The following is a 72,089-nucleotide window of genomic DNA, read 5'->3' on the forward strand; positions in this document are numbered from 1 at the left end:
ATGGTAACTAGTACTTGGCTCATTAACAACCCCAATTTCCCTTTTCTAGGGTCCAGACAGCCTCTTTAAATAGCTAATCATTCAGGCTTACTGACTATCAGCTACTGATGCATTAAAATTAAGTACAAATATGTTTATTTGGGAAAGAGGATCCTTGAATCTGCACTTAAATTGCTTTGCCTTCTAGCTGCAACAAAACCTGTCTTGGCTACCCCGGCTGGGGAAATGACGGATGTGACCGGGGTCACCATTATTTAACTCTAGTGCCACTGAGAGGCTGAACATGCAGAAAGAAATGAGGGAGGAACAAGTGAGGAAGACAAACGCCTGGGCAAAAGGAAAGAGCAAAAAGAAGAAAGGTGCTATGGTCGGGAGGGCTGGGGTGAGACCAGTCATGGCCTGGTGTGCCATTTAGGGGAACCAGGACCCTGGTTTCTTTCTCTGTGTGCAAACGACAAAGCTGCGTATGACCTATGGACAGTAATGACAAAGCAGCGCCTCTACAAGAAACAATTTGAACAGAGGAAAAGTCTTCCTCATGGGAAGATCAGCCCACGTTTGGAACAGAGAGAGCAAACAAGCACATATGCCCATCGCTGTGGCAGGGAAGAAGGGGAGAGGGATCACATTTTAAAGCTCCATTAACAAAGAACTTTACTCAAGGAGGAGCTGTTAATAAGTAACGGAACAAAGTGCCTGTTATGGAGATTAAATGCCCTGGTGTCTAGGTACAAAGTTCAGGCTGCAAGTGCAGCTGTCACCCTGTCTCTAACCCACGGCAGCCTTAGAACCTCTGGTTCAAAGTGTGTCTTCCTGCCTTCCTGTTACCAGGCTGCCGAGTGCAGGGTCCGGCCAGGGTTCAGAGTTCAGCGTCTGAGGCTCTGCTGACTGCCTTCTTTGTTTAGCTTGGGCGAGCTTTAGATAAGCCTCCAACTGCTTATTTAAGATGATTATTATATACAACTGACAGATTATTTTCCCAGATTCTTACACTTATGCTTTATATGCAAGCTTAAACAGGGCCAAGCTGTTTTCTTGAGCACTTGTATGTGTATGTACAAAAATAATATAAGGACCTATAAAAAACTAGGCCAAAAATATACTTCTAAGGAATAACTGTGGTCCAAGCAGACACCTAAAACTGGGGCCCTTTGGAAGGACATGAGAGGGCCATCTCAAGACCGGTCAAAGAATCTCCTCTGTAACCAACTAAGATTTAAAAAAATACCTAACTTACCCTTGAGAATGGAGCCATCCTTTCCTCCCATAACAGTAGAGACTCGGGATGTTAGCAACTTGCCGCAGGTCACGGCGTTGATGTGGCAGGACCCAGACCCTGGTCCTCCACCTCCTTTGCTTTCCTGCTAGTCCATTGCTGTAGGTTATGTCCTTACACCAATTTTTTTTCCTGGGCTTAGTTTTTTTTCATTCTTTACCTTCACTGAAGTGAATAGAATCAAAATAAAACACAGGAGGGCAGGCAGTTTGGGAAATGTGATTTGGAAGAGTGCTTCCAGTAGGGGTTTAGGAAAACAGAGCCCAGCTCCATGTTGGCCTGGCACCAGGCATTTGTGACTCTCGCTTCCTTCTTGCAGCTAGGAGGGCCCGGGAGGCAGGGTTTTAGACCAGTTACGCAGTGGGTCAGTTAGGGTGCTGCTCCTTGCAGTGATAGCATGGATTAATATTTTACCTCAGAAAAGAGCATAGCTCGGGGTGATACACTAGCACCCTGGAGGTTAGAATTTCGGATATAACTTGCTTGTGATTCATGAAATGAAATGAAGGTTTTCTTTTCCTATATTTTCTTTACATTATTAGAATAGAGTTTTAAAAATCATTAGTGAGTTTCATTCTTTTGGTAGATATTGATCAAGGCCTACAATGTTCCAGATACTTACTGAGATATTTATTTGTAGAAATTACCATATATATTTTCAGCTACTTACTGTGCCCACATTATGTGCCACAGAATTGCATAAATATAAATTTAGAAACATTCTATTCTTGGTCCTCAAAGACCTTGAATTATAGTAGGGGGAAAATAGTAAAAATTTGCCTGGCTGGTGACAAAAGAGAGATACAAACAAAGCACTAAGTGATAGAGAAGAGCAGTAAGACTGAGGATTGAGTCCATTAACTCAGGGCCTGTCCAGGACCAGACACCAGAGTGGGCGTTTGACCCCAATGTTAACCCACATGGCCACACTGGGATATGGGTATTATATTCATTTTACAGGTGAATATACTGAAACTCAGGAAGGTTAAGATACTGGGGCAAAGCCACACAGCCTGTAAGGAACAAAACATGATTATGAACCCAGTTCTCCAAGAAAAGTCCATATGGAGATCGAAAAAAATAAAACCAGCCAAGGAGAGAAAACAAATTATCAAAAAGGAAAGAAGACAACAAGGATTTTCTTGCAATATGAAAAGCAAAATGGAAAGGAGTCTCTAGGTAATAGTAAGCATTTAAAGACACGGTGGGAGGAAAATGAAGACAACTGTTCTTGAACAACAATAAAAAATGAAATAAAGTAAATTGTAGAAAAAAATAAAGACACGGTGTCTAGGTTGTCAGAAACCAAAAGATGAGGCAGTAAGTAGGTGGCTTCTAAAGAGGAGACGTAGATGTGAAAGCTCTGAGTATAGACTTCTACACCCTTTAACTCATGGCAGTAGAAAGAGTTAAACACAATGCATTTTCAATGTCATCTTTTACTGGCTCCCTTTTCTCTGTACCCACCTGCAAGGAAGACTGTGTACTTTTCTCATTACTTTATGTGTGCCCTTGTATTCTGCCGTAATTGCAGCTTTCCCCGGTACTTTGAAGACACGCCCTAACTTATATCTCTAGCCCAGATCTCTCTGAAGATACCGATTTCTATTTCCAGCTGCTCCTTCAATACATCCAACTGGGCAACTCAGAGACACATCTATCTGCTTCAGCAGACCTTATCCTTCCATACATTCCCTATTTTGGACCAGGACATTCTTTTTTTTTTTTTTTTCGTCTCCCAAGCCAGAAACTTTGATGCCTTCTTCATCTCCTCACAGTAAATTTGATGTATCACAGTAAATACAAATCTCACAGTGTTACCTCTGAAATGTCTCCAAACCCATCACCTTCTCTCAACCCCTTTACCCACACCGTAGGCCAAGTCTTCATTATCACTTGTAGTAACAAAGCAACGGATGATTGATCTGATCTATGCTCCATAGTTATGTTCTACCATGTCTCTCTCACCCTCATTACTAGTGGAAATTATTTGTAAAGTAGGATCTCACCTACCTTGCTCATCAGGGTTAAGGCAGAGTGAAATAATAGGTAAAGTTAGTTTTCTTCTAAATTCTCCTTTCTTACCCAATAAAAATTTCCCTCGTCTTCACTTAGCAGCCACCGTTTACAAACATGGAATTGACTGCTTCTCTTAGTCCATTCAGGCTACATATAACAGCCACAGACTGAATGACTTATAAAAAACAAAAATGTATATTTTGCCATTCTGGAGGCTAAAAATCTTAAGATTAAGGTGCTGACTACTTTGGAATGTGGTGACAAACCCTAGTTCCCACGGGGAATCCTGCTTCCTGGTGCGTGGACAGCCCTGTTCTCACTGTGTTTCTCACCTGGCAGAAGGAGCAAGGAAACTCTCTGGGGTCTGTTTTTTTCATTTAAATTTTATTTTTCTCAATTGCAGTGACGTTCAATATTATTTTGTATCAGTTTCAGGTGTACAGCATAGTGCTTAGACAATCATATACTTTAAAAAGTATAGCACTAATTCTAGTCATGAGGCCTCTGCTCTCATGACCTAATCACCTTCCAAAGTCTCCACCTCCTAAAGCCACCACATTGAGGGATTAGGTTTCAATTCATGAATTTTAAAGGACACAGCCATTTAGTCTATAGCTTTCACTATATTGGGTATTATATGTGTCTGAAGAGATTTCTCCTACCTACCCCTAACAGGTAAGCTCTTCCTGCCTATCTCACTCAGCTCTGCCCGCTTTAAGTAGTGGGCAGGTTTTAGCCCATTGGTCAACTGAAAAGAAATATTGCTTGTAAGGGGCTGGCCGAACTTAGATCACCTAGACATAATGCAAGCTACCACGTTACAGCAGGCACTACTTATGAATTCTATGATGGCAAAGAGGTCACAAAAAACCCCTGAGAGGATGCGCTAAAAATGAAAGCTAAAGGATTTCCTTCTGCTCCAATAATACACAAATATTTTACATATGACTTTTTTGGAATTCACACCTTCTGTAGTGAATTCCTCCATCCGGGACTTTTCTTCCCATGCTGAGAGTATCAGGACACATAGGGGAAAATGTAGCAAGCATCATGGTAGAGTTGTGGGAGAGAGATTTTTGGGCCAGAAGACCTGCAGAATCTCACAGGCCATATGTGTAGGTGGTAAGTACCTTATTTCACCTACCTGTATGGCCGTCTCCATCCAGACAGAAGCAACTACATTTAAAAAATGAAGGCACCAAAACGTATGTAAGTCATGTCAGCGCAGGTCTCAGGCCTGGGCTTTTTAGCTTCCTAAGTCACTTTTTATCTGGCTTAAGTTTGCCTTTAGAAGGTGATGGATAGTAAGAGGAGAAGTCTGAGTGCTTTTCTCATTTTTTTCTGTGTATGTTGCTAATTGGAGTCCTTCCAAGAAGTCAGTAGGTTTGGTGACCCCAAAATGGGTCCCCCAGAGTAAGTATGATCTCAGCACATCATGCTGCCAGCACCCTCAGTTTCTCATTCAGATCTCCTATTCCTCTTTGAGTGCAGACCAGGATATCCCTGGCTTTTCTCGTTGCCTTATCTTCTTACTTACATATGGCAATCTATTCACCGTCTCCCGAACACCATGCATCCCTTAGCTGTCTCACTTTGACTAATTTATCTTAATTTTTTCCCTTAGGTTTTATTCATTTGCATTTCCCCTAAAGTTATTTAATTATGTTATCTCTTTATTTAGAGCTTTTTTGGATTGAGGGGAACAGGAAGATACAGAGGATAGCAATGGTTCAGTGACATTATTTGGAGCCTAATTTTTATTCTGTTAATAAATCCCTGGATAACCTCTGGAAAGTCAGTGAACATCTTTCAGCCAAAATTTCTTCACCTTGAAAAAATGGGAAAAGAATAATGTACCCCCTTGAAGTGACCATGGGGGTTAATTAACAAAATGAAATTAATAAAGTAAAAATCAGCATTGGTGAGGATCTCAGGGATATGTTTCCTTCCTTATAGATTAGTTGCAATATATCTTATTTTGAAACCTGATCATTTTTATGAAGTGGGAGAAATCTCTGATTTTGTTAATTGGTTTTCTTCTTCAGTGCTTTGTGGCTATAGTTCCTATAAGAAAAGTGATGTTAGTACCCTTACAAAATCAACCGTTTTTATATCTTCTTTGTAGTCAGAACTAATTTTATATTTGGAGAATGCTGGGGAAGTTTCTACTCCTGCCACAAAGTATCTTGCTGATTTTGATATGACAATGACTTAAATACTCACTAGTATAAATTTCTTCCTTCTAGTCTTAAAGGTTTTTGCTTCTTTGGTGATCCCCAAACTCAATGATAACACATGAAGTATTATCTTTCATATATATGTACAAGCACAGGCTTTTCTTTCCTATATCTATTACCTTTCTTACATATATGGAAATATTGTATACATACATGTATATGTGAAAAATGATACTTGACGTCTTATTGTATTATGCATTAAGAGAAACAAAGGCTAGAGAAGCTGCAGAATTAAAAATAAGTAGAGAGGTCTATAAATAGCTCACCTACATTATAGTTGGGCCATAGATCCATTTATACTTTTTAAACAATTTTAAATTTAAGAATAATAGATTCAGATTTACAGGAAAATTGTGAACATAATAAGAGTCCCCATATACTCAGTGTTCTATAACATATTACATTAGTATGGCATATTAATTACAATGAATGAATCAATAATGATACATTGTTTCAAACTAAGTTCACAGCTGATCTTGTACTCATAAGGGAAAAGGTGAAAAAGGATGCCCACTCACAACACTTAAACTCAACACAGTACTGGAAGTCCTCATGACAGCAATCAGGTATGGAAAAGAAATAAAAGACATCTAAATTGGAAGGAAGAAGTAAAACTCTATTCGCAGATACCATGACATTGTGTACTAAAACCCTAAACACTGTACAAAAAAACTATTAGAACGAGTAATTTAGTAAATATCCAAGATATAAAATCAATGTACTAAAATTAGTTGTATTTTTTTATGCTGACAAACTATATAAAAGAAGTTAAGAATTTTTTTCTGTCTATAATTGCATCAGAAGGATAAAATACCTAGGAATAAATTTAACCAAGGAGGTAAAAGATTAGTACACTGAAAACTATGACATTGATGGAAGAAATTGAAGACAAATAAATGAAAAATATTCTATGATCATGAATTGAAAGAATTGATGTTAAAATATCTATACTACCTAAAGAGATCTATAGATTCAATGCAATTCTATTAAAATTCCAATGACATTTTTCATAGGAATAGAAGACAATCCTAAAATTTGTATAAGATCACGAAAGCTCCTGAATAGTCAAAACAATATTAAAAAGGAAAATGGAGCTGGAGGCCCCAGACTTTCTAATTTCAAGCTATATTATAAGACTGTAGTGATTAAAACTGTATGGTCTTGGTATCAAAACAGACACACAGATCAATAGAACCATATAAAGATCCCAGAAATAAGCCCATGAATATATGTTAATTTATTTATGGCAAAGAAACTGATAATATACAATTGGGAGAGGATAGTTGCATCAGTAAGTGAAATTGGAAAAACTGGACAGCAACATACAAATACATGAAACCAGACCCTTATTGTATACCACACACTAAAGTCAATTCAACATGGATTGAAGACTTACACTTAGTGCCTAAAATTATAAAACTCCTTGATGAAAACATAGGGAATAAGCTCCTTGACATCAATATTGGCAATACTTTTTTAGATGTGATATCAAAGCAAAGGCAACAAATGTTAAAATAGACAAGTAGAATTATATTAAAATAAAATTTTTGGCACAGCAAAGAAAACCAGCAAAATAAAAAGGCAACTTATGGAATTGGAGAATATATTTGCAAATTGTACATCTGGTAGAGGATTAATATCCAAAATTTATGAAGAACTCACTCAACTCAATGACAAAAAAACTAGAGAAAGAATGGACAAAGGAATTGAACACATATTTTTAAAAGAAAATATGCAAACAGCCAATAGGTACATAACAAGGTGCTCAATATTACTAACCATCAGGGAAATGCAAATCAAACCTACAATGAGATATCACCCCTTGTCTGCTATTGTACAATAGCTATCACCAAGAAGATAAGAGATGACAAGTATTGATAAAGATGTAGAGAAAAGTGGGTTCTGTACACTGTTGAAAGTATGCAAATTGATTAATTATTATGGAAAATGGAATGGAGGTTCTTCAAAAAATTAAATATAAAACTATTATTGTTCCACAATTTCACTCCTAGGTATATATCTAAACAGATTGAAAACAGGGTATCAAAGAAATACACATACTCCATGTTTATTGTAGCATTATTCATAATAGCTAAGATATGGAAACAACCTAAGAGTATATATATATATATATATATATATATATATATATATACCCTTCATGAGAAAGAAGAAAATCCTGCTATAGGTCAACATAGATGGATCTTGAGGGAATTATGCTAAATGAAATAAATCGGACAGAGAAAGACAAATATGTGGAATCTTTTTTTTTTAAGTCAGTCATAGAAACAGAGTGTTGAAAAGTGGTTGTTGGGGACTGACAAGGGTTGGGGAAAATAAGGAGAAATTGGTAAAAGGGTACAAACTTTTGGCTATATGACTAATGAAGCCTGAGGATCTAATGTATAACCTAGTGACTACAGTTGATAACACCATACTATATCATTGAAATTTGTTGTAAGAGTGGAACTTAAATGTTTTCACCAAATAAATAAATAAATAAATAAATACATGATGGATGTGTTCATTAACTAAATGGGAGGAATTCTTTTTCATGATGTATATCATATCATCCTAATGTCCACCTAAAATATGTTACAGTTTTGTCAACTATACCTCAATAAAACTGAAAAAAGTCCATACTTTATTTAGATTCTTTTTTAGCTTTTACCTAGTGTTTTTTTTTTGTTTCATGATCTCATCAAGAATAGTCATCATGTCTCCTCTTGGCTGTGACAGTTTCTCAGATTTTTTATTTGTTTTTGATTATCTTGACAATTTTGAGACATACTAGTCAGCATTTTGTAGAATGCTCCTTAATTGTGGTTTGTCTGATGTTTCTCCCATGAATAGAGTGGGGTTATGGGTTTGGGGGGAAGAAAACCAGAGATACAGTACCATTCTCATTACATTATACCGAGGGTACATGCTATCAACACAATTTAAGATCATGAGCATTGTGTCAGACTGCAGGGGTAATGCCCCTCTACAACAGGCAGCTGCTATGGAGCTTCATCGGTGGCTACTCTATAGAAATCCTGGTCTATGTCACTTTTGATTTTTCAACAAATGCCAACTTTTTGTGAAGTATTCAACTTTTAAATATTGAAAACTAATTCAAATTTAAGACACAGTAGTTTCACACTTGTGTGAGCCAAATTAAATATGTCTGTGAACCAATGTTAGTCTAGTCTATGGTCCCTGGTTTTCAAGCTATTTTGTAAATAGATAGGCATCACTAAAATTTTTAAGGCAAGAAAAGAGCATTACCAGATTTGATTTAGCTGATTCTTCCCATCTTCTCACCTTTTGCCCTTCACTATCAACATATCCACTAAAGAGAATGCCTCAAGCCCTACTATGACAACATGAAGAGTTTGTCAACAGAATTAATATTCTAGATGGATGGGTCTGTGTTTTCTTCTGCCCATTTTACTACTGGAATAATGTTTACCATCTGGAAAAAATGATTTAACTGGGCAGAGTCATGGTTTCAAAATATAACTGCAGAAATTGTCACAACTTGATCTAGTTTCAGTTCAACCAGAAGGAAGATCAAGGACATAATAGAAAATGTATGAGGAGGAAGCAAATGCAGAAGGCTTGACAAGTGTCTTTTGACTCCAGAAAAGATATGGGGAAAGGAAATCATAAAGAAAACTTGGCAGTTAGAGAGTCATCAGGCTTCTAAGATGAAGAAGAGAATGAAGAGTTTATCAAAGCAGAAGGTTAAAGGAATTGCTTTGGGAAGGGAGAGGACATTACCTACTTCTTTCTTTATACTTTGTTCTGGGCCTGAAGGCAGAAACCCACCCTCAAAAAATGTCCATGTAGTTCTTTCATGTTTCTATAATATTTTTGTCCCTTATTAGACTAACCTTTTGAATCCTTCTAAAAATGCATCCCTTTTACTCTAAGGTGCTGATCTTACATTGTAAAACCCAGGTTTCGAGATAAAAAATGTCTAGAAGCCGAGAACTCCTGTGCTTCACTCGTTTAAAATAAGCTTCAGCTAAACAGGAATTATATCTATCATGTGGATAAAAGTCTATAATACTTATGTTTATTATTTAATTTTTATTTCTTCTGAATTTTTAGATTTTAATTGATAATGACATGATTTGACGCAACAAAAAAAGGACATTTAGTTAATATTAGTACTTATAACTACAGCAGCTATGATAGCACATTTCCTACCATTTAATTGAGAGCAGAGAATACTCTCTGCAGCCTCAGAACAGAAATTTATTATTGCTTTTTTAGAGGGCAATTACCAGGCACGAATGTTAAGTCAAGGAGCAGAGAGACCGACTCAACTTTATCAGGAAGGATTTGACTGGCTTTAGCTCCTGAACCCATGACTTCCTCTAGCACCTCACATGTGGCACGATGCAAGAGAAATTTCTCAGCAATAGAGATTAACTAAAAGCCAGAAGAGATAGGGAGGCTTGTTCTCTTATTGTGCTTGGAAGATTTCCATAGGTATCTCCCACTGATGCTAATGAGTGCCACATCAATTAATCCTTCAGCTTATAACAGAGCCCAGACTGGGTATTAACTAACAGACACACTTGAAACAAAGTGACCTACTGTGTATACTCAGAACTCAAAATTTAAATGCAGTTAGAATAAGGCTAGATATATTGTTTAGACATGTTGAAATCCCTTTGTAATAGCTATCAAGAGCTTTGTGTAACCTTTTATACAGTTCATTCATTAACTAGTTGCTAAAATACTGAAGAAATATTCCAATGACCATATTTTCAAAATAAATTTGGGAGGATTAACTGAATTTTGTTTGTTGAAAGATTGTAGTGAATTATATGGGTCAAAGGCAAAATGACATTTGTGAAAAAGTGAATAAGCATTCAAAAAAGAGAGAATATCTAGAACTAGACTGTTTAGTACAGTAGCTGCTAGTGACATGTAGCAATATAAATTTAAATTTAAATTAAATGACATTTCAAATTTAGTCCTCAATCACAGAAGTACATTCTAAGTGCTCGATAGCCACATTGGTTGGTAGCTACTGTATTGGATAAGGCAGACAACATATTTATCAATGTTGAGTCAATAATCTGTGAGTATGCCCAAATGATATTATTACACAAAGCTGATTCAGACCTTATAATCTCTGTCTCCATCCAGCCTATGGCTGTGCAATTTTCATATCCTGAGCAGTATAATTCCAAGGTTCAGAGTGGCTGCAGAGGAAACCAGAAAAACGCCTAGGACAACATTCTTGTCTCCACCACTGGCTGAGCAGCTAAAAGCTGATGATCGTAGAAATGAGCACAACTTGGAGTCTGGGTTTTTCTGTGTACATGACAAACTCTGAATTGACCCCACAGCTACTTAGCTCAAGTCTCTCTTTTTCTTGAGTTGTAGCCATGTGCCCATGTGATCTGTCTATGCTTAGAATCAGCTTCCTACTGCTCCTGTAATCATGTAGTCAGTAAGCACAAGTGAGATGAAGGCGTAGGAGAAACAGTCTTTTGTGGCTCTAGTCTATACCAGCCTGAGCCCATCCCTGTTACTGTGCTTCCTTCATGCATATGAGGACATGATAGGTCAAAGCTAAGGTTCAGGGTCTAGAAGAAGAACATGAGATAAATGAAAAGATCTTAGAACTACTGGAACAATCATCTGTGAGTATGTCCAAATGTTACATGGTTAGCAGACATTTAAATAAACTCATCTACAAAAAATAAGCTTAGTTATCAAAACCATGTTTAGTCCACAATCCTTTTTTCTAAAATCATTTGTGTGGGATTTTTCAAATCATCTTTATGTGAGTATAGGTAATTAAAATTAAAAAAGAAAAAAAAAAGTCAAACACTTCCTTTATTAAACTACCTGGGTCTTTGATATAGAACTTGAGCCAGTGCCCCAGGAGGGGGCCGCACCTGTGTTTGTAAAACCAGAGTGAACAGCAGTGGACAGAGTATTATTTCTTTTTTTTAAATTAATTAATTAATTTATCTATTTTTAAATTATTTTTCAACTACAGTATTCTTTCTTTTACTCCCATCCCAGCCCACACCCCCATGCCTGCCACCTCCCTCCCCTTTCCACCCCCCTTAGTAGTTGTCCATGCTAGTTCCTGTAAATCCTTCCTTTTTTCCCCTGAAATTCCCTCCCCTCCCCCCTCTGGTCGCTGTCCCCCTGTTCTCGATTTCAGTGTCGTTGTTTTTATTTTGCTTGCTTGTTTGTTTTGTTGTTTAGCTTCCTGTTAACGGTGAGATCATATGGTATTTGTCTTTCAACGCCTGGCTTATTTCACTCAGCATAATGCTTTCCAGTTCCATCCAAGCTGTTGCAAAGGGTATGAGCTCCTTCTTTCTTTCTGCTGTATGGAATTCCATTGTGCATATGTACCATAATTTCTTGATCCATTCATTTACTGATGGGCACCTAGGTTGCTTCCAGCTCTTGGCTATTGTAAATTGTGCTGCTATGAACATTGGGGTGCATAGGTTCTTTTGGACTGGTATCTTAGGATTCTTAGGATATAGTCTCAGCAATGGAATTTCTGGGTCATAAGGCAGATCCATTTTTAGTTTTTTTAGAAAATTCCATACTGTTTTCCATAATGGTTGTACCAGTCTGCATTCCCACCAACAGTGAACTAGGGACCCCTTTTCCCCCACAACCTCTCCAACATTTGTTGTTTGTTGCTTTGTTTATGATAGCCATTCTGACTGGTGTAAGGTGGTATCTCATTGTGGTTTTAATTTGCATCTCTCTGGTGGCTAGCGATATTGAGCATCTCTTCATGTGTCTCTGGATCCTCTGTATGTCCTCCTTGGAGAAGTGTCTGTTCAAGTCCTTTTCCCATTTTTTAATTGGGTTATTTGTCTTCTTAGAGTGGAGTTGTGTAAGTTCTTTGTATATTTTGGAGATTTATTTCTCTCTAACTAAAGCCACTTACTTTAAAAAAGACAAGAATAAATAATTAATTTTAAAATAATCACAGGTGATGGTAATGGTGATGATGATGATTTATTTTTCAGTTGCAAATGCTTAGTACATAATGTAGGTAATAATACAGAGAAATCAAGACCACTTTACCTAGTCAGATGGTCCTGCACTCCAAGAATAATTATTTTCTAGCAGGTTGTTCTTGAAAAGGTTAAAGTAGTTAAGTACTATATTTCCCCTTAATTTACATTTCTGATGACCAAGCAAAGATGACATAGTAAGAGAATCAAGGGCTGCATCAACAATACTTCATGAAGAAAGTTTTATATGCTAGCATCATTCACATTCTTACAGTAAAAACAAACATGGAACATTTGAGGTATGTACCTGGAACAGGTGAAGGGAAGCCATGGCTCTCTTCAAGCAGAGGTGCCACATTCACTCTAGATAATCCTAAAGCGCTCTGTGATTTGGCAAGGGAAGTTCTGAGTTTCACTTCAGTGACTGCTGTTTAAACTGCAGAGTTGATGCACAAATGATCCATAACACATTTGGCATATTAAATCATCTTCACAGTTCTAATATGCCATGAAAATCAATTTACATATAACGGAGGCACAGAAGATGGAAATCTGAGAACAGACTCCTGTTGCAAAAGGCATCAGGCACACTACTCTATTTTCTTGAAGCACCACTAACTTCTATAAATCCGTTGCTGGAAGAGATAATTAAGCTGCCAGCCTCTTCTTCTTTCTTCTCAATCTTTGCTTCCTCTCCTCTTTTCATATGCCATATGGAAACATAATTCTTCTGTTTTGTTTAGAATTGTAATGCATTTGGATTTTTTTTGGCCTATGATGTATGTGACATAATAATAGAACCTAGTAATAGAAGATGCAGTAAATGAAGAGAAAGCTTCATCAGATTCAAGATTTGACCTCTTAAAGGTAGTGCCTAGATAATAGCTCAAGGCCGGGGTATAATCAGTGGATATAATGTACCACCATATCATAATACTGATACCTATTGTCAGTATAGACAACAGACACCCAAACTACATACTCCCAAACTAACATTCAATTAATAGCTTTGTGGTGTACAGCTAAAGAAATCGTAGTATGAGAAGAGTGCAAAAATTAGCTTTTTTCCACACTTCAAAATATACAATTTCTTTGAATTAGGTCAGTAAATAACAAAAAATTATTTGGTCACGTCTTTAAAAAAATAGTAAGAATATTTTATGTTATAATTAGAATCAATGCCCTCAACCATCATTGTCAGTTACTTGGCACCAGATATAAAAAACACTGTGTCAAAAAACCACTCTGCCTGCCAAAGTTCTCTTTTTCTCCAGAGTCCCTAGTCAAAGGTTTCTCAACGTTGGCACTATCCACATTTTGGGCCAGATAATTCTTTGTTGTGGAGCATTGCCTTGTGCACTGTAGGATATTTAGCAGCATCCCTACCTCTACCGACACTATCCCCAGCCTCTGTCCCCTGGATGCCAGTTGCACCCTCCTAGTTAACCATCTTCACAAATGTCTTGAGGTAGGGCACCCTCAGTTGAGAACCACAGCATGGACCTTTTATCTCCTATTTCCTCTTCTTTTATGCTTAGTTCTGTCTCCAACTCCAGCAATGTACACCTATCCCTACCCATCCACACACTCTCCCCATGCCTTCTTTCTTTTCTGAAACTGATTCTGGCTTACCAATGTCTGTGTAAACTGTAATAGAATTCTTTGAGTCTCCAAAATTATATATAATAATGCAATCAGAAAACACAAAGCAATGAAAAAAACAGCTAGAAAGCACAAGGAACTGAAATCTAGCTTTCCAAGTCTTTGCGTTGGGACATCAAGTCTACAGTGACTGATTTTTGGTAGGAGTTGACTCTCTGGGGCAATTTGACAGTGATATTATGGTGTTCGCTTGAAGCAACCTCAAAGAATAAAGGGCTAGAGTTTACATCCCCCAAAACTTTTCTTCTTGTGGATAGTTACACCTCATTGGTATCTTAGAAAAAATATTCATCGTGAATTTTTCGTAAATTCTAAACATTCTCTAAGCTCTCCTTGCCCTCCTTATTTTCAGGAAGTAACCACATCTCTGATTTTAAAGTATGGAAACCAACAAAAGGATCCATACCATCTGATGTGAGCTTTCTCTTTTAATCATTCTCTTTCCTTCATTAAAATAATCTCCCATACTCTTAGCTACATTAAATTATTTCTCAATCTATCCCCTAGGTTTTTTTTATTATTGTCTCTGGTATCAATGGATGACAGTCTTCTTTTTCATATATAATCCCTTGGCCTGTATCCATGACCTTGAGCCTTTGATTATATATTTTCTTGCATCTTAAATATCTTACATTCTATTATACTTCCACTCTGTCTATAGTTGTCACAGTCCACTCCACCCTTTGTCCTGTCATCTCAAGCTTGTCTCTCAAATTTTCTCCTCTTTTCTGACTTTCACTCTCTCCCAACAGAATTTTCAAAAGAATAACTTGTAACTTTAATTTCAGTTCTACAGCTTCTACTCCTATAATCAATCCTTTGCAGGCTTGTTCTCTCTTTGCTAATTTACTGAAACTACTTTTTTTTCCTAACAGTGACAGTTCAATCATTAGATCCAGTGGATTTTGGAATCCTGACTTTTGAGAATTTAACACTCCCTGGATTTTTAAGTTTTCTTAGCTCTCGCGTTACTGTGGTCTCCTGATTTTCTAACTGTTACCTATGGTGCTTCTTTTCCCTGATCTTACCTACAAATATTTTAGGAAGATGAACTCAAGGCTTCAAATATTTGACTTTCTGCTTAGTATATCCGGTCTTCAATAGCACTTCCATTTAGAAATTCAGTGCCCCTATAAAAATAGATTCAGTGATTCCCTTCTAACTTAGTGGTAGCGTCCATTCTCCTCTGGGAAACTCCTCTTTACAAAACTCTCTTCATCATGGAGCAATATCTTTAATCATCTTGGGTGGAATCTTTTGAACTTAAAGACCTGTTTGGCTCAGGCAGTGGGGCTGTTGTTTCATGACTCTATGAGGCCTTTTATTATAAATATGAATGCCAATCTTGAAGGTAGCATAAGATGGGAGGAAGGACATAAGAGCAGGAAATTTTTGCCAATAGGAGTCTACTATATAGACATGACAAGTGTGCATTTAGAGAGGGTGAGAGCTGGAGGAGAAACTGATAAATCATTCCAGTTTAATGTCTAAAACCAAAAAGTCAAAATATAATATAATATGCTATTTATTTATTTATTTTGGTGTGTACAATTTATTTTTTTTATTTATCTTTGTTGTTTTTTTACATTATCTTTTAGTCTCTTATACCTTCCCTGCCCCCAGCAGTCACTACACTGTTTTCCATGTCCATGAGTCCTTTTTCCTTTTTGCTCAATTTCTCCAGAGTTTCATAGGAAAATACAGAAAGAACCAGCTAAAAGACTGAAATTAACTCTGGGTAAAGGAAAATGGAAGGATCTCATGGAGTTGTGCTTAATTGTAATAAGTGTTTAGAATTGATTAACACTTTAGAGTACATGTATCTGAACAGTACCATCAGCAAAATAGTTAACCATGAGAAAGAGAAGCGAAAGCAGAATGTAACACACGGGTGTCTTTCTGCCACACGGAAGGCAATAGCACCCTTTCTGGGCTAGCTGCAGAAGTCTGAAAGGGAAGAAAGGAGAGAACAAATGAACTAAGATGCCGGTGTGGTCTTAATTCTCTGGCTCACTCCATAAGTTTGATACTTGAGGGGGCAGATAGAGACCATTAGATGTCTTAGGAGTCTCAATGCTAAGGGAGAATATGTCTCATTTATGGGAGAAATTCGAGTGCTTCTCTTCAACTTTGGCAGTCACACAGAATAAAAATGGTGTGCGAGGCAGAGGGCAGGGCCTTGAGATATTCCCCACCCCTCAGTTATTACAGTCTCTTGTAACCCGCAGGAGGACAATACTGCCCTTGACCCCTGCTCTGAGCCTCACACTTAAGGGGTACACATTGGCTTTTCTCTTACCAGGTCCTATTCTATAAGCTAGAACATAGTACCAAAGGGACTTACCCACCAAGAGCTCACCTGACACCTACTACTCTAGACCATAGTCTGAACTCCTGGGGTCCTGAACATTCTTCCAAGGTTGTTCTTAGCCTGCACCCAGGCTTTGCATGTTTCCTCCTGGGTCTAGTCTCTGGGAGGGAAGCCATACTACCAGTATGTGCACTCCTAGGGCTGAATGGCGGCAAGAAGTGGTCATCTGTGTCTGTGTTTTGGGGGGAGCACTAGTATGGGGTATAGATGGGAGCTTACATACACAGGCTGGGACTTCCACACAGGTGTGTTCAAGACCATGGGAAAGGAGCCAGGGGTGGGAGGAAAATGAAAAGTGGGCCATACACTGGGCTTACTTGAACTATGTCAACACATTTCAGCATGAAACCACAAGTAGTCTAATACTTCGAAATTCAAATGACCTAAGTCATTTGCAGGGGTAAAGGTCAAGAATGAACAGTTATCACAATGCAGCAGCAGCAAATGTAGCAGACAGAGGCTAACAACTAACAACCATAAGCCACACAGCAGGGGACATTTTAGCCATCTAATAAAAGAATTTGGAGGAAGAGACACACACAAAACACACATAGATATTATGATATTAGATGTGCTCTTGTATCTCGTGGGTTGAAGAAAGGACAAGGAAATAGTTTGAAAGGTTAGAACAGCCATCCTAAGGAGATTACGCTGTGAATTAAATAAGTTTAAATCTTGAATATGAATGAATTGTTTTCTCAAAGAGAATATTTTAAACAGGATGTGACTGGATAAATTATATTAAAGGTATGTATTTTGCTAGTGATCAAAGAGAGATTCAGAAGTAAGTGAAGGTCAACTATGGAAAAATATAACTGTTACATTTCTGCACATCTGATTAATTAATGCAAAGGAACTAGTAACGTACTGCAGTTAAAGATGAAACTGTAAGATAGTGTATTAAAAATATCACCTAGATGGCTATTTAGCTTACTTGGAATAATAGCAGAAGTTAGAAAAGTGACAGATGAAAGGAAATTATGTGGTCCAGGTACCCAAACTGGAGGTTTGAAGAAGGCATTAATGGGGCAAATAGCAAGTTTTTATCAGGTCAAAAGGTCAGCTTTTGGCATGTTAGAGGAATAATGGGGGAAGGAGGAGAGACCAGCACTCCTCTTCATTGAAAAGGCTAGCTGGGAAATGCTTGCCTTGGGGACTATTTGATTTCAGTTAAGGTAAGAATGTTGCAGAAAAGTTCTGTGAAGACGTTCATGGTGAAGCAAATTTATATCACTGAATACGGAATGCAGAGGCCACAACTAAAAAGATAGAGAGAAATAAGCAGAGTGAAGTTTGGGACTGAAAGTAGGGGAGAGGGTGAATAAATGGTCAAAGGGATTTGAATGTCGGGTAGAGAGTGAGGATAAACAGGGGTGTGAGGTCTGGTAGGATTAGCTGTTCTCCAGATTCCAAGTGGAGCAGAAGTACAAAGTGGTTTTCTACCAGTGTTGGCTCATTCCTCAGAGGGTGTTGGCAGAGGCTTCATGATATTAGCGAACTGTGTGTGTGTGTGTTTTCAACTCTCCAAACAGAATCTTGGTGGGAAGCTCTTGTGCCTCGGAAGAGATCCTAGTTTAGGCATATGCACAGAAGAAACTGTGTGTGTTCCTGGGGGGCGGGAGGCTTTTCAACCTTCTCAAAGCCACCTGTGGCCTGACATGGAAGCCCTTTTGAATAAATTCTAGGCAGAGGTGAAGGGATACATCTCACTTCCCAACCCACAGTTTAATCTGTGCATTGGGAGGTGAGATGTATTGTGACTGCTCCAGGTTGATCAGGGTGAGTCAAGGTTGACTCGAGGTGACCAAGGCCCTCCAAAAAGCCCTAAAAACCAGGCTTAGTCCTCCTCACATTTGAAGTCTGAGCTAAAATGTAAGCTGCTTGGTGGAACTACTACGGACTAAATCACTTTGACTAAATTCCGAGGATATAGCTGCAGAAAAGCACTCTCCATAACAGATGGGATTGTAGGTAATGCACAGACTCTTCTGATCATGCTTAGATGCACCCTTCCTCAGTTTTGTTCTACACTAGCTTGTTTCTAAGCAGGCCTTAGGCTGTAGGATGTTGGTTAGTAGGTAAGAGAAAGAACAAGAGATTGAGAGAGAGACAGAGAGGGCAGCGGAGAGCACTTGTCTTAAGAGCAAAATTATAGAGAGGCAACTATATTCTCGGTGTGGAGCAGTGCCTTAAACAGGTTTTATTCAGCCCTACCAATCCCTCAGAAGCCACGAATTCTCTGGATGAAAAAACAACTCCTTTGTTCTGCAGGATAACTCAGTTTGAATAAATATACATGGATTTAAAATAAATCATTTAAATTCTCTCGGTAGAACTACTTTGATGGAAATTTCACTAAAAAACAATGAGTGATTTGCTTCTGCATTTAATCAGCCAATCAGACACCCCCATGCTGACTACTTAATGACCTGGAATTTTAATGCAAAAATTTGTGATTATCAACAATTCTTCTGGCCCTTTTCTTCCCCATAAAACCCTGATGTTTTGTGCTTATAATTCTTAACAAATTAGTTAATCTTTTGTTCAACTATATAACAGAATTTGTTAATCAAAGCTGAATTCCTGGCCCAATATCTCAGAGCAGCTTGCAGAGTACTCAGTCAAGCAGATAAGAGCAAGTTGATGACTAACCAAATGGTTCTTATTTCACTATCAGGAAAAAAATAATTGTGCAAGTAGCTGCATGGAAAGAGAATAAAGGGCCAGGGCCTGTGATGGAACTCTCAAGGCAGAGACTGAGGAAAGGAAGAAAGCCAGTGCAGTGGGCTCATACTATCCCCAGGTGCTACTTCACCGAAATTCTAAGGCAGAAGCTTCACTGTGGGAACATTGGTCCAATTTTGGCTGGGAAGGTGAGACAGGGTGGGCAGTTCGGGGCAGAACTTAGTGATTTGTCATTGCTTTTTTCAAAATAAATAGGAGTTCCTTCTGCCTCAATAGACCGTGCTGTTATACCTTACTCTTCAGAGCTCAGAGCTCTGACTTCCATCTCCTGTGTGGAATTCAAGTGTGGAACAAAACTGCGGAAGTGTGGATCAGAGCAGAAGTCAGATAGCTGGGGGCTTACATTGCACATGTATGAAATTGTGTACAGAAGGGCCTATGCTTGCTAAACATATATAATTTGTCTTCCAGTGAAAGAATGTGTTACTTCAATAATTGATTATTTACAAAATCATATAGAAAATTTCACTAAGAGAAAGAATCTTCATGAAAGAATCCTGACTATGCTTCATTTTAGCTGGGTACTTGTAAAGTTTATGATTATCTAGCCACTATGCTGTATACCTGAAATTAATACAAAATAATATAGAATGTAATTATAATAGAAAAATAAAAAGTCAAACTCTAAAATTGGAATACATGAACCTATACATCAAGTTGATAACACAACTAAGCGCATTAAAAGTAAATAATTCAGGCCTGGTTGGTGGAGCTCAGTGGATTGAGTGCAGGCCTGGGAACCAGGATAGCAGTTTGATTCCCAGTCAGGGAACATGCCTTGGTTGCAGGCCAGTTCCCAGCAGGGGACCTACAAGAGGCAACCATATATTGATATTTCTCTCCCTCTCTGCTTCCCTTCCCCTCTAAAGATAAATAAATAAAATCTAAAGTAAATAATTCAAATGACTTTCAAAAAATAATAAGCACGATTACTTCATAATCAATTTATATTATTTAGAATGATTTTACTCTGGAAAATAATAGCACCTATTTCATGGGATTGGTGTGAGGTATCACTGAGCTGATAGTCGTAAAGGATGTGAAATTGTGCCCAGTTCCCAGAAGTACTTGTTAAACATTATCTATTATCATCATCACTCTAGAAGGTAAATAATCCTTTTCTTACAAAAGAAGAGCTTGAATTTCAGAGCATTTTAGTGCCTCGCACAAGATACAAATAAAACAGCAGATTGAGAGTGCTAATTTAATTTGTGTGCCAGGTCATACTGAAGTTATCTGAACTATTGGCCTCCTCCTGAATGTATTTCCAAACTTATAAATACAAAGCCACAGTTGAAATAGACTCACATGTGGGTGTTCAGAAAAGACATTGAACAAAATGTTGTCAAATTACACTTTGCTGTAAATGCTACTGCAGCAGAAAGAAAATTTGAGACTTAAGCTATTCATCTTCATAATTCAAACCTTTTGCTGATCACTAGAGACTTCACAAATAAGGGTCTGTTTGCACGAGAAAGCAAAGACCATCAAGAAGAGGAATTCACTGTGAAAAATCAGTTCTATAATCAGTTGTCAAAGCTAGTTCTATAATCAGATTCAAAACTAGTTCTATAATCAGTTGTCAGAGGAGAGGGAAAATTTTTGAGTAGCCTGGTTAATGGTGATTAGGCTGCCCTACAGATTGGATGCCCTGCCCCAGCAATCCTGTGTCCAAGGGCAGGGAAGAAAACAGTAATGAAATCCCAGAGTCAAAAAAATCTTCATGAGGCATTGAGAGTACAGGCTAGTCATGGGCACTTAGTGTGTAACCAATGTAAAGTGTAAGGTATTTTTCATACTGGAAGAGGCAGCTGTGGAACAAGTTGGCATTCAGAAAAAAAAGAAGAGAAGCCTAAACACATAGAAGCAGCACCAGGAGAGGCCCTGGACAGGAAGCCCTAACTGTCTTCACTACCAGGACAGCACACTGGAGTCCGGGTCCTCTGAAGAGCACATTCTAAGATGGAGAGGAAACAGTAGATGCCTCATGGAAGGCAGGATGCTGAATTTAGACTAAAATGGGGGCTTACTTAACAAATGGGAGGCATTTGCGGGGGGCTGAAGTTCCTATAATTCAATAGATGAGAGCTGAACCAAATTCTATTTAAACACTATCACTGTAATTCAAATTATCCCCATAGACTGTGGATACACAAATTAATTCTTATATTAACTTACTGAGAACTGTGCTAGTCACTATGAATAAGAGAGAGAATAAAATAATTACAGTTATTGCTCTCGAGGGCTTATAGCTTTGTGGAGAAGTATAAGCTCCAAGAGGGCAGGTAGTTTATATATTTTACTCATTTTTACACTCTAGAATTAAAAAAGAGTACAGGGGATGGAAGAGGTAATTATCAAATACTAATCAAAATAATTTGTGAGTTATTTTGTTTAAACAAGAATTTTTCAATGTGATACCTATTGTACTTCTATGTATATACTCAAGAGAATTAAAAGCATACATACAAACAAAAATTTGTATTAAAATATTCATAGCACTATTTTTTAAAATAGCTGAGAAGCAGAAAAACTCAAATGTCCATCAACTGATGAGTGGATAAATAAAATGTAGTATGTCTATAGAATGGAACATTATTCAGCCACAAAAAAGGAGTGAAGTACTGATGCATGCAACAATATGACTGGACCTTGAAAACATGCTAAGTGAAAGAAGCCAGTCACAAAAGACCGCATATTGTATAATTCCATTTACACAGAATCCAGAATAGGCAAATTCATGGACACAAACTGAGATTAGATATCAGCAAGGACTGGGATGGGGGAATAGAAGTGATTACTAATGGGTATGGGGTTTCCTTCTGGGAGGATGGAAATGTTCCAAAATTTATTATGGTAATAATGATTGCACAACTCTGTAAATATAGCACAAATCATTGAACTGTACATTTTTAATGAGTGAACTTCGTGGTATGTGAGTTATAAATTATATATAAAGAAACAGAGAAGGGAGAGATATCAAAATATCTGCAGGCTGCTGCAGGTTCACGAATTATACCACTACAAACCAATGCAAGAGTAAATTACTCCAAACTTGACCCTTCATTCATCCCCCCAATCTATAGAATGCTTGAGATGAGATTTGCTGCAGATGCTAAATTTAAAAAATTTTCATTAAAAAATATGTTGTTTTCTCAAATCTTCCTTCCTCACATCTAGGGCCACATAGCCTCCACCTGCATGCAGACTCAGTTCTGTCTGAGGACCTAAAATTAATCTTCACCTTGGTCAGCCATAGGTTGGTGAAGACCAAGCATAGGCACCACTAAAGTCCCATAATGCTAGAGGGCATGACAAGAAGGAGAGCTAAGAGGGGGTCAGCACCTGGGAAGCCTGTCTAGGACCCAATCACTGTTGTACCTGCCGTCTTCCTCTCAACTTCCTCAGTGCCGCAGCACAGGCTCCAGATCACCCCAGTGACCCAATCCTGGTACAACTAAATTCTTTTACACCTAGATGTGTCATCAGAATAATGTTGGTTTTGACAAAAATTTATGTTTTTTAATTAGTGTCTCCTTTTCTTAAAGATTCAACAGCTATATATATATTAAGTCGACACTGAGGCCTTACTGTGCGATAAGAATTATCATAGGTGCTAGATATACAAAACTAAAAGCAAAGCTCCTACTTGAAGGGATGATGGTGGTGGTAACTAATATACTTGAATATTCACTAACTACACTTACCAGACCAAGCAGTAGAGCTTCATTAATTTATTTTTTACAACAACCCTATATTGTATGTAGACTCTAATACCTGCATTTTAAAGATGATAAAAATGACACCCAGGGAGTAACATGCACAGAATTTAAATCCTAGACTATCTAATTCTTCATACCAGCTCTTAATCAGCATCTTACACTGTTCAGAGAACCCAGATCCTAATGACAATCCCAAATACTGTGCTCAGATATCACGAAGCAATCTTGGGTTATGACAGCATTCAATTTTCAAATGTCTATTGAAAGAACTATGAACAAACTTCCTACACCCATTCCTAAAATGATCCATTCTGCGTCAGGATCAGAGTTTCACAAGATAGTGGCAGAGACCAGAGGTCAAGTTAAGGTGTTGCTAAGGCACAGAGGAACAGGTGCATCCTAGATATTTAAAGATGCTCACAGGTGCACAGCCCAAGGAGTTTAGGTTCAAAAATACAAGTGACATCTCCAGAGGGTAAGTTACTCCAGAGGGTAAGTTACTCCAGAGGCCAGTCTGAACTGCGGTTATTTCTACATCTAGACAGGAATTATGAGTAGCAGACCTAGGGAGCCAAGGTTAAAAATGAGCATGATGGTGATCCAGAAGCCCCTCAGAATTCCTTCCCAAATCCAGTCTAATCACAGTGAGGAAAACCACAGGTGAAGATAAGCAAGCCAATTGATTGCAGTGGGGAAGTGAAGGGAACACTTATTTCCAACAAATTGTGTATATGCTACAATTTAATAATAAAGCCTTACATGGAGACTAACCTATGTCTGAAAACAGCAAATTGGATTCCACCTAGTGATCCTTTTTGACTGAACAAACAAAAAAGGAAGAAAAATAAACATTAAAAGAAACAGAAAAACATTAACATGAGCTAAAACAACATCAGGGATATCATAGAATATTCAAGAGTGGAAATAGTGAGCAGTCTTGAAATTCATGCTGAGCAGTGCCTCACCACTTTGGGTGCAATGAATTTTCCAAAAGATGGCTTCAGTGATGTTTTCCACCCCATGTGTTCTTCTGGAGCCTTGCTACTCCTTTATCATGAACTGGAGGCAAAGTTCCTGCCCTTGAATCTTAGTGAGCTTGTTACTCCTTTGTAACCAATATATTGTGGCAGAAGTAATGTGTGATTCAGGAGGTTAGGTTACAAAGGGCAATGTGGCTGTTATCTTGTTAGCTAAAATGTTCACTTCTTATAGAGTGTCGAGATATAAGAATACAACTGTCCAGAGACTGCCATCCTGGAGACCTGTATGTAAACATTCTGGTCAAGAGTCCAGCTAAGCTCCAGACAAGAATCTGTGTTACCTGTCAGGACTGTGACTGCACCTTCTTGGACCTGCAGGCCAGTTTAGCCTTCATGCGACCACAGCCATAACTAACATACCACGGCCATTTCATGAAAAGCCCTAAGTAAGAACTGCCCAGCCCAGAGCTCACAAATTCCTGGTTCACAAAATTGTAAACAAAATAATACAGTCACTTTAAACTGACAGATTTGGGGCTAAGTGGTCACGTAGCAATAGTAATCTGAACACCACAGAACAGAGAACAATCACTGAGCTTTCAAGTTACATTCCAAGGTACATCCCTTCCATTGCAGCCACAGGGATGAGGATGACTGCTGACACATGACAGAGGGACTCCAGTGTGGGGAGGAAGAGCCTGAGTTCCACAAGAGGTAAGTTTAAGGTCAACAGTAAAATAATCTGATTGGTGCAGCCACTGTGGAAAACAGTATGGAATTTCCTCAAAAAACTAAAAATGTAACTACCATTTGATTCAGCAATCTCACTGGTGGGATTATATGCTAAGAATCCCAAAATACCAATTCGAAAGAACCTATGCACCCCAATGTTCATAGCAGCACTATTTACAATAGCCAAGTGCTGGAAACAGCCTAAGTGCCCATCAGTAAATGAGTGGATTAAAAACTATGGTACATTTACAAAATGAGATACTACACAGCAGAAAGAAGGGGCTCCTACCCTTCTTGACAGCAGGAATGGAACTGGAGTGTAATAGGCTAAGTGAAATAAGCCAAGCATAGGAGGCAAATACCATATGATTTCAATAGGAATCTACATAGGAATCCACAATAGGAATCTAATGAACAAAACCAACAAATGAGGAAAATAGAAGCAGAGGCATGAAAACAAGGAACAAAATGACAGGGACCAGAGGGGAGAGGGAAAGGGTATAAGGGAGGAAAGAAGGGGAAGGGTCTAGTTAAAGAATAAGTATAAATGACCCATGGACATGGACAACAGGGTGGGATTGACTGTGGGAATGGTGAGGGGGTAGTTGGGACAGAAAATTGGGACAATTTTAAAAAACTAAGATAATTTGTTTGTAAAAGTTCATTAAGTATTCATGACATGATTGACCTTTGGATGACATCCAAAATAGTTGATTAAAATTTTTTCTGAAACTCAATTTTCTATCTAAACAAATACTCCCTGACTTCAGTTCCACAAGGTAAATAAACCTGGAAAATGGCAACATGGATATTGCCATAGTGATATGATCAGTGAGTCAGGTGGGATACGTGTATTTGTGTATTTATTCTCAACTCATAGCCACATGTCAGTGGAGACTCCAAGAATGAAAGGTAAAAGAAATCCTCTATTACCTCTGCTGTAGTTATAAGTCTACTAGTTATAAAAAAATATATATTTAAAGTAATTGTTTTAAAAATATAGGTGGTTATTCAGCAAGCTATAAAAATTCTTAATTCTATTACTTCTTCCCTTTCACCTATTTTCATGATTAGAATTTTTGCAAATGATACACCTTCTCCCTGCCTCGACTTCTCTTTCAGCTGAAGACTCCCATGAGGAAGTCATCTGTGAAATTTTCAGGAGAAAAGAGAATGACTTCGGATATAATCTCACCTACTCAGCACATCCTCAAACAGCAAACACAGACTCCTTTTGGCCTTTAGAAGTTCTGGTGTGTCCCTTACTGTCAAAATGCTATCAACATAATAAAAACTTAGGTGAAAATTATTTAGTGAGCTTCCTCCTGCATTTGTTTTAAAGTCTTTTGGGGGTGGTGGAAATCTGTAGAACCCTGAAAGTCTGTACCGGGATTCATCTTGGCTGTACTATATTGGGAAACCTGAGAAAATCTATGAGAACTAGTTATCAGAGAGAAATGAGATGCTATCACTCTTCACCACGTGAGATCAAGAACCTCAAATTGAAATAGGTTTTCTGCTTCTAATTTACCATAGCTTTCTGCCCATACCAAGGTCTTCCTACTTACCACCATATATTTGTATTTTCTAGCTAGGTCCTTTTCCCTGCTTATATATCTTTGTATCCTTAGTGCCTGGAACTTGATAAATTAACACCATTTTAACTTATTTACAAAAAGAGGTCATAAATTAATTATGCTTGGGAAGCATACACCTATGGGCCCACAGAAAGGCCCAGTGATCTTACACCAATGTTTGGCTACTCAACCTTGAATTTTATTTGGTCATGTCCTCAAAACACCTCACAAATAAGAGATGGAATAATAATAATGGTACCTGATATTTTTATAGTACTTTTGTGTTCATCATATTGATTTTTATCTTTTAAGACACTATTTGGCAAAGCTGATTATTGTCATTTTAAAGATTAAGAAACTGAAATTCAAGTAGGTAAAATTATTTGCCTCATTACACAGAAATAAAATGACAGGAACAGGACAAAAATTTAAATAATTTTGGTCTCTTGTCTTAATCCAGGGTTCTTTTCAGTACAGCCCACGGTGAAATCTGGAAAGAGTAGAAATCATTGTTTACATGAAAAAAAATTATTTTGGATACCGATCAAAATTTGATGTTGTGGGTTTCTGCAATCCACCTTAGCTGAGAGGGAGTCATTTTTTATTTTGGGGCCAGCACTTTAGTAGTTGAAAGCAGTCCGTGCACTCATTTGAAATGAAGGATGAGAAGTTCCCTGAAAAGGTCTGAAGTCTTAATTCAATTGATATTGGCACAGTAAACTCTAGGATGCATCCAAATCCATTACTAAGACTTCCACTGCCAGCAGATTTCCAAAAGTAGATGTGAAATTACATCAAGTTTTTTTTTGCTATGTGTTTTAAAGTAAAATGATATAGATCTTTTTTTTCTACATGGAAACCAATGGGTGTTTACTAAATGATGGTCTCCCTATATGAGTCATACCACAGACAAGGCAAAAATGAAATATCCAACTCTGACCCATGCAGTATACATAACAAAGTGTCCTGATTCTCTGTGCTGAAATGGGCTGCATACATCTGGGTCTGGCAGTAAGCGATGGGGACTGGAAGGTTCCATTAGTCCATATACCCATGGTTATTCCACATTCTTGTAGCCTTTGACAAGGAATTATAAACTTGAAGAGAAAAAAATGGAACTTTTGTTGCCACTTTCTAAAGCCAACCTTTTGGAATTATGAGGACCTTTTAAACTAAATTTTTGGGTCACAACTCTTTTTGCCACCTTTATGCAAATATAACCTACTTCTGACTCTCTTACTGCTTTTTCTCATTGTTTTCTATGAGACCTAAAATCCCAAGGGAAGGTCAAATACACTGTTTAAAGTCTTGTTTTTAGGCATTCTAGAAAGAAAATATGGAATAATATTTTATCAGGATGATTATGGTTCAAGTAACAGAAAACCATGATTCAACTTACTTAAATAATGTGAATTTTAATTATGGCTTATAGTAAGAACAGAAATTAGGCATGGTATAGTCAGGGACCAGCACTGAACTCTTCTGTGCCTTGAATTCTCTTATAGCTGTCTCTTGTCAGCATTCAAGATGGTTGTATTAGGTCTAAGTGACATATCCAGAAGTAACAATGATGAGGAGCAGAAAAATAAGACCACTTTTTTCTGCTACTGCTTTCAGGAAGGAAAAACACTGACTAGTAGATGATGGCTCATTGGCCAGACATATGTCACAGAGTCATGCTAAACCAAATCATTGGCAAAAGCATTGGAATCATGTTTGTTTCTCATTAGGACCTACCCCTGAGACTGGGATTTAAGTCAGTTTCCTTCAGGTGTGCAACTGCCAAGAAAGGTAAATATGGTATATCTAAAGGAAGAAAGAAGTTGGTGTAGTGAAAATTGGGGAAATTAATTGGTGTGGGTCAGGCAACCAACAGTGTTTGGGAATAAGGTTTTTTCAGCATATTTAATATTTTCTTATTCTTACAAATTTCAGCTTTGTCACTTCCTTTATAACTCTTAATTGTTGTGTGTATAATGAATCATACTAGGACTGGAAAATATTAACATGTAAAAATGTAATATCTCTACTCTAGAAGAAAACATATTCTTTTAAAAAATTTTTATTTAGTTATTCTTCAAGTACAGTTTTCTGTCTATTTCTCCCATCCCAGCCCACCCCACCCCTTGCTCCCTACCTCCCTCCCATTTCCACCCCCCTTAGTTCTCGTCCCTGTGTCCTTCCTATTTGTTCCTCCAAATCCCTCCCCTTTCTTCCCCTTAAATTCCCTTACCTCTCTCTTCCAATCACTGTCCCCTTGTTCTCTATTTCAGTGTCTTTGTTTTTATTCTGCTTGCTCATTTATTTTGTTGTTTAGCTTCCTGTTAAAGGTGAGATCATATGGTATTTGTCTTTCAACCCCTGGCCTATTTCACTCAGCATAATGCTTTCCAGTTCCATCCATGTTGTTGAAAAGGATGGAAGAGTAGCTCCTTCTTTCTCTTTGCTGCATAGAATTCCATTGTGTATATGTACCACAATTTTTTGGTCCATTCATTTACTGATGGGCACCTAGGTTGCTTCCAACTTTACACCAGTCAGGATGGCTATCATAAAGAAAACATATTCTTTTCCATACTACTAAGAAAAGGTGATTTTTGTTTTGTAAAAAAAAAGAAAAGAAAATTGAAAGTGTCTACCTTCCAAAATGGAAAAAAAGCATAATTGACGAAGGTAAATTGAAAACTTCTATACAATATAAGGGAGCAAGACACTAAAATTTTGTCTGTTTTCATAAGCAAGTCATTTAGTATAACAGCAAATAGATAGAAGGAAGAAAATTTAACAATAAGATTCCACTAGCCCCATATGAAACCTATGGTATCATAGAACTAAAAAGAGTTGAGTTTTTAATTGAAAACAAGATAAGTAATTATCTTTAATTCTTTTTCTAAGAAGGTAGTAATTAGATTGGATCCCCACTCCTGGGTCAATACTCCCAGCTCACAATCTGATATAACTCCCCAGTTTGATGTTAACAGAATAAATAGAACAATATATTCCCAAGTCTGTGAGGAAGGCAGGAAGATGATTGGGGATCTTACTTCTATAATTTCTGCCTTCAGAGGATAGGAACTACAGGTAATTTTAATAAGAGATCCCACTATTAAAAACTATAATCCCCTCGAGTATCTTTAAGAAAGGAAAGAAGGTCTCATGAGTGTCTCCTTTCAGCTCCCATATATGAAAGTTTGAAGATTAAAAATGATGGAAAGTAATTCTCTGTGCGAGTAATATGGAAGAAACATGACATTTAAAACAGAAATCTCCAAATACTAAAATATGAAAACAACTATTTAGAATACAGAGCCACATAAAGGACCAAAGTAAAAGATAAAGAAAAGAAATTGAACACTGTTTATCAAAGTGTTTATCAAAGTCAGAAAGTTAAGGTTGTATTATCTGGAAGATTAGTCAGGATTTGTATTTTCATTATTGATGAACAACGTTTGCAGGAAAAAGCTTAATCTTTGTACAGGGAAGTGTTGTGTTTGCATTCATGGATTGGAATGGTTGCACTAGCTGTATATACCAGCACAAAGCATTGAAAACCCTTGATCCTTGGTCCAGTCAAGATAGAAGAGTAGGTAGACATGCTTCACCTTCTCATGCAACCACAGACAGAATTACAACTATTTCTCTAAACAAATAACAACCAGAACTGTCAGAAAATAGAGCTGTATGGAAGTCTGACAACCAAGGATTTAAAGAAGCCACATTCATTCAGACTGGTAAGAGGGGCAGAGTCGAAGAGATGGTGGAGAGGTGCTGAGACACAGTGTGGCATGGAGAGTCAATCGTTGTGGCATAGTGGGTGGTTTCACATTCATGTGTGGTGAAGAAAAATTGGGAGGGATACCATGGGAGCAAGACATCCAAGCTCCAGGCCAGACTGCACAGCTCAGGGATCCAGTAAGGAGAAGATAAATCCCTATAACTTCTAGCTGTAAAAACCAGTGAGGGTTGAGGCAGTGGACGAAACTACCATATTTTCAGTAGAGTTTGTTTAAAGGGCCCACATGGACTTAGAACATGTGCAAACCCACCCACTCTGGGATTCACCACCAGGGAAACAGCTGGAAGGGCACCAGTCACATACAGACAGTGGGTGAAGTGAGTAGAAATGGGGAGAGACCAGGGCCAAACACCAGAAGCCAGGCAATGGCATTATCCTCTCTAAGCCCTCCCCTCACACAAAGCCACAAAGTGGTGAAGTGAGTTGCCCCACCCTGGTGATTACCTAAGGCTCCACCCCACACAATTTACAGGTGCCTTTTACAGGGAGTCAAAGCAGTTTGACCTAATACACAGAAACAAACAGGGAGGTTGCCAAATTTAGGAGACAAAGAAATATGGCTCAAATGTAGGAACAGAAAAAAAACAAGAAAAAGAACTAAATGAAATGCAGATGACCAACTTATCAAATTCACAGTTCAAAACAACAGTGATTAGGATGCTCAATTAATTTATTGAACGTGGCAAAAACATAAGAGAAAAAATGAATTTTACAATAAGTGAAATAAAGAAAAATCTACAAGGAACCAACAATGTAGAAGAGGATGCCGAGAATCAAACCAACAATTTGGAACATAAGGAAGGAAGAAACATTGAATTAGAACAGCAGAAAGAAAAAATAATTTTAAAAAATGAGGATAGGCTTAGAAACCTCTGGGACAACTTTATATGTTCCAACATCTAAATTATAGGGGTGTCAGGAGGAGAAGAGGAAGAGCAAGAAAGTGAAAATTCATTTGAACATATAATGAAGGAAAACTTCCCCAGTCTGTCAAAGAAAATAGACTTCCAGAAAGTCCAGGAAGCTCAGAGAGTCCCAAACAAGATGGACCCAAAGAGGGCCACACCAAAACACATCATAATTAAAATACCAAAGGTTGAAGATAAAGAGAGACTCTTAAGCTAGAGAAAAGCAGAGAGTTCCCTATAAAGGAGTTCCCTTAAGACTATCAGATGATTTCTCAAAAGAATATTTACAGGCAAGAAGGGACTGGCAAGAAGTATTCAAAGTGATGAAAAACAAGGGCCTACAATCTAGACTACTCTATCCAGCAAAGCTATCTTTTAGAATGGAAGGGCAGATAAAGTGCTTCCCAGATAAGGTAAGGCTGAAGGAGTTCATCATCACAAAGCCATTTCTACATGAAAGGGACTTATTAAAAAAAGAATAAGATCAAAACTATGAACATTAAAGGGACAACAAATTGACAACTATCAACGACTGATTCTAAAATAACATACTAAGAAAACAACCAGAACAGAAACAGAATCATAGATACGAAGATTATTTGGAGGGTTATCAGCTAGGAAGTTGAAGGGGAAAAGGTTCAGGGATTAAGAAGCATAATTGATAAATACAAAATAGACAGGGAGATGTCAAGAATAGTATAAGAAATGGAGAAGTCAAAGAACTTATATATATATATATAAACCATGGAGCATTGCTGGAGGGAAGGGGGTACTGGGTAGAAGGGGGCAAAGGGGGAAAATTGGGACAACTGTAGTAACATAATCAATAACATACATTTTTTAAAAAAAGAAAGGTTGATCCTTCATCTGCACAATAGTAGATACTGAACATTCATGTTGAGAAAAATTATAAGCAGGGGCGACTTTGATTTTAAGAGTCAGAGTGGATATGTAATCATGACAGTTAAACTTTTAATCTTTCAGGACAATGAAACAAGAAAGATTTCAAATGTCATCTAGTTTAATTCTCAAATCCTTAAGCAGTGAAGACAGTGTGAGCTTTCACAATGGCATGTCATCTAGTTTATAGTAATTCTGGTTCCCTATTTGTAAGTTTCCCTGTGAAAGTCACTCCAAGACTCTAAGTGACAAAAGAAAGAAGAAATAAAATAAATTGCCTTTGAGAAGTACAAGTGGGTATCAGTTTAACTTGCTATGGTTTGGGTTAGGAATGCTTAACATGGAGTTAGCAAGGAGGGCTGAGCAATTATAACCTTATGCACATAAATTGTAAAGCTTTCACTGAATCAAAGAATATATATATGTATGTGTATATGTGTATACATATGTGTGTATATATGTACACATGTAGTTATACACATGTATGTATATATGTCTTTATAAAAATTGCTTTAATATCAGGATCAGGAAGCTTATTGAGTTTTGGTAAAAGCATCAGCTCTATTTCCATTTTCATTCCTGTTCCAATTTTATATAAAATGTACATTTTCTCAAAGGAATTAGGAGGCTAACTCTCTTGGAAAGATTCAGCTGTCACTGAGTAACACAATCTTTTCCTGCCCTCCTCACCCAGGCTGGCAGTGACTAGATTCCAGCTAAGAGTGGCTTTCGTTTGCTGGGACGCTTCAGGCTGCAGTGACAGCTGACAGGAGAATAGTAACAGCTAAGGTGTCAAGCCATCCCTTCCCCAATTCCATCGGCTTTGGGAACGTGCTAACTTGAAAGTCCATAAGGGTTATTTAAGAAAACATGTTAGTAGATAGTATAGGTTTCTATTCCTCTACATAGTCCACTTAAGGGGAAAATCATTTGTTTGTTTTTATTTAAGACCATTGTATTTAAGTGATTTTATTGTGATGGAGACAAAACACCTTGGAAAAATATTCTAGTACATGCTTCATCTTGATGTTCAAGCAATCAAAAGAACTAAGTCAATTTATAAATGTTTTCAACCCTATACTTAAGTGGTAGTAGATAAATTTCTTCTTCAGTAGAAGATCACAAAATATTAGTTTGCTATCAGAGTAACACAAAATAGATTAAATTTCCAGTATGGGAGGTCTCTGTTTCATATGCCCCTAGCCAATATGTCCATGTATATGTAGGTGTATGTCCAACCAACATTTGCTTTCGACTTTATAAGATAATATGTATAGAAAGGGTTGGGTAAAATCCACAAATCAACAATAGACAATGCACTATTGAAATGAGGCAAGCACTGTAGGGACTCTTTCAAGGATCTTTCTAATTTATTGGAAATATAATTATATGTGAGTGTCATGTCATAAAATATCTCTCTAATAGATAACAAGTTCTACCTAAATAAAACGATAATTTTGCTATTTCAGGGACATGGTATAGTTTATTAGAATGAGCGCTTGCCTTTGCAGTCAAATGCCTCAGTCCATACACTGACACGTATTAGCTATTTAGCTCCTCTGTATTCGATTTCTTATCTATAAAAAGGTTGAACTAGATTATTTCCAATTTCAAACATTCAGGAATTTATGATACATTAAAAATATGTTCTATGCTTGTATAGTAACAGCTAAGGTTTACAATGCAGCTGGCAGGTAAAATCAGTAAATTATTAAAATACTACTCCCAAATTAAATGAGTTTAGGTGTGAAAGAAGTTTCATATTCTAAAATGTTTTAACATGATTCAGAATAAAAAATGCCTTTGCTATGTGCTTTCCCTATATGTACAATGCCCTACTGTAATTAGGGCATTTATAAATGAGTACATTTTTATTATGTTTAAATAAAACAAACTTAACTTCTTCTGTATGGTGCCACTATTTACGTGTAAAGGCATTTGATTTTTGTTGTTGTTGTTGCTTATCCTACTGTTTGCTGCCAACCCTCCAACTGGATTTAAGGTTATCTTGCCATCCTTGATTTAGGGCAATCAACCATCACAAAACAATAGCTGGTAATAAACATTAAAAGGAACGGCCTGCAAATAGCTCCAGAATGATAAATAAAGATATCATTTTACAAATAAGAAACAGGAGGAGGTTAATTTAAAATAAACCACTATGAGGTTTCTTACAGAGTTATCATCACCTGCCTTTCAAAATAAGAGTGATTGGTACAAGTGAGAGCAATTGTTCATCAGAACTTCTTGTTTACTTGGCTGATTATTCTCCCCAGGTATATGGCTTTCCAGCAGATCAATCAGCAGTTGTAATCGGCTTTTCTAGACTATTTAACAGGATCATTTGGTCAAATGGCACATGTTATGTAAACTGCCTTCCCTTTGCTTTCCTCACCAAAGACCCACCCACTCAAGAGGATGCAGTCCCATCACCACGGTCTGGTTCTCCCACTGTCCTAGAAAGTTGGGCAAATTTCTTCAAAATTTTGTCTCATTTTCTTCATCTGTGAAATGAATGTAATAATGCCTGCTCACTAACTTAATGTGAGAACAAAGTGTGTTAATGTGAGCAACACACTTAGTATTGTGACCAGAACATAACAGGCACCAAATAAATGGTGGTCACTATTAGCTAACCTACAAGACAACTCAGAACCCTGTGTATCTTGAAAAGACAATGATGAACACTGGCTTGCATGTCTGTATTTTTTAAAAGGATAAACATTGATATGTCTTTATCTATAAAAATGCATGCATTCCCAAAAAGTGAGATGTAAGTGATCTTCTCCCTGCATAAAAACCTGTATTTTAGTATTCAGTGTTTTGGTAAGCTCAGGTGGCTATAACAAAGATACCATAGACTGGATGCCTTATAAACAACAGAAATTTATTTCTCACAGTTCTGGAGGCTGAGAAGTCCAAGATCAAGGTGCCAGCAGATTTGGTGTGTGGAGGGAGCACACTTCTTGGTTCATAGATGGCCTTCTTTTCAGTGTCCTCACATGGCAGAAGGAGTGAGGGGGCTTCCTGGGGTGTCCCTTATAGGCCCCTAATCCCCTTCATGAAGGCTATACTCTCACAACCTAATGAGCTCCCACAGACCCCTACTTCCTAATACAACCACATTTGGGGCTAGAATTTCAACATATGAATTGGGGGGGGGAAGTAAACATTTAGTCTAATCCACTCAGTTACATTATACTTGGGAAAACTCTTCCTGGTGAAGAGGGAATTGGTTCTAACCTTGACTCATCACCACCCTGGCAGAACAATTCTATCTGGTAGCTCATAACTGTGACATTTGGTTATTTGTGGATCTCAATTGGTAGAATAAACAAACAAACACGGGCTGGTGGAAGCGGGGAACACCTGTAGGTGGGGTTAAAGACGGTGGTTGTAGCAGACAAAAAACAAGAGGGAGAAAATAACAAAGGACTGGAGTCCTTCGGAGGCCAGCAGTCAGGATCCCTGGGCAGGGCATGAAATCTGGAGCACGGTTACTCAAGGGACAAAACGTGAAAAAAGCAGGAGGCTTCCGTGAGTTACTTTACATACACCGAACAGAGACCTTTCAATAGAATGCCCCGTTGTCTGACTTTCCAGGACTGTGGAATTTTCCAGGATGTGAAATTTTTAGTCTTAAAATTGGGACTGTTCCAGGCACCTGGCTTAGGCTCCCTGATAGCAAAGAGCAGGGGAGATAGTGGCTCTGGCACTGTGTGATAAAGCAAAGAATATATTCACAACTGCTGAATTGCCTGTAACATAATACCAGACTGGAATTATTTTCAGGATAGCAAGTTTAGATGATATATACATATTTTTTAAACTGTTTTGAAATATACTCTATAACATGCATTGGCTGATTTTATTTATTCATTGTAAATCCTGACCATGTGGAAGAAAATGGAAAATTGTTAATTATAAGCAAGTGAAAAGATCACTAAATAACAATAAAACTGGTTTACAGCTGATAACCTTAATGATGTCACTTAAAATATAATGGTTTTTGAATGCTCTTAATTTATGTGCATTAATATCTCTCAGGTTTCACACATTTTTAGCTTTTGTCTTTTAAAACAAAAAATGTCTGACTTATTTTAACAAACTAAACATTGACTTGGATTTCCAGAGGAGTAACTGTATTTCACAGGTTTCAATCAACGTATTCAACATTAATTATAGATTTATTTGTACTTTTCAAAAACCAATATTTATTCCAGAATATGTATGCTATCAAGTCTCTGTTAAACAAAGTAATAAGACAGCTAATTAGTAAGTGTTTTGTAGCATGTTTTTTATTTCAAATTTTAAATTGTGGGATATGATTAGACATTAATCTGCATCCCTTTTTGTTAGAGAAAATCGCATCCAGTATACATGTTTTTCAAGATGTGGGATACACAGATGCTTAAAAAATAAATGCTTAGACAATAAGCTATTAAGGTGAGAGAAAACCTGGCATTATTCAACAACCTATCTGTTGGAACTGACTTAAGTCTGTGGTGAGTCCTGAGTGACATCGGAAAGATGCAGATTGAGCCAGCATCAGCACTCGGCCCAACTCCTGTAAACTCTGTATATATCAGTGACATTGGTGATTTAACAACTTATCTCAATCAACCAGCCCATGGATCCTTGAGACTTGTAGCTTATTATCCTGATCATCATTTATTCTATCGCCTTTTAGCAAATAAGCAAATGGATCAGGCATATAAAGAGCATAAGGGAGAGAAGGTAAAACTAAAAATCTGTAAATTTTATTAATTATTGGCAATTTTTTATCAAGGCAGAGAAAATTAAGGTGACCATAGTTGTTAAAATCATGACTAAAAGTTTTTTTTAATATGAACTTCTCAATGCCATTATTTACTCCATTAGCACTTTTTAATCAAGATCTGACTGCAGTAGCATCTTTGATGTTAAGAAATGTTGAGAAAAGTAAAAAGTGTGCATTCTTTTTCGCTTCACTTGGTTGTCAAGAGAATTGCAGTAAAATAATCATTTAAAATTGAGAAATGGAGCAGTAGGCCCTGCTCTGAAAAACACAGTACTTTCAGTGTTTCATAGATGTTGTGAGTCATAGGAACAGCAGCTACCCAAGGGGCTCCTATCTTGAAGACTGAAAAATTATGGACAAAAGGAACTAGAAAATAAAAGGGCTCGGGCCTTCTATCTCCTGTAATGGCTAGTCTTTAGAATCCCTTAAACAGACTTTTTCTGACATTCTAAGTCAGTACTTCTCAAACTTTAATGTACATATAAATATCCTGGAGATCATGCTAAAATGCACCTGCCGATTCTGTAAGCCCGAGATGTAGCCTGAGAGTCTGCATTTTTAACAAGCTTTCATGTAATGCTGCTTAGTCCAAGAACTACACTGTGAGTAGCAGACTTCGAAATTACTTCCATTACAATGTTTCCTTTGGCTTATGGTTAACTCTACATTCTGTGCATTTCAGGACAGCAGCGATTTTATTGATAGATCATTATTTTCAGAAAAGTCACTTAGTTAGCTAAATTAATTTAAGTTTATACTTTTGGGAGGCTATTCATATAAAAGATTTTCCTTGTCAGAAAATATCATGCCAAACTAGATTGTCTTGGCTTGGGGTTTAGGAAATAGAGTTATCACAAGTGACTGAGCAAACATTTCCTCTCTTCTTTTTTTTGAGACTTTTTTTCAAGACTTGTTTTTGAAACCTTTTTTCTGACTCCAGTACTCCTTTTGTATCTGAATAGGAACTTGGCAAGAACAAAGAAACCACTATTTTCTACCAGTCAAGGCAAATGAGTCATTTGTGAAGTAACTGCTGGGGTGGGCCTGAGCCCTGGAAGAGATATTACCACTGGGAAGAAGGAAGAATTTGACTTGGGAAACTTTCTTGATGGTTATTTCTGGCTTCCTTCTCTATCAAAAAATAAATGGAAGAAAATCTCTTCTCTGATCTCCACACTCCATGCTCTAAATCTTGGTCTAAAGTGTTGACAGAATTTTACCAAGAAGAGGTGTTTTCTTTTTCTCTCTTCTACCGGCTGTTGACATGGTCATACTACTTCATTTTACTTTTTTAATCTTCCCTTCCCTTCCCTTCCCTTCCCTTCCCTTCCCTTCCCTTCCCTTCCCTTCCCTTCCCTTCCCTTCCCTTCCCTTCCCTTCCCTTCCCTTCTCTCTCTCTCTCTTAAGTTCTTTCTTTCTTTACAGGAATGAGATAATGGAAGTGAATAAATGCCATCTCAATCCTTCTGCAACTTAAAAAATAAAAGGTGTCCCCTAAAGATTATTAGAAATCAAAATTACACAGGTCCTGTATGGATTTCTGATACTAACACTTTCAAATTGCAATAATATGTCTCTATTTAAAGTTAACTGTTAGGCTTATTGCTTCTTTTGGAACTTAACCTTAGTTAGCACTCTTGACCTCAAAGTTAATCTCAATAATGAGAATAAATATTTTTAGAATAATGACTAATGTCTTCTTTTCCAAATTCTGTATCACTAAAATAGTAACATGAAAATAAAATAATACGTACAACCTTATTGAAAGAAGGGAACAGAAATTACGTGGTCATTTATGTTACTGTGATTTCTCCAAGACCTGAGTTAACTGATGAATGAATGAATGAGTGAATGAATGAATGAAAGAAATCATGGACAAATTCTGGAAAGCTTGTAACAGAAGATAAAGCAAGTCCTTGGTATCAAAATTAAAACAGAAGTACCACAATCTGTCTCTAGCATTTGAATTCCTTTGAATTTATAATTTTTTTCAAGTGACAGTATATCAAGGTTTTAAAACAATTCAAATTCTGGGCAGAAGCATAATACATTATGCAAAAGGTAAGTTAAACGCTTATAAATTATCTCTAGAAAGCATTTTTATAAATGTTTATTTAAACTGGCCCTGGCTGGTGTGTCTTAGTGGATTGAGCACTGGCCTGGAAACCAAAGGGTCGCTGGTTGGATTGCCAGTTGGGGCATATGCCTAGGTTGCAGGACAGGTCCCCAGTAGGAGGGGCAACCACACATTGATGTTTCTCTACCTTTCTCCCTCACTTCTTCTCTCTAAAAAATAAAATAAAGAAAATATTTTTTAAAAGTTTATTTTAAGTGTATGTTGAGGAGAAGAAATACTGATAGGAAACACCTCATTCAACCACAAAAATACCTTAACTCTACAATCATTCTCAAATACCGCCACTCAGGTAGACATCACATCCTGCACAAATGCAACATCGTCCCTTCTTGCTCCCCAGCAATTCAGAGATTCAGGCTTATGGTTTCAGGCCATAATTATTTAAAAATAAGTCATTTTTGGGTCTCCTAGTGCATGATAAAACATGGATCTTTGTGTGTTTGATTATAGGTCAAAGATTTCATTCCAGGAAGCAATTAAAAGCTGTTTTAACTTTAAAGATTTTTTTAACACAAAAGAAAATCCAAGAAATGAATTTGCTTGCTCATTCTGCTGACTTCCAGATAAAAATTGTTAAAATGTGTGCTTTTCAAAAGTCCTAATTAGAGGACTATCCTTGATAGCCACCTCTCCAGACATCAAACAATGTCTGGTGAAGGGACAAAAAGGATGCACAAACTTTGAAATTGCTGTCTTAATGGAGAAAGAAGTTTCAATCCAGTAACCCTACCTTCATTCTATATTTGAAAAAATTTTTCAACCCAAACCACATGGATTGTGCTTGATGGAGAGAGGTAATTTGTCACTCTGTCTCATGTCAATTGTCCTCTTTCACCCACAAATTCAGTTCCTAGGTAAAGAAGATAATAATCTATGTTAAAAAATAGGGAGGTAATTGGGGTAGAATTTTTTTGTAGGTTATTCAAGGGAAAAGAAGTGGATTCTACTAACACTAATTTTACTCTTAAATTTTTTTAGTCATTTATTTTTCCAAATCATTGTATGCAGCAATCTTTTTCATACAATATCACACATTTAATAAAACAGTACTTTATAGAAGCAATACATTGAAAGAGTTAAAATATTATTTTCTGTCACTGAATTAGAGGTGGAGGTATTATTTTCTTCATTGTATTTCTAACGAATGAAGACTAACAGTTCACGCTGAACACAAATTCTAGTAACCCAGAATCAAGATGAGAGTGAAGAATTTTAAATATTTTTATGCTTAAGAACTATTATTTCAAAAAAAATTGCCACCATTGAAGAGATTCAGGATGATTATAAATGCTCATATGTACCTTTAATGAAAAAATCTGAGCAATATAATAAAACACCTGAATTTTTTGTTTGCTTTACAATGTAGTTGTAATTCTCTCACTATGGTAAACTTTCTGCTACTCAGAATTCTGTCGCTAAAACCTCTTTATTAACCAAAACTTATCTTCTCTACCCCTCTCCCCACCATGTTCACAGTTACAGTAAAATATTTAGTAACAGCTCTAAAATGAAAATAAAGGCTTGAAAGATTCTAAATTATCTTTGAAACATCAAGAGATTTACTCATAAATTATCTGCTTTACTTACATTAACTCTCAGTTGGCTACAATATTTGAGGAAACTGAATTTAAATGTTAATCATTCTAATAAAATTTATCTTGTATGTAGCTGATACCTAGAAAAATGAGAGGAAAACTCACAGAATTATAGGAAAGATACATAAAATCAAGCAAGAAAAATAATAAAAATGTTAGTGGGTCTCTCAAGCTTTGCATCGTATTCATTAACTTTGATAATTATAAATTGTTTAATTTTTGAGAATTAGATTTAAAAACTAAAGCCTAGAGATAGAACAAATTTAGAGGATGAGTCTAATTCCCTCATTTCTCAGATGAGAAAACTAAACCTCAGAGGTTAATCAAAGCTCGCAATCAAAGGTTGAGACCAATATCTGAGTTTGATTTCCAATTGAACATGTTTTGCAAAAGAGAACATAAAAAATATACTAAATGTAGACTAAGGATTGGGGGAGGAGAGAGCACATGTAAGGACAGGCTCAGGTGGAGGCTGCTAGCATTTGAAAGGCCATTGCTAGGTGTTAAGCATTGTTCAAGACATTTTTTTCATATTTATTGCATTTGATCTCATAGCATCCCTATGAGGAAGGCACTATGCTTGGTGCAGAGATGGAGAAACTGAAGCTCAGAGAGGTCATCCTGACCCCAAGTTCTATGCATTACACTTTATTTGCCCAGACGCAGACTGATTTATTTCTCTGGCCATTGGTGGACTTGTAACCAGTTTATTAGTGCACACACCCATTCAACAAATGCATACAGAGGCTCTCCTTTGTGTCAAAACCCCTCCTGGGAGTTAGGTATGCAGTGACGAACAAAAGAGGCTTGACCCCTGCCCTCAGGAAGCCAGTGGGCACTGGGGCCAGCCCCACTGTTTCCTCCCCCAACAGTGTCTCGCTCACCACCAGGGCTGAGAATCCCCACTCCGAACTACTTTTTGGAAACTGATAATGATCAGATCCTCAATAAAATCACTTGAAAGCTTAATACCAGCCTTTCCTATTTTCTGTTCCTCTGAAAGGTTATTAATAATCCTTAGGCAAACACATTTTAAACAGTGCTTTTCCACAGTATAAAAATACCATATTTCAAACTTGCTTCAGCATTAGCTGTGTTCTTGAAATTTTACCTTTCCATAGGAATGGATCTTTTTTCATAAGATTCATTAATTTAAATATACTGGAATTTAAATGTAGGGCAATATTTTTTCAACTTTATTTTTATTGTTGACATTTTTATAGATGTCCTCAGTCCTCGTCATTCCCTTGGCCTCTCCCTATCAGCCCCAGGCCCCCCACCTCTGGCCATCACCACACTGTTGACTGTGTCTATTGGTTATGCATATATGTTCCCTGGCTAATTCCTTGTTAATGTGTTTTATGTTGGGTTTATTTTTGGCCTCTATTCAACTGAGATCAATTAGGAAAAAAGTGATTAAAACACAGACCAAAGGAATTATGTTACATCAAAGTGATTTTATAATGCCTGGATACTAATTTTGAAAATGCAAGCCATTTTGACATGTATGTAATACATATTGTATGAATAAAATAAAAGCACTAGAAATGATTTTGTCTAGGCATTTTGTGAATGTGCACTGTCAAACTCACATAACTTGGTTTTGTGTTTGAAAACAGTGCTTAATCATTCTATCACCAATCAGGCACGTATATGTGCAGCTCAGATAAAAATGATGCATGTCAGAGAAGCCTGTCTACACTTCCTAGATGAGATTCGCCCTTGATTTGCAGCCACAGCTGCTAATGGCCAAGCACAGAGCTATTTTCATCCACTCCACTTAGATTCACATTCTTCTCTGCTCTGGTGCTTTAAAAAGCACCAGGATGCTTGCCTGCCTCCACTGTGTCCTGGCAGGCCATCACTCTACAGACTGATTTTAATTTGAGCTTAGGCATGTCATCACAAGTTTGTGGGAGAGTCATCTAAAATCTCCGGAAATGTGATGACTGTGTTCCTGAAGCACACATGTAGATGTCATGTAAAAGATTCAGATAACTTTGAAGAATTAACACTGTGTCCTCTAGTGATGATAAATGCCAAGAGGATGTTCACCTCCACATAAGAAAGACTCTTCATGGTATTTTAGAGATGAAACATGCCTCCCATTAACATGCTGTGCCATGGTGCGCTGACAAGGAAGCACAGTGATACCTCAATTCACAAATCTGCAGGGAAAAAATATGCTCTGGGAAAAGCTGGCTTGGGTCAGAAAAATGTTCTTACTCCCCAGTGCTTTCATGGCAGCTGAGACAGCTCAAGCATTTCTTCTGAAAAGCCTTCCTTGACCCACTGAAAACAGTTGATCCCTCCCTCCTTGCATCTTTATAAGCCCTAAGCTGTACCTCTATTATTGCACAAATTTATGTTCTCCTCTACTAGACTCTTAGCTCTTTGAAGGTAGGATTTATTTCTTTGAATCCCTAGCATATTGTATAGTGTCTGGAATATAATTTTTATTGACTGAAGATGGACAGGTGGGTGGATGGATGGATGGATGAATGGGTAGGGAGAAAGAAATAAGACTTACACTCAAATGGAGTCTTGGCTGGACCTGGGCCTGCTGAATTAGCACCAACTTACCCACTGCTCAACTTACCCACTGCTCTCCAAGTTCAGTCAACTTGGAGAGTAAAAGAGGAGGATAGTAATGTCTGAGTGACAGTCATATGACATCTATACCACTTGATGGGAAAATCTACCAAGAGGAGAAAGAGCATCCTCCATATTAACCAAGTTTCTTGGGGATCAACTCCCTGCCTCTGATATAAGGAGAAAAAATGAGATTATTACTTTGTCAAAAGCCAGTGAAGAAGCTAAACAGAAATAGTCTAGAAAAGAATAAGGACTTTGAAATTTGATGCACTTGAGGACAACAGGAATCTAGCCAGTTATCAATTAGTTGAATAGTTTTGGACAAGTTTTTTGATCTCACTGAACCCCTAATTCTTTATCTATAAATTAAAAAATCATAATAACAACCTTGAAGGGTGGTGCAAGGATTCAAAAGACAACATATAGAATACCTGCCACAGAGAGGCACTCAATAAATATCTTTATTTATAGTCATTATGCTTATGAGTTTGTTATTTTTAGTTGTATAATGAAATCTTTGATGATAATATTGTTGGAAAGTATTATCTTGGTTAATTGAGATTCACCTGTAGGGGGGAAAAATCTGTTTAAGTGAGATAATTATTTATTTAGTACCTACTGTCAAGCACAATGCTATGTGAAGAGGGTCTGTATATTCTTCGGAAAATGTCAGATAGAGTGAGATGGCCACAGAAAAGGTCTATACCTGAGGAAAAAGCCACACAGGCTCCAAATAAGAAGGCTTTACTAATAGGTAGGGGACTAGGCATTTAATGGATACATACATACATACATATGTACATACAAAGGAACTCATGTTTGCTGAGGATTTTAAACATAATAGTCAGGTATTTTGATGAAATTAATCTTCTACAATAGTAAAAGGCCAAATATAGACTCAATGTCTCTGAGTTGATTACCATCTCGTAAGTGCCAGCACGAGGTCCTTAAGATGTTAATCTTTTTTTCTTCAGAATAAGTAAAATTGGCCTCAAGAATAAACAAGTGACCTAAGAGAAGCATGCTGATGAGTCACTGAGTACGGCTGAACAATTCATAGGCTATTATAGTTCCCAGAACCCCATGTCCCAAGCTCAACTGTTTGACTTTGATAGTCCCTCTCCTGCCTGCCTTGCCTTCAGACGACCCTCATAATAGAAGATGACAATTGCAGCAGAGAGACCTCCAAGTGTTTACCCCATAGAACATTCCTCACATGTACAGCCACTCTCACTCTCCTGAAGTGGCTTGCTCTCTACAAGCACATTAACATGTCCACGGTCCAAACTGTCTTCATAATTTTTCCAGAATCTTGTGTACAGCCAGACATTAGCAGATTTGATGATTAAAATGACTTGAAAGAATGTCTTGATGAAGGAATATATTTATATGATTTTAAGAACTCCATTTAATTTACATAAATACTTAATTGCCTATATAAAACTTAAGCACTTTTGTCTGAGGATCCTCCCCCATGCACCCATTTCCCAGTCCAGAAGCAAAGCAGACACCAGCAGCTTGCCTTCCTGTTGCAGATCTCCATGGAGATGAATTTAAAGACAAGTGAACTTGTGGGATGTGGGGGAGAAACAATAGTAGAAAATAAAATCTAATGAAGATAAGGTTTTAGCTAGTGAGAAAATTATCTTTGAAAAGAATATATAAAACTTAATTCTTCATTAATTGACTTGTCATTCTTAAGTAGAACCATTAACCTAAATTATACCATTAGTTGTCTCTGATCATTTTTTGATCAGACTGTACCAATAATATATAAGATGATAGAGTATATCACATGCAATTTGATAAGAATTGATTTGGGTGGATTGTACAGCCTTTCCATCTAATGGTTTTGCACTGAAATTTGAGGCTAACAAGAGATTGGCTTTGAAGGAATCCTCAAAAGAAATGGAAATTCGTTCATATAAAAGGATTACAACTATGATTCCGAAGAAGAGTGGTTCGGGTGATTTCCAGCAACTCTTGGGAGAAAACAGAACTGGGAATATAATCTTAAATCCAATGGGCTGAAATAGAGGACAGAAATAAAGAGGTAGAAAAGTATTCCTTTCAAAAAGGAATTCTTTAAAAATTCACAAGCTGAAGGAAAACACCTCTGAGAATATTTGAAATACAAAAAATAATAAAAATGCTATAATTGCAAGAGCATATTATGGCCACCTGGATACATTAAGGATACAGCAGTCACTTTGACAAACATCTCAGAGAGTAAGGAGAGGAAGGGGAGGTTTGAATTATTGATATAGATGCTGAAATTCTCACCATCTAAGAACAGTAACAGAAAAGTTCTATGATTTTCCAGCTAAGTCTGTTTATTCAGTGAATGCCTACTGCACGCACACTTTGCTCCAGGAGCTGGGGATGTAAAACTAAAATTTTTTAAAGCTTCCAAAATCTAAATTAACAGGGCAAAATATTGTGCCAAGTGCACAAAAACAAGCATGCAAAAAGGGCCTAAGGGAGCTCTGCAGGGTGGAGTCTGTGGAGGAGGCCGCGGGAATGACATCACAGGAGAGACAGCTAGGCTGGGGCCTGGAAGACAGCTCAGTCAAGATTGAGAGTGAAGGAAGCGTGTTCTCCTTAGGAGGAAGAACACGTCTGGGAAGCAGAGAAAAGTTCGGTGGGGCTAGAACCTCTTGAAGACGGGGTCTGGTAAGAAAGGTGGCTGAAGGGGTGAACATGTTGAATCTGGAAGCTTGTCAGGTATGTTAGGGAAAATGTAACATAATCATTTGTATTTCAAAGGTTTGTATTTTAAGAGGTTTTCAATGAGGCTAGTGGAAAAACATATTGGAGGAGAGCAGGACTGGGGGGTGGTTAGTCATATTGACTATGTTTTCCTTTTGGCAAGGTTGCAAGATTGCTAGATCAGGGAAACCCAGTAGACCAAATGTTTTTAGATTTCATCATGGTTCTTGACGAACTCTCTTGTCAACATATTCTAAAAATATGTGCTGTATGATTGTACGATTAGATAGATTAAGCACTAGGCCCCAATCTACATGGTCCTTTTCAGTCTGTCCTTTTCTTTCTTGCTCTGTTGCACCTCCCCATGTTCCAGTCATTAAATTCCTTTGTGTGTTCCAACCTCATTGTGTCTGTTCACCATGCTCCCTTCGCCTGGAGTGACACCCTTTCATCTTAACTGCTGGGACCCTTTTCATTGTTCAGTGGGCTACCTCCCTCTTGCATATTTTTGTACTTGTCTTACAATCCTTACCTTATTCTATCCTGGGTTGTAATCATTTCACTAATTATTTAATACTCCATACCACATTTTAATGTACTTGAGGTAGGAACTTTTTCATGGTAATAATGGTGCTTAAAATATCACCAACTGTGTCGTTAGTGCTTTTCTGTCAGACACCACTGAAGGCCCTTTGGATGCATCCTTGTCTTATTTACCTGCAAATGATAATTTAGTGTACTAGTTGAAGGCAAAAATATGGCAGTCACCCAGACCCAAGGTAGCTCCTGTTTATAATACCTATTGTCTGTGTGACTTGGGACAAGCTACTTAACCCTTCTGAGCTTAAATATTCTCATCTGTAAACTCTCAAGATTATTCAGATGATTGAAGTAGATTATTGTTTAAAAGGCACTTAGCATAGTACTTAATACGTAGCAAGTGCTAAGAACACAGTCTCTATGTAATCACTGCTACACCCATTACGCTGGTCCTAGGAAGGCACAGAGATATATCTGGACCCAACTCAGGGAGCTCACAATTTAGTCATGATCAAAATCTGTCAGTACTGTTCAAGTTTGATAAATACACTAAATCTAGAAAAATGTGAAAGTAGCAATTAAACACTACAAACATTTTACATTCATTTTTGATGTTACATAAAATACTACATAATAGTTAAATCATTTTTTAATATGGCACACTTAATCTCCACAGTGCACATTCATATTATATACAAAACATTTAACTTGCCCATAAACCTTTTTTTAAACAATGGGGAAAAAAATCACCCTGAGAATAAATCAAGGAAAATAATTCTAGAGAGATTTTTAAAGGTTTTGGGTGTAGCCCTGGCTGATAGATTGAGCACTGGCCTGCGGATCAAATTGCTACAGGTTCAGTTCCAGCCAGGGCACATGCCTATGTTGTGGGCCAGGTTAGGGGTAAGAGGCAACCAATTGATGTTTCTCCCCCTCCCTTTCTCCCCTCTCTCCCCTCTCTCTAAAAATAAATACATAAATAAAGTCTTTAAATAAATAAAGCTTTTGGTGTAATTTTCAACTATATTTTTTGTGTTAACTTCCTCTTCTTCAAATAAGACATACAGAGTTTCACAATCTTGGAGCTTGGGGACACATCTAACCACCATCTAGCCCAGAGAGGGAAGGAAAAGCCCAGAACTCTGAGATTTTATCTGTGGCAGGATCAGGTGTGCTGAGTATTTTCTTTGCCTGTAGCTCCTTTCCCACCTTTATCACACTGCTTTTGCCCTGGGAGGCTGACTTGTATGAACTGCGTGGACAAGCTCTGGTGTCCTCAGGCTTCCGGTTGGGTTCTGCCAAAGGGAAGCACCACCAGGAGAAGCCAGTTTCAGGGATAGAGGGTTGAAGAATTCATGTCCTCACCTGCTCTACTAAACTGTGGTTTGTCACGGCCTCAGTGGGCATCTGTTGCTGCCATCAGAACCGGGAGCTCCTTTCTACCTCTCCATTTATAACTGCCCACTTTGTTTTGCCCAGCTAGTCATAGGGGGTAAAACTAGCCCCCTCAGTTTTTCACTGTGTCTTGTTGATTTTGTTTACCTTGCTGGTACTTTTATTTACTGCTTGTCTTTAAGCTCTCCTCAGCTGCTCTGCCTGAACCCGCCACCCGGGGCGTTGGTATCCTGCCTGACTTTATTGACTCCCTCATTCTCCCTCAGAACTTTCTCCCCACACTATGCTGGATGGAATCCTGGAGAGGAAAAAAAAATAGAGGATTGCTTTCATAGGAATGGGTTTTGCTTCTTTATTAAAAAATTATATTTTCTTGGTAATATTTTGAGAGTTATGAATTGACTGCAGTTTCAGTCTCTTTTGTGATGACATTGCAATCTCTTTGTAGAACAGTTTAGAAAAAGATTAGAATTTGTTTCCCTAGGTGAATTGCTGATAGAACCATATTCCTTTTCCTAGATCTCATTCTTCCTCGATGAAAATAAAAAGGGGTTATTCTGTGCAATATTGGAACCACAAAATGACATAAACTCACAAATAAAATCCATCTTAAAAATAATCAGAAGTCCATGAGTGCAATATTTCAACTTGGGCATAACGTGAAGAAAAGTCAGTCTGAAAGAAAAAAAAGGCAATAGGTATGATTATTTTTATATACCCTGTAATAGTTTGCTTTTATAAAAGGAATGAAAAAAATGTACTGGTGGGGCAAGAATAGGTGGGAAGATGAGACACAAATGCCTGGTGCTGAAGAAAAGACTATTTTTACCTATTCAATTGTAGAAATGGTTCGGGAACAGTTTAGCCATGTAAAAATATAACCCTATAATATCGCCAAGGTCAATCAGACTCATAGTTATGACTTAGAAAGCACTGACCTTAAAGGATATCATTACTCAAAGACTGATAGAATTTAAACTCTCAATTATTAGCATCTGGAAGATATTTTTGAATCCTGAGGACTTAATTGTACAGAAACTATAATATAAAATGCATCCCTTTGTTTTTTCCTGGTGGGTAGACTTTAAAGAGATTCCATTAAAGTTTTAAGCAGCTACTCAGTCACTATTACAAGACTATATTTTCATTTTTTAATAGTAGTTATTGCTCTCCAATATTTTTCTTGTTTATATACTTATTTGGTTTGGCTTTATTTCCCTAATAGTATTTAAGTCCCATAAAAACAAATATTATGCCTTTAATTCACTGATTGTTGGATAAATTAATGAAATATTGAGCATTTAGAAAATAATCTGTAGTGAATTTACCCATTAAACTTCAGGTATATATGCCTCAGAAATGACTTATCACAGTGTCCATGCTAGAATAAGAGTAAATAATGTGTAGAAGAGCATGTTTATCCCATTTGTGCAAAAGAATAAAAAGGTTTTTTATAATAACCTTTATATGTGTGTATAAAATGTTGAAAAATACATGCATATGAAAATTTTGTAAGTCAAAAAAAATTTTTTTAATTACCAAGTTGTAATCAATTTTTCCTTTCAGAGAATCAGGTTTGGGAGGTCCTATATTTTTTTGACTTCTATATTATTTGATTTGATACAAAAGACAGGCATTACTTTTATAATTTATAAAAGAAAAATAAAACTATGAGATAATATCTTGTAAAATATTGACTTTAGAGACAACTATTGAACCAAGTTAGAATCTGAATTTATAGTGAATAATGAATCTGGTTTCTTTCTCTTACTTTTATTGTGTTTCTGTTAGCAGAGCAACAGAATCTTTCCCCGATTTCAGTTCTTATCCCCAACCCACCCCAATAATATATTTTATAATTCTCTTTCAATCCATGACCATCTACCCTATTAAGATGTGTCTGATCAATAATATTTCTAGGCTGAATTAACTTTCAGGTTGCAGTAGATAGTGAGTGGGAAAAGCACAACCTTGATGGACAGGATTAAAAAACGACAAAGACTGATGATGTGTAAGGGAGGGAGGCTAGGGAAAAGAAAAAGGAGCTCTAAAATCATGTCTTCTGTTTCCAACTTTGCCTAAAAGCAAAGCACTTAAATGTCCCTTTTTATACAGATTCAGGCAATAAGCTAGAATACTGGAGTATCAAGTATCCCTGAGACTGAGCTGGCATTTTGCCTACTAGTCTATGAACACTCTCATTGGGTACATCCTGAAGCCTTCTTGGAGATTGCAGGTCATAAATGTGCATGATTAATTGCCTATGTTGAAATCAAAAGTAATGTTGTTTCCAGAACATTCAGACTAGAGGGTAAGGCAAGGTCCCAGTGGATGACTAGAAAAATCTCTATTAGGCAGTCTGACAGTGCGGGCTGAAGAAAGATTGAGCTCACTGCAGTAGCCTAATAAACATTTCTAGTGGGTAAAATAACAAAGGGATAAGACTAGATGATAAGAATTTGTTACATATTGTGAAAGACATATATTAAATTTAAAAGGACATAGGCTTTGGAACAGTGACTTGGGTAAAAGAAAAAAGGACTATGTAAAACAATTGTCAAGAGAAATTCACAACGTAGTTTCAAAGTAAAATTAACCCATTATGATGGGAATATAGCAGTAGTACGATGTCTTCCCCATATATAGATACATGTAGGTAACTACTACCTATGAGTAAGAACAAATAATTTGTTACTTCCCTTTTCTGGTTTATAAATGATAATTGCCTCCTTTGGGACTGTAACTGTGTGTATACAAAAACTTGTGCTAAATACACTGCAGAAGTTCTGCCCAGTACCCAGGAAAGAGAGTCCAGTGTTGGCCTCAGTTGAGGACATGCACTCTTAAAGACTTTACAGTTGGCACAGCAAATATCAGAGAATATGGTTAACAATTCTTTAAATACTCAAATCTTTCTTCATCAAATGAGACCTTCTCTCTCTTCCTTTTTCTTTCTTTCTTTCTTTCTTTCTTTCTTTCTTTCTTTCTTTCTTTCTTTCTTTCTTTCTTTCTTTCTTCTTTCTTTCTTTCCCTTCCTTCCTTTCTTTCATTTTTCTTTTCTTTCTCTTTCTTTTCTTCCTTCCTTCTTCCCTCCCTACCTTCCTTCTTTTCTTTACTATTTTTTATCTATTTATCATAGATATATCTTTTTATGTAATCACAGTTAGGATGTCTCTAACCCAGAGATTTTCAGCCATTGTGGTGCAATAATTTTTTTAATGTGAGATACCTGACTATTTAGTGAGGGGCACTGACCTCTTTTTCCTTAGACTGTCATATAAAAAAATGCCAACACAACAATAGCCATTCCATGAATAAAACAAAATTATAAATTTTTTGTCAGATTGGCAAAAAATATATTTTTAGTAATTAGTTTACGTGTGCCATGAGATGAAAAAGGTTGAAAATCACTGTGCTAACCATAAGAACTGCTTCACAAATCCTGCACAAAGCCAGTCAGTCACTTCTTCTTTATTTTCAATTAATTGCTATAGAACCCATGTGCCTTCCTAACCGGAGGTCTAGTATTTTCCTTTTGAGGTTTCTCTGCCTTTTGCCTGCCCATTAGTTCTCTATCCAGTCAAAAGGAGGGCCTTCCTGGCTATCATCTAGTCGAGAGAGAGAGATGGAGATCGCTGCCCTGCTGCTCCTGTTGCTGTTTCTCACTATTGAAGACCACCCCAAACGTTTGGAGCCGTGATTGGTAGTCTAGAATGGAACGGCCATTCTATTCCCTCAGGTCTGTGGCTGGCCAAGGTGGCCCAGGTCTACAGCCCCAGCACTTCCAGTTTCTAAATGCAAGCTAGTTCCAAAGCTCTGGAACAGACCTAGCCCTGGTGCAAACGAACTCCTGGGCCTTAGTTCCCATTCCTTTTCCTTGTCAGTGATCTACCTTTCAGATTTACCCTATGACCGCCTATCTCAAAAAAAGCTACCTCAGTGGTTCAGCCAAGGTGATATATTTTCTAAGGGAGATTTTCGAGTAGTTCCAAGGCACCATATTTTTACCTTTCTAAATCAGGCTACTCCCTATGACTCCAAGTGATTCTTCATGCTGATCTAAATTATGAAGTCTTTCGTGCTTCTCTCCTTAAAGAAAAAAAATTTATTTCTGACTGGTCACTACTGGGTAGGGCACTTCACTACTTATGTAGCTTCTGCTTTCAAAATTATAAATAGTTGTGGCAAGGTACAAACCACTATCTTTAGATGTCTTAAAAACCTCAGGGTTTCACAAGTCTCTGAGAATCAGAACTTTGTACTCACAGGACTCTTTTGAATGAAAATGACAGAAATATATCAGCGTCTAGCAAAAAGCCAAAAACTGAATTTATTAGTTCACCTAAAAATTCCAAGTAAGTTCAAGTGGTGTTGCCAGGGCTCTCTCTTTCTCTATCTTAGAGCTGCACGAATTTTTTTTTAAGCATTGATTTAAGATTCTTACCATGTTACCAAAAAACAGCTATCAAGCACATATCCTTATAGGATATGATCCAAAAGAAAGGAAGAATCGTTTTACTTCCAGTTCTCATACTGAATTGCATGAGTGCTCTGTTTGGCTCTACTTGGGTCACACATGCACCTCATAACACATTGTGAATAGCAGCCTGGGGCTCCATGACTGGCCTAGTCTGATTTTGGTTCCCATTTGGGAGGAGGGAAGTCATGATCGGTGTAGTGTGAGACAACCACAGAAACACATGGAAAATCAAGAAACGTTTTCCCAACGGCAAAGGAAAAGCTGAGTTTAAAAACGAACTGGTAAAAGGGTGTGGCATTGGGTGTCCACAAGCCTGTTAGTGGCCAAGCTTACAAGCTTCTACTGAGAGCCATAGTCCAGCCAGCCCTGTATGTGGCTTTCTCAGGCATTCAGCTTAGCACAGACGCCTCAGTACAAACTTTTGACCTCATGTCCACATGTTTGAACTGGGTCTTTGGAGCTCACCTGCAGACTCCTTTGATAAAATGTGCTGTCACAGATGTAAATTGGATTGTCAGTAATAGCTTTATTGACTTTAGTGCCAGAGCATAGGATCCGAAAGTCATTTATTCTGCAATCTTTCAGAAGGATAGGGCAAGTAATATGATCTTCTTCCACAGTGGATCTTCTTCCACTGTGGTATTACTGGAAAGAGGACTGAACTTTTGTTCTAGTTCCATTTTCTGCTAATATGTAATTATGTTCAAGGACAATTTATTTCACCTTTTTGGAAGTTGCTTTTCTAATGCATTAAATGGGGTGGTTGTGCCTGTTGATCTCCAACATTCTTTATCTTTTTTGCTTTGAATTCTAAGGTTTAACTTTTTCCATGGGCTCTCATCTGAAACATGGACCGGGAATAACGAGACCATGATGAGAGGTGGGTAAAACTCACTGTACTAGACAATCTGGAAAGGGCATGTAAAAGATAATAAAGGCCAGATAATTCTCTTTTATTTGCTTTAATTTCTGTAAAAAAGGTATCAACTTCAAAGGCCATTCCTTGCTTTTTAATTTTTTAAATTACATATTTATTTTAAGGAATATCCAAGAAGGATTATATTGAAGAAGCTCAATAAAGTAACTTTAAAAGTAAATTAGACCTTGTTTTGACTCTGGCCTGAACAAAACAGCTAAAAAATAGTTATTTTATACCATTGCAGGAAACTTTACTATGGTTTAAGTAATAGATGGTGTTAAGGAGTTATTATAATTTCTGTAGGTGTGATAATATCATTATCTCAGACTGTGGGGAAAAGTGGAAAGAGTCCTCATTTTTCAGTGATGTATGCTTAAATATTCAGGGTTTTATGTCATAATATCTAGTTTGCTTACAAATACTTAGACAAAAGGAAAAATATATAAATTACAAATGTGGCAAAATATTCACAGTGATAAATCTTGATGAACGTTCTATGGCTTTTCTCTCAGCTTTTCTGGAAGCTTGAAAAGTTAAAAAAAAAAAAACCTAATCAGAGATAATTGATTGTTCTTTAAAGTATCAAGCATTGCCTGTCCTACATTTTTATTTCAAATACAGTTCAAGATTTTAGTTTTTCCAGATGAAACAGCACTTAAATATCTTTCAGTCAGCTCAAATATGGCCCCTGGATTTTCAGCATTAGGGGTGTTAGATAAAAAGTAGCAAAGTGACAGCCTATTTTCTCTGAAAAATGGCCTTTAGTAGAATCCTTACTATTAAATACACTCCCCATATGCATACACACCTGAATATCTGAAGCTTCTGCTGATTGTACTGATGAGAATGAATGAAGTAGTGCTCGTGTATTCAAACCCTGAAGCCATTTGTTTGGGCTGGGAACCCACCTCCTTGTGGTCCCACTTATCACTGACTAGACTTTCAGCAGGTCACCTAACACCCTCTGTACCAGTTACCCTAGCTCTAGGAAGGGGGGCAAATGTACCATTCATGTGATAGAGTCCCTTGGAGGATTAGGAGTATAATGCACTTAACACAATTCCTGGAACTAGGTTTAATTATTATTTATTTACTTTGCCATAGAAAATACAGAAAAGCCCTGACTGTGTATCTTGCAAACTGAAAGGTTGCTGGTTCTCTTCCCAGTCAGGGCATGTGCCTGGGTGCAGGTTCAGTACCCAGTTGGGGCATTTATGGGAGGCAGTCAATCGATGTTTCTCTCTCACTTAGATGGTTCTCTCCCTCTCTCTCTCCCACCCTTCCCCTCTCTCTAAAACTAAATAAAATCTTTTTTAAAAAGACAGAAAAGATCGATATTAATGTCCAAGGAAAAAATACTTCTGCATTTCAGGTGATGAAACTTGTTCAAGAGATGCATTCTGCCCTAGTGTGAGCGGCACTGGGGTAGAGATTTTTAAAAACAGAAAGGGCACCATTGCACATCACGCTGTCTTAGTGATCTCGCAGGCCAAATGGCTTAGTTAAGGTCTTCTCAAAATGCTAGAAACATAGCATCTGAGATATCAATTTCTCAAGAATTTCTAAAAATAACCACATTTTCTCAACAACTAAAGGCTGGGAATATATTTGATAGATGCTTCATGATACTTGGCAGACATTAAAATGATGGCATGGTTGTTATTACAACATATTCTGCAATCATTTATGACTGAGTAAGGCTCGTGCTTTAGCTTATGTAGCATTGAAAACAAAGGATTTGATCTTTTTCTAATATGTGAGTTTCTTATTACCTATGACCTTGTCAAATTAAATATTGCCCAAGAACATGAACAAATAAATTTTTCAATGGGGATAAGCAAATATCCTTTTTACTACTGGACCTTATTATGAAAATTTAATGCTATTCAAATTTATTTAATAAAACTTTAGAGACACTGCCAAAGGTTTGAGTTTCATTTTTGTGGTCATTCTTTATTTGATAATGACACCTGAATTTTACCCAAAGTAAATCTTTTCCTTCTTAGAAAGGAAAGTAGTGGAACTTCTCTATTGAAGACTCTTCTCAGAGACCTTTGAGTCCTCTGCCGTGCCAAACACAGTTCTTTGCACATCACAAAGAGCCATTGAAAATAATTTGTATAATTGGAATTGTTGTATTGCTTGAATCCAGGTAAAGAAATTCTTTAGCGCCTTGGCACAACTGCAAGAAGCTAATATCTAAATCAGTCTTTCAAATCCTTTTGTCAAGGACAAACCAGGTAAAAGAGACTAAATGATTTGGACTTGAATCTATTATCCCTCTAAATTCAACTTAAATTGGGGAAATTTGTTCCTCTCAGGGAGCTTTTGGTATCTCTTTAGAAACAAGGTCATTTCAGTTCAGGTAGTATCATTCTCTTTGCAAACAAGTCCTCCTGCATTGTGGCAGGAGACAAGCCGTTCGGCCAGGCTGAGTCAGGGAAGAAATGGATTCTAGGCTCCCTTTGCTCCCAGGGACTCTCGTTATCTGGTTCAGGTCAAGGTGATGACTCTTCAACTTTGAGTCACCCAGCTTTGCTGAGGGCAAAGTAGAGGTCTTGAGTTCATCTTCAAAATTGTCTATTTGACCATTTTTAAATAAACAGCACCAGGTTAAGTAAACATGCATCTGGGAGCTTTCCAGTAAGTGAAAGTCATTTTGATAATATGAATAATGTCTTATTTATCCCTTTCAGCTACTATTATCACTCTTTTCTAGCCATTTTAAAGTTTTTAATTTTCAGGCCAAGTTTTAGTACAAAGAACAGTACCCACATCTTCAAAGTCTCTAGTCTACCTTAAGTGTAGAGTAGAACAAGGATGAGTATGCCCCCAAATTATTGGGTATTTCACCCTCTCTTTTTCAGTTCCTTGTGATATCCTCATTTTGAACCTCCACCTTATACGGTATCTATATACTTTAAAGAAATTTACAGTACCTGTAAACATACATACTTAAAGCCAAATTTTATTATTATTATTATTATTTGAATTTGTGCCATTTCTTCAATTTCTTTAGGCTCCTTTGTACTTGATGAATGTGTTTCTTATTATCTTTGACTATCTTCCTCAATTCTGGCTCCACCAGGCTACTGAACAAATTTGCAAATCTAATGAAAATAAGAAACAGCCCTGGTTCCTGATCAGCCCTTACACGTAGCTGTCTGTCTCTGTAAGTTTGCATTCTCCCAAGCATTTACTTAGCAGTCCAAAAGCCCTATGAGAGTATGACTGCTTACTATACTCTCCAGTGGTGAAGCAGGCAAATTTGGACACAGCAGCTGTCTGCTCCTGAAGACAGCTGGAAATAACCATGTCTGATAGGATCAGCTATCAGAGGCAGGGCAGCACTGTTTTGTGTAAACAGCATGCTATCTCTGAGATTCGGAGACAGTGACACAAGCAGCCCCAGGCTCAACCTGCCCTCAGAATAGCAGTGGAGATGCAACACATCTAGTCTTGTCCAAGCACAAAGAGAATCACAGGCTTTTAGGACTGAATAACCCCTTGGAGAACATGTCACAACCCTCTTCTTCTGTAGATTGAAAATAGCAACAACAACAAAAACTGAAAGCCGAGGCCAGGAAGATACAGAGAAGCGTGGTTTTTATCATTGTTATATATGCATGCATGGGTATAGAGCTAAGCTCTTCAGGGATCTGCGTGGATCTGCAGATCATTCTATTGTGCTTAAGCTAGCACACTTGTTTCTTTCTGAAGAGCTAACTGTACAGAGACAGAATTTCATAAGATTTAGTCTTAGATATAAAAGTAAATATTTGGATCTGCCCTCAATCCAAATATACCCTCAGGACAAATGACATCACTAATTATGTGCTTATTTTTTGCCAGCCTTTGTCTGGAACCAGGCACTGACATTACAAAGACAAAAGGCACTTTGATCAAAAGGTATTCACAGTCTAGTGTCAGAAACAGACGGATGAGCAAATAATTAAGAGAGAAAACAACAAATATAGGGCAGATTTATGTACATTGCAATAATATATGAAAAGTAGTCACATAGGAGTTGAACAGAAAGTCAAGTAAAGCAGTACAGTACAACTCATATTTAAGGATTTTAGTTGAGTCCTGGTGAAGGGAATGACAAAGATAAAGAGAGAAAGGAAGGAGGTGGTGCCGACAGAAAACTTTAGACAAGAAAGAAAAGAGTTTATTTAATATGAGTTAGACCTTGACTGGTGTGGCTCAGTGTTTTGAGCCCCAGATTGTGAACTGAAAGTTCATGGGTTCGATTCCCAGTCAGGGCACATGCCTGGGTTGTCAGCCAGATCCCAGTTGGGGGCATGTGAGAAGCAACTGACCAATGCTCCTCTTGCACATTAATATTTCTCTTTCTCCCTCTCTTCCACTCTCTGAAAGTAAATAAAATCTTTAAAAAATGAAAAATTATTAATGTGAGTCAGCATTTAGGAGTCACTATTTTCTCTTTGATTCCTCTAGTCTATTATCTAATGTAGCTAATATTTGTATAAACTCTGTTATAGGGTCTCCTTTGGAGCAGTTTGCATAAACTTCATGATGGCCTTTTCCTTCATTCTTAGAGCCCCTTATATCTTACTTGGTTTGCATGTGACCATAGGATGGACAAGAGGCATTATGGGTTAGAGGTGACCAAACACAGGGTAACTGATGTTAATTCTTAAACTAGGAGGACACTGAGTGATGGAAAAATCATAAAAGTAATCCAGAGGAAAAAAAAACTTTCACTATGACCTCAGATTAAAAGTAAACCAAGAAACAAAACATCTACAAAAAGTAAAATAGGAAGAATGAAAGCATAGACCTTCAAGTTTTTAGAAGTCAAAGACACTCAAATTAAGATAATAAGATGGCATTTGACCATATATTGACTGAGCTTTAAAAAACAAGAGGGTAAAGGAAAATGGATACTTTCACTTTTTTCTGGTGGGATAAAAATTGGTAAAATTGGTATGAATATCCTGGAAGATGAATATCTCTTTCTCTCTGTATATACACACACCCACACACCACATGTACATATACATGTACATACATTATGCAATACTATATGCACATATATTTTAAATAAAATATGCATTGTAGAAATATATATTTTGACAAACTACTTTAAGTTTTATAAGCCCCTAGACCCTCATACCACAAGGTAATATATATTCATCTAGACTATGACATAAAAATATTCATAACAGAGATGTTTATTTAATAAGCACTTATTAAATGTTAACTTTATTATTATCATTGTAAGTATTATTAGCATATATAAGATATAGAGAGATGTTTCTACATGTAAAATAAGTTATAAATCAGTATGCAAATGATGTTACCAATTAAAATAGATATGCATAGATATGTATATACATATTTATGCATGCACGTACTTCACAAAAAGATGGAGAGTGTATTAGTTTACTAGAGATGCCATAACTAAGTGCCACAAAGTGGGTGGCTTAAAACAACAGAAGTTTATTGTCTCATAGTTCTGGAGACTAGAGGTCCAAAATCCAGGCGGCAGCAAGACTGGCCCCTTCCGAGGGCTGGGAGGGAAGGATCTCTTCCAGGCCTCTCTCCTGATTTCTCAATAGTTGTCTTCTCCATGTGTCTCTTCACAGTGTTTTTCCTATGGATGTCCATGTGTCCCGTTTCCCCATTTTATGACACCAGTCCTGTTGAATTAGGGCCCACATTAATGACCTCACATTCACTTTGTTACCTATGTCTCCAAAACCTGAGATACTGGGGCTTAGGACAGCAACATTTGATTTAGGGGGTGGGGGGACATAATTCAGCCTATAACACAGTATTCATATATTAGTAATTTTGGAATTATGGATGATATTTATTTTACTCTTTTCACTTATCTGTTCTTCTCTACAATAGAGTACTACCATTAATTAAGTTTTAAAATGTTAATTTTAAAAAGTCCATGACTCAGATTCCCAGTTTAAAGTTTAAGTAAAATACTTTTAATTCCCCTGTATTTCTCCATTCATTTTTAGTATCTCCTCCATTTCTAGTGGTGAAGACAAAGCATAGGGTTTCTAAAAGAACATTTAATATTCACTCTGCAAAAGAGATGTTTGGAGACTGAAACTCTGGCTATTAAGATTATTTGTGCTATGTATACTGAATATTTTATAGAATTCAAGGTTATTATTTTCCTTTGGAGTTTTTGTTACATTGTGAATTTCTGAACTGCATCGACTTAGGGAAAACAGAGTTAGTATATAGCTTTCAAGTACTGTCACTTTGGAGGAATATTTACTCCCTTGCCATTTTCAGAGCTAGTCAAATCCAAAGCCAGTATCACAATTTTTCCTGAATGGGGTAGCACTATTCTGTAGGAATCCTGAGTGTTAATTGGTAAAACATGTTTTATACAATAGATAGAATTCTGAGTAATTGATCATTGTGATAAAAATGAGATTATACCTAAATGCAGTAAGGTAGCTCTACTTTTGTGAAATAAAAATGAATTTGTGACACAGCAAAATGATAATTATGTTTTTTATTTTGAATTACATTTTATTGTTTATGCTATTACAGTTGTCCTCACTTTTTCCCTCTTTGCCTACCTCTAACCCAGCCTCCACTCTCCCTTTCGACAGCTGTCAGTTCGTTCCGTGTAGTTATGCTATTGTTTCCATTTTGTCTGTCAGTTTATTTTGTTCATCAGATTCCATATATAAGTGAAATCATATTGTATTTCTCTTTCTCTGACTGTCTTATTTCACTTCTCATGATAGTCTCTAAGTCCATCCATGCTGTTGCAAAGGGTAACATTTTCTCCTTTTTTACAGCCTAGTATTATTCCATTGTGTAAATGAACCACAGCTTTTCTATCCACTCATCTATTGATAGCACATAGGCTATTTCTGGACCATGGTTATTGTAAATAATGCTGCTGTTAACATAGGGGTGCATATATTCTTTTGAATTCAAGTTTTCGGATTCTTAGGCTAGATTCATAGAAGTGGAATCACTGGGTCAAAAGGCAGTTCCATTTTTAACTTTTTGAGGGAACTTCATACTATTTTCCACAGTGGCTGCACCAGTCTGCATTCCTACCAACAGTGCACAAGGGTTCCCTTTTCTCCACATCCTCACCAGCACTTGCTGTTTGTTGATTTATTGATGATGGCCACTCTGACCCATGCGAGGTACTACCTCATTGCACTTTTAATTTCTGTTTCTCTGGTGCTTAGTGATGTTGAACATCTTTTTATATGTCTACGAGCCCTCTGTATGTCCGCTTCGGAGAACCGTCTATTCAGGTCTTTGCTCATTTCACTGCATTGCTTGTCTTCCCAGTGTTGACTTGTGTAAGTTCTTTATATACTTTGGAAATTATACCCTTATCAGATATATCATTGTCAAATGTGTTCTCCTAAAATGAAAAGATTTCTTTTTCATTTTAATGATGGTTTCTTCAGTTGTGCAGAAGCTTTTTAAATTTAAGTGCTGAGTTGGACTTCTTTAATCCAAGGTTGTATCTTGCTTGCAATCATAAAATTGCTGGAATTACAATTTGCTACACAAAGATGAAAAGTTTTTATAAGCAAAGCTCAAAAAGTGTATTTCAAATCTGCTGTTTGAAAGTGTTAGTTCATTTATGGGTGGAGTGTTCTGTAAAATTAATTAATTTTCAATAGTTAATATATGTTATCTGCATGTTATGTTAGGTGGCTTGTATGGCTAATGCTTTACCAGCCATAATTACAGATCCAGTTTCATGAAATAAATCAGATACAAAAAATTAGGGTTTTTTTTTACTAATATTCTTGGCGGTGTTACCAAGTTGCTAAAATATATTACTGAAGAAGGGTTGGTGGCCAATGTCATGGAGGATGAGAAAATTATTAGTTATTATGTTAAGCAATATCTTATATCAGCATATAAAGAATGTTGATAATTGTTTGGAATGAAAATTATTCCAAAGAGAAAATTGATGTACCTGCTTTGTTTATTTATTCATCTAATTTAGGACTGAGTGATTTTTGGACTGATACTAGATATGAAAATGTTTCACTAAAATTTATTAGTGCTCAGAGCTAAGGACCTTACCTATAGATATAGATTTAAATAGTCAAATGCTTGCTTATCTCTGATAAATTAAATCAGATAACATATTTAATATATAATCCTCCATTGTATGTTAAAAGAAATTCTACCCATCTCTGTTTCTGTCCATTGTAGCCGAAATGGGAAATTAAAAGTTAATTTTGTCTTTGTCCTTTTTTCTTTTTCTTATCAGCAGTGCCTGGAAGGCAAGGTAAAATATGCTGAAAGTGACCTTCAGTTTACTCATATCATCTCGACACAAGTGAGCCAGGCTCTACACTTGTAATTTTCATTATAAGCCACAAAGGATGAGTTTCTCTCAGTAGGAAATATACAGCATCCAAAAATATATAGTTATTTTATATACCTCATGTGTGATTGCTTAAAGAAGGCTGCAGGGGTAGAAAAGCAATAGAGAAGGTCATGTGTGAAGGACAGAAAATTATAACTGAAACTGCCACTGTGCAGACAGTGAAGTGATTTACCCAAGGTTAGTAGCAGAACTTCTCTTCAGGGGCACAGTCAAAACTTGAACCCAGGGGTCTTGGCTTCTGGTACGGAAAACCTCTGACCTATCCTGCCTCCATCTGTAGAAAAGCCAATGAGTTTCCCTTCTCAAATGGGGCAAAAGAACTGCTTCCGGTAGCGCATACCCGCATGTCGGCAGGGCATGTCGTTTCTTTACCTCTGCCCTATTCATATTTTTGTCTCTCTCAACCGGAGGCAGAAGGCACTGCTTGTAAGGACACAAAGTGGCTCTATGTCAACTTTCCCCCTGTAAATTACTTTTACGAGCATACCAACCAAAGGCACATCTGAAACACATGATCACTTTTGGCACCTAAGCAACCCTTCTTATCCCCTGCCACCTCCATTTTATGGGCTAAAAAAAGAGACCCTTTTGGTCATTCTTTTGAGACAGGGTCCTTGAAACTTCTGTAATATACAATGTTAATACATCAACTAGCAAAGAAAAAAATAAGTACCCTGATGAAAGTAGGCATATGAGAATTCAGGAAATCCATTCCTGTTTCTTGGATATATGGGACATGTGATGTCAGGCTATTCCTGCATCACTTTTCACTCCTCAGTAAAAAGCTGACTTGAGAAGAATGTCCTGGTTAAAAGTTGCTACATTAAAAATGTTACAAGTACACATTTCTGGCATCTGTGACTGAATAGAGAGGTAGTGCTGCTAATGACTTTGCTGAGTATCCAACATAAGGTGCTATGCAAAGATCTTAGCCAGGATTTACTGAGTAACCACTCTGTGTTCAGTAAACACAGTGCCGGACATCTGAATTCAGCAAAGGACACAGTGCTGCAGTCTGTGCCCTTGGGATCCTTCTTTATAAACATGCCAGAGCAAAGATAGTGACCTCATGCTGCTGGGGAACATCCTCCCTGAGTTGTCCTGAAGTCACCTCGAATTTAACACATCCAAAATAGAACACAGTCCTTCTCACACATTGGTGGGGTCATATCATTCCCCCACTTGCTAGGACTAGAAATCTTAGTTTCATGCCCATGACCAATTAGTTCTGGGTCTGCCCTGTCCCTTATATCTATCTGTATCTTTCATTTTCCCCCCAACATCACTACCTGGGTGCAGGCTGCCAGTACTCTTTGCTGTGACTTTTGTGATGGCTTCACTGTTAATCTCTGCAAATGCACACTCTCCCTTACCAGCTCACCTTCTGTGCTGTTAAGGTTGTAGCTTCCTAAAATGTATGCCTACGATGACCACAGCACCTTCAGAACCTTTGGAATCCTCAGAACCTTCTGTGGCTCTTTGCCGCCTGCCGAATTCCATAAATTTCAAAATTCTCAGCCTTTGAAACAAAGCCCTTCTATCATTTGGGCTTAAGCATGCCTTTTTCAGGCTCAGCAGGGACTAGATCATTAGGAAATAAGTCTGTTTTCTCCAAATAAGCTCTGTGTTTGTAAGCCTCCAAGTCTCTTCTCATATAATCCCCCTAAGACAGTTCTCTTCCCATTTGAACTAAATTTAAGATCCTTTCGAACTTTTGTATCCTTATCGGGGATACAGAGTGTGAACATTTGGGTTGCCTGGGGCCAACCCCAGGTGGAATCCTAGCAGGCACCCCTCATTCACATAAACTCTCAAGTCATAGTACATATAAAGATGAGAGAATGTGATATGAGAATGGTTGGCTGCATACTACCAGGCAAGGCTACCCTATAATGTCTCATATTCTGAAGACATAAACTATAAGCATGACACAGGCATCAGTTGGATTACAGAGAAAAACCACAAAAATTTATATTACTGCAACCAGGAATGAGAGATAAGGGGGTTAGGAGGGCAAGTGCAGATGGCAAATGAAAGTATTTGATGGTTATCTTTGTTTTACAATTAGCCTGAGGGGGGTTTTAATCATAGTTTTGTTTCAGTACTCAAAGTTCAAACTATTGTATAGGAAGGTTCAATTTAGAGCACAAACTAAGCTTTTCATTTTTTATTCTTCATGTTTCTTCTTTTAAATATGTTTATCAAAGCATACTTCAAGGGAGGGGTGGGAAATGCCAGTTACACAAGAAAATCTATCCTCTGCCACACTGAAGAAGTTGTTCAGACAAACTGCATTCTTTCATAAGCACTGCTTCCTAATGTAGCCAGGGTCAGTGAGGGCTTAGGTTATTAGTTATGTAATCCCTAGTTCCTCAAACTGCCGTTTTGCTTTGAACACACAGTTTCAATTAGTTACTTCAGTTTTAGCCTCTAGATGGTCTTCATTTTTAGAATCAAGAGAGATTAAAACAATCATAACATTGTAGAACCATGTGGATTTTGCAAATAACACATCTGATCTGAGAGGTGACTTTACCACAATCACAGCTCCAAGCCCAGTGCTTTTTCCAGAAAGCCACTGGTAGCTCCAATTGTGTTCCCCCAAAAGATATGAAGCCTGAACCTCCAGCACTTGTGAATGCAGCCATATTTGGAAATAGTGTCCTTGCAGACATGATCGAGGCATAAGTTAAGGTGAGGTCACATAGCAGTAGGCGGGTGCTTACTCCAGTGTGACTGGAGTACTTGTGAGAAAAGAAACACAGAGATAACACATGGGGAAAATACTATGACACCAGGAAGGCAAGCCAAGAAACCCCGAGAATTGCAGGCCCCCACCAGATGCCAGGAAGGACTTCACCCAGAGTTTCAGAGGAAGTGCAACTCTCTTGGCCACCTGGTTTTAGATTTCTAGCGTCCAGAACTGTAAACAGAATCCACTTCTGTTGTTTTAAACCACCTGGCTCGTGCTGCTTTGTTAGGGCAGAACCTGGAAACTAAGACACCACTTTCTCCCTTTGGATTGCTCATTTATATTGCTGTCATGTTCTCTTGAGGAATCTCAAAATAAAATGACTTGGAGAATGTCTGGTGTCAGACCCTGTCTTTACTCATGGTGAAGTCATCAAAGCCCTGCCCTGCAGGCTGGTCCTGTTGCTCATCTCTCTGACCTGTGGGAACATTATCATCCACAATGTCACATCAAAACTTAATGCCTGCCAGTATGTTTAGTCAAATGAGCACCTTCAGTTTTGATCCCCGGATGCTCTGCCAGCTGCAGAATCGTACGTGCTGGGCCTACCTCTCCCAGGTTGCTGTGAGTATAATGACACGAAAGTAATTTTAAAAGTACAAGATTGCTGCCTAATCATGCTTAATATTAATCATGTGCCCAGGGCTGTGAAGTTGCTTTAAAGATACTATCTTTTTCAATTCCGACAAAAAGCCTCTGAAGTAGGTGCTACTCTTAACTACACCCACTTTACAGATTATAAAAACTGGGAGTCAAAGAAGTTAAATAACTTGCTGAGGATTTTATGGCAAGAAAACCATAGAGCTGGGGTTTCCAGCTACACCTAATAGCCTCTGATGTCCATGGATTCCACTCAATAACTTTAAACTATCTGTTTATCTTAGGAATTCACCTTGGAAACCCCCCAAATTTCTATCCTTTCAGGATTCAGTTCTAACCCCTTTCCAGCCTCATCTTCTGCCATTCTCCCTGCCCTGCCCCACCCCCGCCCCCACCACACACTAACCATACAAGGATTTTCACATTCCCTGGAAGACAATAGCTCTTTCATCCCTCTCTGTTTTCCACACCCTGCTCTTTTAACCCCAGATACCCAACCTCCATGCCCTATGTACCTTATGACCAAAATCTCCCTGCCCCTCCTGACCCAGAAGAAACATCCACTTCTCTGAATCTCAAATTTCCCATAGGTGGTGGCTTCCCTTCCAAAGCACTTACTCAAGCCTGTGTTCTGACCCTGGGCCAGGACTAGGGTGAGGCTGGTGAGTCACCTGGGCACAGCAGCTGAGGACACTTGCTCTTGGGGATGAGGAGCAAAATAATCACTGACATACCATTTTGTATTTTTTCTCTGAATGTGTTATGCCCTAAAGAAGATTCAGCTGAGTTTGGGGTAGAGAAAATACAGAAGAGAGAGGGCATTATCCTCCAAGACAAGGATGAGGTGAAGTTGGGGAGGTCGTAGGGTGATCAGGACCTGTGCAGACTCTATGCCAAGGAGGAGCCCTGCAAGGTAGCAGGACCACAATGGGGTGGGGCGTGACTACCTATGTCTCTGGAGAGCTAGTTTTAGGCATCAGACTCCCAGGTCATCAAGGATCCAGTGGCCCATGTGTGTCATGGAAATAGTGGGGCTTCTAGTCTTCAAGTAACCATGCAGACAAGGACCACGGTCACCCAGGGATAGCCTGTGTGGACCCAAGATGGAGGGAGGTGTCCTCATGTGCTCAGAACCTATGTGCACGACACAGGGACAAAGCAGGAAGGATTAGGATTCAGAATTAGGATTCAGAATGAATTTCTCAGATGTACTACTGGATGAGAGTTTAGAGTAGTGTTTAATCTCCTATTTAAAAAAAAGACAAATGACATTTGTTGCACATACACCTTAGTTCCTGAGCCATGATTCATACCTAAAACATTTGTTTCCATGTTTGTCTCTGTCACTGGACCTTGAGCTTTTCTAGGGCAAAAACTTCCATTATTTTGTTGGCATTCTCAGCTTTTGTATGGTGCGTGTTGGAAAGTAGGCCCTAAGCAAATGCTTGCTAAATGGATGACTGAATAAATGAACCAACCAAGCAGTTAATCAGTCTCCAAGGGCTCTTCAGGCCTTCATGTTCTGTGAAGACAATGAAAAAGTACCAGGTCCTCCAATTTAATCTTCATATGGGAATGAAGCTGAGATTTAGGTCTCCTAAAAAAAAAAAAAAAAGTAGAAGGAGGAAGGTGAAGGGAAGGGAGGTTGCCAACCTGTAAAGTCTTCCTCTTTTTTAGATTTAGGAGAGTGAGTGAATTTTCTTCCTCTTGTATTTGGTGTAGCACTAGCTTTTCTCCAGGCAATGTGGAAAACCACAGAATTGGGCTGGACACCCACCTCAGAGAAATTAATTAAAGGCTGTTGGAAGCCGCCAGGAAGAGCCGCCCAGGGGAGGCCGTTCAGGAAGCAGTGCCACCCCTCCCTTTATCTTTTGGCCTACTGAAAACTGAGCTTCCCCAACCGGTTCTTCCAGGGGTGTTCGTTCTGGGAGGCCATGACCAGCATAATTTGGTGGAAGAAACTTTTTGTTCAAGATTGTGTAGTTACCTATTGTGTTAGTTACCTGGCTTCCAAGCACTGAGGACACCAGGACACAAAATAATATTCTATGATAGTTCCTATTCACAAGGAAGATGATGTGATTTCTTTTATGTGCAATTTTTGGGATCTCTCTCTAGGAGAAAATATAAGAATCTAAGAGCCAAATATCTGGAAAATATTCTAGGGGACAATCAAGAAAAAATCCTCTCCTATGAATTAGCAAACCAACAGGCTGCTCTCCCCCCTCCTCCCAACCCCTTAAGAGAGTGGCCCCGTACAATGAGGTAGGTTGGCAATTTGATAAAAGCCAGATTATTTCACAGGCAGTCCTGGCTTCCCCAAATCCCTTACAAACAAATAGTGGGATTTCATTCTTCTTTTCATTCCCAGAGCTCCAAAGACACCCATTTTCCCTCCTATTCAGGCTGGTTTAGCTTCTAATTAAATTCTTTTGCCTTGGATAAACCAATAGGCTGGTTATTCATGTATGGTTCCAAATACCCTATTATCTTATTAGCCATTTATAAGAACTGAAGTATCCTGACTCTTCCAAAAAGGAAGATATGGAGGCCAGGAACCCTCATTACCCAGGTGCTATTTGGTCATTTTCCCTCTCCTTCCTTCCACACCCATTTTTCACGATAAGAGTCATCCCATTCCTGCTCTTTTTAGGTTCCCCTGGAGTCAGAAGGATTAGGCAATGAGCATAACTGCAATGCTCCAGCCCCACCCATGGGTCAGGGCTCCTGGCCAGGTTACTCACCAGAGGTCACTGTGGCTGTCTGCTGCCACTCAGTCCCAGGGTGAAGCTGATAGCTGTAAATCTCAGACACACAAGGACAAGGGCCCAGGGGTCTGGCTCTATGGGCTGTGATGCCAGTTTGACATGGTGACCAGGTGAATGTTGTAATGACTGAGCAGCCCTTCTCACTCCTGGGTTCTCGTTTAGAGGCACAAACTTTGAAACCAAGAGAAACAGACCTTAGAAATCAAGAGAGAATGAGAAAGATAACTGCTATAAACATTACACACTAGAAAAACAATTTTGCCTTTACAAGAATATGTTTCAGATAAAAATATATTCATTACATTTGTGAGTCAAATATTGACCTGACCATGGCTTTTAATTATGGTGTTAAGATAAACCTGTGATTTCTTTATCAAGGAATAAAGTTAAATGAAATTAGATATAAGTAAAACCAGTGTCTCTAACCTTAAAATTTTCCTGGATGCTTAGGGTTCGCTTTCAAAGTTCAATAACCAACTCAGTTGTCTACCTTCTTAACCTCTTCTAAAACAAGCCTGTTTTTCCTCAAGTGCTAGCAATCATGATATGTTAAATTTGTTTTTCCTACTTTATTTCTAGACTTCTTTGATATTGTTTAATTGATCATGTTTTAAAGTTGTAAATTGGTTGTAGATCTATCTTAACACAAAATTTGACACACCCAGTATATTTAAGTGAACACTGAAAATATAGGATTTCATTTACAACATTGTAAGTTTGCACAAATTCCCCACTGTTCAGATTGAAAGAAGCATAACCGGTAGATTATCTCACTCCCATCACTACCACATGGCCTTGAGATTCTTTGACTCAAAACATGTGGGGAGAATCAGGAAGACCTTTAGTGCTGAAAGCATCTTTTATTTTTTTTTCTAAAATATTCTTTGGTGCTGATGTGCCTCCTTAATGTTATCTATAATAAACTGTGCACAGATATCTGATATAAACATTTTTCCAGCCGACCTAAAGCATGTAAGTTTATTTTTTTTGTTCAGTTGCTCCTAGAACTCATTTTAATCAAAAGAATGAAAGTGATAATAGAACTAGGTTAGCTAAGGGAAAAGGAAGACAGAAATGCTTACAAGTTGCAAACAGGAAAAAAGAAATGAGGACAACAGGGCTTCAGAAAGGCTGCAAACACATTCGTAAACAGAGAGGCTGCCCGGGAACAACCCCGATGTTTGTCTTTGCACAGATGGTGCAATGTGGTCTGGTGGTCTAGTGTCCTGACCAACTGGGAATCCAGGGTTAAGGTTCTCAGTTTGCCCCACCCTCACTGTTCTGTACTGAACGGCCTTGAACTGGATGACCTTAGACTTGGTTTCTTGATCTGAGTGATAGGCAGATTTCCTCACTGAGGGGATCAATGTTTATAAGTGAAGTTGCAAAGGTTATGAAGGGCATTATTACAACTAAAGCAAGACTGTCATATATAAACAATCAATGCAAGTATTACTTTTATTTGCCTATTTATAGTCAAACATCAATTCTCTTGTTCCAGAACAGAATGTTTGTCTGTAAATTTTGTTGAGGTCCCTGGTAATCTAGGCCATTTGGAAAGGGGTGATAGGGTGTTTGAAGAACAAGGGGAATCTTCTGCTGACAAACAGTGATGGTTTCCTGGGTTTTATGTGTCTTCTATCCCCATCCCAGCACTGATCTCTTTTTAATTTTTTTACCTTAGGAATTTATATCACCATGTTAGTTTTTATAATTAGCATGGCTAGTTATTTGTATTTTTCTCAAAATAATATATTTACATATTATAAGGAAAGATGTTCAAACATATCTTAAGTCCTCTTGAAGTGCAACCATGTGAAAAAAGCCCCACTTCTATTAAAATCCCACACTACTTGAAGCAGTTCAGTTTAGCTGAGTTTGCTGATCAGTGAAATCCATAAATAGTTAAGAGCCTCCGGCCTATGGTTAAGAGGAAGTTAAATAGACATATGACCCCAAAACACATCAAAAATTGCAAAATAACTAACTTTTTACTTGGTATTTAAACAAAATGTTATGGAGTGATAAATTCGTTATTTCTGAACTGAGGTTTCATCTGAATGTGGGACTCAGAACAACTTTGAAATATTATGCTTCCTTGACTTCAAAGTGCAGCTTTAATAAGAAAATTATTGCTTTTGTTATTTTAAAGAATGTAATCACACAAGAATTATATCAAGATGATTGCTATTAAGCTTTATGAATAAGTTACAAAGTAGAATGCTAACACTTTAAAAGGTATACCCCATGTTTAGTAGATATTTATTTTTTATTTTATTTTTAAGTTATATTTTATTAACTATGCTATTACAGTTATCCTGATTTTTCAGCCTGTGTATCCCCTCAACCCAGTACCCACTCCCTCAGGCCATCCCCACACCATTGTTCATGTCCATGGGTTATGCCTAATAAGGTCTTTGGCTACTCCATTTCCTACACTGGGGATGTATGTTACATCCCCAGTATATTCATTTACATCCCATGGCTATTATGTAACTACTTATTTGTACTTAACCCCTCATTTCTTCACCCATTCCTCCATACCCACCTCCCATCTACCAACCATCTAAACACTCTTTATATCTATGATCTCTCTGTTCTTCTTGTCTGATTAGTTGGTTTTTAGATTCAATTGATGATAGATTTGTATTTTTGCCATTTTATTATTCATAGTTTTGATCTTCTTTTTTCTTAAATAAGTCCCTTTAACATTTCATATAATAATGGCCTGATGATGATGAACTCCTTTAGTTTTTCTTGTCTGGAAAGCTCTTTATCTGCCCTTTGATTCTAAATGGTAGAGCAATTTTTGCTGGGTAGAGCAATCTTGGCTGTAGGTCCTTGCCTTTCATGACTTGGAATATGTCTTCCCAATCCTTTCAACACTGCAAAGTTTATTTTCAGAAATCAGCTGACAGTTTTATGGGAAATCCCCTGTAGGTGGACAACTTTTCTCTTGCTTCTTTTAAGATTCTTTCTTCATCTATAACCTCTGGCATTTTAATTATGATGTATCTTGGAGTGGGCCTCTTCACATCCATCTTGTTTGGGACTCTCTGTGCTTCCTGGACTTGCATGTCTATTTCCTTCACCAAATTAGGGAAGTTTTTTTTCATCATTTTTTCAAATAAATTTCCAATTTTTTTTTAGATTTTATTTATTTATCTTTAGAGTGGAAGGGAAGGAGAGAGGAAGAGAAACATCAATGTATGGTTGCCTTTTGTGCATCCCCTGCTGGGAACTGGCCTGCAGGGAAATGGCCTGCAACCCAAGCATGTGCCCTGACTGGGAATCGAACCACGACTGTCTGGTTCTCAGGCCTGCGCTCAATCCACTGAGCTACACCAGCCAGTGCAAATTTCCAATTTTTTGCTCTTTCTCTTCTCTTTCTGGAACCCATATGATGCAAATGTTGGACCTTTTGAAGTTGTCACAGTGGCTGCTTTTATTATTCTCATTTCTTCTGGATTCTTTTTTCTTCTTGCTCTTCTGATTGGTTATTTATTTCTTCCTATATCCCAAGTCATTGATTTGACTCTCAGCTTCATGCACTCTACTGTTGTAGAGTAAATTGTTCTTTATTTTTATTAGTGTATCCTTTGTTTCTGACTAAATCTTTTTTATCCATGTAAATTGTTCTTTATTTTTATTAGTGTATCCTTCGTTTCTGACTAAATCTTTTTTATGCTGTTGAGGTCCTCACTAAGTTCCTTGAGCAATTCTGAACTTTGCATCTGATAAATTGCTTATCTCTGTTTTGTTTAGCTCTTTTTCTGGAGTTTTGACCAGTTCCTTCATTTGGGTCTTTGTTTCCTCATTTTGGCAGCCACCCTTTGTTTCTATGTATTAGAGCTGCTTTGATTCTATGTCTTTGTAGTATATCTACTGTAGGGTCCAGTGGCACAGCCTCTCCTATTACCCAAGCAGGGTACTCAATGTGTGCCCTTCATGTCGGCTGAATACACCTTCCTTCCATAGTTGACCCTTGGTTGCTCAGATCAATGGGAAGGATTACCCAGGCCAGTCAGCTTCAGGGATTAGCTATGATCATTTACAACCAACCTCAGTCCTCCGTGAATGATGAGTTATGCAGGGGCAGGGGGTGGTGCTCTGACTTGGTTTATAACTATTCACTGAGTGTACTGGCCTTGGGATTTCCCAGGTGATGCAAGTCAAGTTTAGCCTCCACCTGTGTTTTCCTTGAGGCCACCCTGCCTGAGCTATAAGGCAATCTGAGATGGCTGCTCCATGTACTGGGCTTGGAGTTTGCCAGGTGAAGTGAATCTGTGAATCTAGGCTGGCTGCTCCTGGTGCCAGGCCTGGGACTCACTGAGGCCAGCTGTTTCTTGTTTGAGGGGGTGTAGGAAGTTGTGAAACATAAGTCAAGCCCAGCTATTCATATGAAAAAGTATAGCTTGGGTGAGCTCATAAGTTGGGTGAGGCAGAGTCTCTGGGTATCTCCAAGGTGGGTCAAACAGTGTTAGCCAGGTTGATGGAATCTTAGACATGGCACCTGCTT

At 37.7% G+C, this 72,089-nt stretch overlaps 1 long non-coding RNA gene across 1 annotated transcript; it reads left to right on the forward strand.

Moving 5' to 3' along the window:
- Positions 1–19,282: 19,282 nt before the first annotated feature.
- Positions 19,283–26,036, forward strand: LOC128627740 (uncharacterized). The gene is made up of 3 exons (XR_008392038.1): positions 19,283–19,439; positions 24,650–24,727; positions 25,868–26,036. It is a non-coding gene; the product is annotated as an uncharacterized LOC128627740 (long non-coding RNA).
- The last annotated feature ends 46,053 nt before the right edge of the window (positions 26,037–72,089 follow it).

The sequence above is a fragment of the Artibeus jamaicensis genome, unplaced genomic scaffold (genome assembly GCF_021234435.1).
Source record: "Artibeus jamaicensis isolate MK-2021 breed Jamaican fruit bat unplaced genomic scaffold, CSHL_Jam_final contig_466, whole genome shotgun sequence".
NCBI lineage: Eukaryota > Metazoa > Chordata > Mammalia > Chiroptera > Phyllostomidae > Artibeus > Artibeus jamaicensis.